Consider the following 72,089-nt stretch of genomic DNA (forward strand, 5'->3'; position numbering starts at 1 on the left):
TGTTGAGGATAATCATAACATGAGAGTGATCTCATCAGACCCCAACTCGCCTATGTCACAGGTACACCACACCTGATACTTTTAAAGTAATGTAAGTATATATATATATATATATATATATATATATATATATATATATATATATATATATATATATATATATACACACACATAAAAGGCATCACAACAAATGGCTTCCTAGATATGAACAGTATAAAGTATATAAATTTTACTCCGAGTTGGGGATTTCCGATAACGTAAAGAGTTGTTAACGAGAGCTAATGGGACTGCGCTCGTTACAGTGACATCTCTATATATTCTGGGAATGCAGACATTCAGTTGGCTTTCGTAACTTTTTTCATTTCATATATGTACCAGTTCCACAATCACGTGTGTCTCATTCGGTCATCAATATAAATCAAAATAGTGATAATAATAATAATGATAATATACTTTATTGCTTTTCCCACCGGAGTGTGGTTGGATTAGGAACAGACGAACACAACAATATAATGACTGAAGTATAATGTAACGGAACCAGAGTTTGCCATTCACAGGCTTCCTCCGTGGTTTACCATGTCTACTCATGTCCGGGTTTAGCACAATGACAGCACGTCCAACCTTAACATACCACAAGACATTCTATTCTTTTATTTCAGCCTTTGCACTTCAATTGTCCTTCTGAACACTTACGATCCGATATTCTAAGGCATTCTAACCTCATCCTTACATCCTCTTCTCTGTCTCCATCGTCCCCACCCCATTGCTCCCTCCATCTCTTTATCAGTCATTATTTGCTCATCCTCTCTATTGTGTCCGAACCATCTCAAGATAACCAGATTGGCTCATTCAGTTACACTTCTCATCACCACACCTTTCTCTTACATTGTCGTTCATTATTCACTCAAGCCGCCTCACGCCAAACATTGTCCTCAGGCGTTTCATTTCCAGCACGTCCACTCTCTTCCTTTCTTATTCGTTCAATGCCCAAGACTAGCGTCTCTGCTCCTCAATTCACCAAGAACCTTATTCCCGTCGTACACCTTACGACTACCTCTAGCCCACATTGTTCCATTCGCTGCCAAATCCACTTCCAAGCAATCCACTTTACCCATGTATTCCCCGTCTAAACATACACTCAGACCATCCTGTCTCGCCTCTCTCTCACACCTCATCAACACCTAACTTTCATTCACATTCAGTCTCAACTTTCTACTCTCGCACCTCTACCAAACTCTGACACCAAGTTCTGGAGCTGTCCTCCATAGTTTGCCGCTAAAGTCGCGTCATATGCAGATGACCATCCCAGCATATTGTAGACCCGCCACCTCGCTCCAACACACCTCACATATACCTCCCTCACCTCCCAGTCTATGAACAAAATTAAACATACACGATGACATCACATCCTCGAGACGCAGATATACCTTCACTAGAACCATTTACCCTCCTCTCAGTAACCTTCCATTTAGACCCTACGATCTTATCACCTTCCACGAAGCATCTCAGTCAAAATCCATAATTGTCACAAAACTTCTTAAAGACCAAGACAAAGATCACCTGTAGGTATATATTTTACAGGTATTCTCCCTAATGTCATCTGTTTGCCTCTTTTTACTCCTTTAACACTAAGCTCTGCGTTCCCGTCCTCTTCCGCTATCACAAGCAACCTCAAGAGGACCTAGTGCTGGGTGTTGAGAGAGAGAGAGAGAGAGAGAGAGAGAGAGAGAGAGAGAGAGAGAGAGAGAGAGAGAGAGAGAGAGAGAAGTTTTACACTTGTGTTGCCCCGTCTTGTGTGTGTGTGTGTGTGTGTGTGTGTGTGTGTGTGTGTGTGTGTGTGTGTGTGTGTGTGTATTTCTAATCCCAACTCATGATCGGCTGTGTTGACGTGGGAAAGTGAAGGTGGGTTACTAAAGAGTTGTGTGTCCCTTGAAAGGGAGGAATGACGGTTTTATTTACAGAAACTGTCGTGTACACATTCACGAACACAGGCACGAGTGTTTGGTTCTGTGGACAAAGGTGACGTATACATTTGTGCTATCCGTTAAGATTTTCACAATATTTCCTGGCGTTCACTTTACTGATCTCTGCAGATCCCTGGCAAAATGAGCCACTTCTTGACTATTCTTTGCAGAACCCTAGCCAATCAGTCGCCTTTTGACTTAGCAGTCTCTGGCCTATCAGGCCTCCTCTTGACTGATCTCTGCAGACACTTGTCCAATGAGCAGCCTCTTGACTGATCACTACAGATCCCTGGCCAACCAGCTGCCTCTTGAATGGCCAATGAGCAGCCTCTTGACTGATCTCTACGGATCTCTGGCCTATCAGGCCTCTCCCTGACCTTTTTTCGTAGACCCTAGCCAATCAGCAGCTTCTTGATTGATCTCAGCAGATCTCCCCGGCCAACCAGCCTCCTGCTGACAGGTGACTGACGCAGCATCACTGATAATCGTACTGGCCACAGTAATCCTGCCTGTGGTCGTCGTTGTTTTAGTTCATCAGTATAAATACTCGTCCTCAGGGAGATACTGGGAGATAAGGGAAAAGGACGAATGAGGGAATTCGTAAAAAGGTTTGAAAATAATACACAAGGGAAGTAGAAAACAGGTGGGTTGTCCACCTACTGGGAATAAGGGCAACTCAAACCGAGTCGATGTTGTTAGCTTTGTTTGTTGTCTGAGATGGATCCAAACGTATACACAGTCGCGACCGACGCCAGACTCGGAGGAGAGGTGACACCGATTCACAACTTCTGCAGCCTCTGAGGATATCTGTATAGGTTCCCGGCAATGAGCTTGTGCATGTCATGAAACACAGTCCTAAAAAGATGCTGAGTGGTGAAGACAAGGATCAGTGGAAACAAACCTGAGATGGTCGGAAGAGCCAGAATAGGTAGCCCTTCATAATCTTAACGAAGAGACCAGCATTGTATTCATCAGTCCTGAACTGTCTGGAGAAGGGGAAAAGTAATTAGGTACCACACAGGACAAGGAGGAAATTGGAATTCGTTCCTTAAGGAGCGAAATAGAATCTGTTCCTTAACAGGGAGGAGAACGGATTCTGTTCCAAGACAAGTGAGGAAGATCGTTTCATAAAGACGTGCGAAATATAATCTTTTCCAAAACAAGGAGGAAACTGATGCTCTTCCATGACAAGCAGGAAAGAGCAAACGCCTTCTCTGTGCAAAGCAAACAATTCGAATTATCTAAGAGACATAAGGGTAGATACGATATCTAACCACAAAACAATGTTAGAAAGATTTTAAGAAAAACTCCATTATGGCCACCACTAGGTCTCCCATTATCAAAAGTGACAAAGTATTCAGGTAGTAATTTTCCCCATATATTAGATCCCAAGTTAGAATATTCACCATCAGTATGGTCTACACCAATGAATGATGCGGACAGAGAGGCTACAGATGAACTACCCATGTGAAGAAAAAGAAAGTACCTAAATCTATGGGATCTGAGCAGGTGGAAGGGGCTAACAGTCCTAGGCGTACTTCCATCAAAAGCCTGTGGGTCAAGCCAAGACATTGTTAAAACTCTGAAGTTCCTCAGAAGGATCAGAGTCGGATGATACAAAGCAGTTCTTTAGAGCCGCAGAACACAAGAACTGCGGAAACAAACAAAGGACAGGCGATCTACGCGGGGGGAAAACTTCACAAGGCAATATAGTAATGGACACAGCTTAATGATGGTTAGAGTATACGATTGGAAAAGTTTTGATAGAAATGAGAGGCAAGGATACGGGCTCTGACAGCTATTCTTGACCTCACACACACACACACACACACACACACACACACACACACACACACACAACAATAACCGAATAGAAAAGAAAAAAGAAATACAGTCCCACATCTTACACAAGTTTCCGGCGTTATGGACAGAGGTCAGACAGCATCAAGGCTCAGATCCCCGGGAGGCAAGTAATTTGAAGATATCGTCCCTACCCAAACATGCAGTGCGATTATTATGGCCGGTAGTACTGTATGAATATTGCATGATGAGGCGAGCGTGCGCCTCCACACGTCCCTACCACCATCATCACGGTAGGTCAGGAGCTCACTAGTTGCCAACACGTGAGCGGGTTTACCAATTTCCCCGTAAATGTGACTCATGTTTCCAGGTCTCAATGAGCACACGTGAGCGGTGAATGGCCAACTGGCCGGAAAGATAGATAGATAGATAGATAGATAGATGCATCGAGAGACTATGAAGCATAAAATGCTGGTAAATATCAATATGTTTCTCATTCTCTCTTACTCGAGTCCTTAATCTAGAGAGACGGCAGTCCAGAGGAAAGAGCGACCAATTTTCCTCAATGCGGGTGACCGAGCTATTTCTCCTCTCCTTTATGGATTGTAAGTTGACTATGTCAATTCCCACAGTCAAAATTCCATTCATCGTACTGATACAGTACCAAAGGCCCCCCTACATCATGGCTACGCGTGATAGCTTAGATTTTTTTTTATAGAAGGAATGGGCTATGTACGGCTCACTAAAGCCACCTTTGCCCTCAGAGACATTCATCTCCTCATTGCACCCAGAACCTTTGCCCCCTTACCCACCCTATGATTCGTTTCAGCTTCCATATTTCCACGTCTACTCCCAGGTAACTATTCCAATTCTTTCAGATTCTCTATTCAAACTCACAAAGAAACCAACCTGTCTCTTCCCCATGCTAAACCTTATATTCTCTGATTCATTCATACCATCTCTCAGCTTCCTACTCTCACACACTATTCCAATCTCGGACTCCAACTTCTGCGGTTTCTCACTAGAGATTGATATAATTCCCAAAGAGAGAAAGTCCACGTACCAGTAGGTCTCATGAAAACAATATCATGAACAGTAAATGCATTCTAATCCTACAACTCCTTTGCAACTGGTTACATACAGCCATGAGCCTGGCGATCTAAAAGACAGGTATTTACAGCAGCACCGAAAATCTTCCAAGGTTCTGGGAGAACGTAAAGTAAGGATTAATTCCATTGATCAGTACGGTCAGGCATCAATTTCTGGGGTGTGCTGGGAAACTTACAATTACTTTATTTCAAATGGGATGAACAATCTCATCTGGTATTATCAGGGTACTGTCAACTTATAATCTCATCAAAACTATCCCAAAGGATAATGGCAGCGAGGGATCTGCAACTTTGTAGGGAAACATGCAATTACCTATGTGTGCTGCATGGGGAGGGAGTTTTACGCTCGTAAGGCCCCATCGCATGTGAGTGATAGGAAGAAGGGAGGGAGGGAGGGAGGGAGAGAAGCACCACACTGCAGGTTGACCGAGGTCATGCACAAGCCACGGACCCCAGCAGTCCACTGATGCTATCAAAAATAATTAATATGATATAGAGAGAGCGGCTCGGGTATATATGCAGTATTTGGCTCACATCCCACTCAGTTTCTGCTCTAATGATCTTCCAATGTGTGTGTGTGTGTGTGGGTGTGTGTGTGTGGATGCGTGTGTGTGAGGAAGCTGTTCCATTAAAATATAAAAATGTCTTTCCAAATTCGACGCCATCCAATGTTTCGCCACATATTTTCCTTTGTTTTTCTTTCACTCCAGTTGTATCATTAGCGTCTGGCCACAATTGGGTTCCCTGACGATCCTTCGTTACAGATGTTTCGCTGCTGTTTGACCACAAGTGACCCGACGAAAAAGTTGACCCAGCGGGTGGGTAGATAGACCTGACCTAAGGGCACTGTCCTAACCCAGCTGATGTTCAGCCCCAAGTGACCAGCTAAAGCTTGGCTACAACCGAGCCAGCTCGTATATGGCCACATTGGATCTACATTTTGTGCACAGCTAAAAGTTTTCCGGGCGATGTGTGGCCACAGATCATCTGACTGGCGAGATAATTGGGCTTGTGGGTGGTGGCCACAGATGACCCTACCGGTCTCTCGTCTCATGTGGCCCGACTGGCTAGAGTGTCTGTTTCTGGAATACAAATGAGCCAGCTGGTCTTTGGTCAAAGATGGCTCCCACGTCTCATATTTGGCCACAGGTGGCGGCATCAACCCGGTGTACCAAAACAAGCGCAGTTACACATCTGATGCCTCAGCAACCTGGGAGTCCATACCAGTGTCGCGCTCAAGGCAGAGAACTGAAGGGCGTGTGTTGGTACGCCGGGGAAGAATGTTTAATAAACATGACGCCTCACTTTCAACACCTGGAAGGGAACAAAAGATTTCCAAGGAATGGCAGCGAACAAACCTGTCTCTCATGTTCGCAGAAATACACAACAGAAAATGAAAAACGTAAAAAATGTCCCAAATCGTAGTATAAACATGTCTATCGGTTTCAATGAACTGTAAAGAACGTATCAAAGAATTTTCAAATGACACTGAGAATCCTTTTAAAAAAAAAATTGCGCTCCACGCAGCAGCCGGCACCAGTTTGGCTCAGGATATCTTCTTTGTGACAGACAAGGAGTGGCGCGGGGGACCTCGAGCAGACGCAGGTTCGATAAGTATAAGAAGCCGCCTCTCTCTCCCTCCCTCCTCCCCCACTGACAGTATCAGCAGGAGAAAGCAGCCGACGCAACGAGAGAGAGAGAGAGAGAGAGAGAGAGAGAGACAGAGAGAGAGAGAGAGAGTGTACACAGACCAGTGCAAGGCAACGTTGTTGGTACTGTTGATCCGTTGCCGGGAATGTCGTACAGCATCAGCTGTCGTCCCCATTTTCGTCCTTCGCCCGTAGCGTCACGGCTAATTTGGCAATGAAAGCCAACTGGCCAAATGCTCCGCCTCGGTACAGCCCCTGTAGCATATTGTCTTGGCTTAATTCCACTGCTGGGCCCGAGTTATGGAGCTTGGCCCTTAACATTAAGAAGATAAGAGTTTACTTAATCGTTAATTGATCGCTATGCAACGTCTAGAGAAACGAAGTCGTTCTTACATTATAAGGCAGCAGGTCTTGGGTAACCCAGAGGGCTGGGCACAGACGGCTACTTACATATGCATGACCCCTTCTGCCCGACACAGATATTTCACACTCTGCTAAAGCGAGGTAGATGAGACCTGAGGACGATATGCCGTGGAGGACAAGCAAGGCACGTTCCACATACCCCCTCCCCTCCCCACAAGTAATGCATCTGCGAAATTGGTGGTGTCACTTCGTGCATCTCCCAGACCGTGTTACTCCTCGAGACTGCAAATAACTGTTTTGAATTTGTGATTATAAACATTTTGACGCTTAGCTTATGAACAATTTTTCCATTCAATTTCTCTTTAGATCTGACGATTCTACAAAGCGACATATGTAAAAGGGGCTTTTCATGGATACAAGGAACTACAACTCTGTTGGCTTTATATTCATATACATATATATGTATACACATATATATCAGGTATATAAACGTCACCTGCCGACTTATCTACAAACCCATGCCTGACCTGGAAGCAGTGATAGCCAAGCAACCACAGCACACAGGAGTATACATACCTCACCTCTACGCTGTGCTTCCGAGAGACTGAGCGGCGCCCGAACTACCATAAAGATAACTAACTTGCGGAGTCTTGCTGAGTCCTGCATATACTCCTGCTGAGGCAAGTTCTCAGTGAGGGAAAATGGATTTTCCTCAGGCCCTTCTCCACGCCAGGATCCTTACCTGAGAGTTGTATGGAAGACTCAGCTCTCTCTACTCGTGGTAATTTGGAGATGTGAATAAAGTTTCACGTACTTACGCTCATGGTAATTTGGAAAGCAATATAGCAAAAGCTATAAAAAAAAGGATAATTGTAATTCAGTGTAGGAACGAAAAGTAAAAAGGGAGTGAATCAAGTGAGAAAAGAAGTGAGAACGAATTTCGAGAAATTGGACGAGGGGGAGAGAGAGTGAGCTACGTAGGTTGGGTTGGACGTGAGAGGCCCTGAGTGAGGTTAAGCAGAAGGGATAAGGTGACGGGGAGGGGAGATGGTTACTAGATGGTGTGGCCAGAAATAGAAGCGAGGAGAGGAGTACATCCTGGGATGTGGTGTGTGTGTGTGTGTGTGTGTGTGAAGAAGAAGTGCTATGGAAACACAAATTCATATGATTAAGATCACTGTTGGCTATAAACTTAAGGTTACCGTCAGATACAAATCTAAGATTAATAACCTTAATAAAGTTAGAAGTATCGTTAATCATAAGCTTAAAATCATTCTCCGTTACAAGCTTAAAAATCATCGTCAGTTATAAGCTTGCGATTATGGTCGGTTATAAGCTTATAACTGCTGTCGGTTATAAGCTTACGATCATTGTTGCTTATTGGTTGAAGATTACCGTGTGTTATAAGCTTAAGATTACAGCTAACCAGCTGGTCTTATAGGCCAGATAATCGTACGTTATAAGCTTCAGATAATCGTACGTTAGATACGATAACTGCCCGATAGAGCCTTAAGATTATTGTCGTTTTAAAGCTATTATCCTTCATGAACTTAACAGATTATCGTCAGCTATGCTATCATCCATTATCAGCTTTAAAAGATTATCGTCAGTTATAATATCATCATCATGAGTCATCAGCTTAAAATGACTATCGTCAGTTATAATATCATCCATCATCAGCTTTGAAAGATAATCGTCAGTTATAATATCATTCATCATCAGCTTTAAAAGATTATCGTTTATAATAATACTATCCGTCATCAGCTTAAAAATTATCGTCAGTTATAAGCTCACGATTATCGTGCAAGCTGAAGACGTCGATCAGATGGGTGACGAGAAGGTGTATTGTGTGAGCCTGGCAGAGGGGCGCAGTTACGACCCACACACAACCATCATAACGGGGGCACAGTCATATATACACAACACACGTACATATTCGCACTTTTTCCCATTTTCTGTTACCCGCATTAACTAGGTCGCACTATCAATTGAACTTGACAAAAGAAAATTCTTCTTGTAGCTCCTACCCTTGTTCCTAAGATTGGAAAGTAATAATACAGGAGGGAATCTTGATTCCCAGCCTCCGGCCCCCGCCCATCTTAGCTTACTTTCTGCACCACGCAGGAGATACGTGGGCAGTATTCTTTCCCACCTACCTCGAGTTATGATACAAATGTAAATAATCATGAAGAAAATGTTTAATCCCCTACCTTATGATACCTTCAAGATTTATTATCCTTCTTCTAACGAAACCAAATCTCCTCTGGTACTCGAAAGGTCTCAATTTTATCATATAATTTCACTGTTGATATCAGTTTCACGTGATTTTTAATAAAAGCCGACTGGTCTAGCGAGGCGCCCAGTGGTTTCCACTAGATTCCCGGAGTAACAGCATGGATATGATGTGGCACATAAGTGACTGTTGATTCGCTGGGTGACGAGAAGCAGTGTAACATTATGTAATACGTGGGAGGACCTGGTCACTTATGGTAATGTGTTAAAAGGTTCTCCCTCTCTCTCTCTCTCTCTCTCTCTCTCTCTCTCTCTCTCTCTCTCTCTCTCTCTCTCTCTCTCTCTCTCTCCGGCTACGATCAGGGAAAAAGAAAAAAAAACAAAAACATTCGCGTGAGAAATGAATTACCATGACACAAGAACTCCTAGTGATTTAAGTCTTGGTCCCGCCTCCTACACACCACCATACTAGGCGCTCCACGGCAGACGCTGTCAAACCTCTCACCAGAGTCTTGACCCGAAGGAGAAATTCATATATATATATATATATATATATATATATATATATATATATATATATATATATATATGAAAATAATTGTCTGCAACACCTGCAAATCAGATCACATATGTAATTTTGCAAGCGAGTGTAATTATGCAGTTGGGTGTGGAAGAGAGAGAGAGAGAGAGAGAGAGAGAGAGAGAGAGAGAGAGAGAGAGAGAGAGAGAGAGAGAGAGAGAGAGAGAGCCAAGGATCTGCGAGCTCTCAAGTTCTGGAGTTCAGCTGACTCACCCTCCCATGGTGGTTGAGGAGAGCACTCAAGTGACTTGTGCCGACCGAAGAACGTCTTGTTCTGGCCTGTGTAACGCGAGCGTGAGAAATTACCACTGAAAGCCAGAGCCTCAAAAGGAGTGTATCTTTTACACGACGCCTTCACTGAATTCATCTTTGGTGCAACACTGAATTTCCTTTACATTTATTTCGCCTATGCTTGGGGTGCACAAGTTTACTCTGTTCTTTAATGCCTCTTCATTCCCCGGTGATTTCTTTGTTTATTTCTGAACAAGTCACTCTTCAGACATGACATTTTCATGCTATTCTTTCCACTATGTGTATAAGATGTTAATCTTTTCTTTAAATAACCAAAAGAATTAAAGGGAGAGAATGAAAAACCTAAGTTTCACACATGGATCTAGACGTGACCCATTCACAGTCGTCTCACACGCTCCCGCCCCCACCTTCACATACACACTCAAAAATAAACGAAAAAAAAAATGTTTGAAATAAAAATAATCCCCCGCAATTAATACATTATGTCTCGCCTTACTCAAAGCTCCGCTGCCTTACCATTACGAGCTGACTCATAGCTTAATAGTCAAGTGTGCCATTTTTACGACCGTGCGTAAGATATGATAATCATTGCCTCTGTTGATCAAGCTCAGGCCTCCCTCCCTCCTTCGTGGCTCCCACCTCCTGTTAGAGCTAAGATCTCTCATTGTGGCCGGGGGGGACTTAAGCACAAAAATCACACTCTGCAAAGATGAGGGAGAGTGAGCCAAGTCTAGCCACAGACATAAGAGTGATGAATGAAAGTCTAGAGAAGATACATGTGGAACAGGGTGATTACCACTCGCAACCAAGATGGGCAACGGAGCAAAACCTCGTCCAGGGACAGAGAAACTTGGAGTGAAACTCGCTCGTCAGAGCTGAGGGATAGAGAGAGAGAGACTGAGTGGAACCTCGCCCAAGTTGTAGGAGAGGCGAGTGATACGCCTCGCCTCAGCTGTGTCGGAGAACGCACAAGTCTTTGGAAAACGGAATGAAACCTTGCTACAGCCAGGGGTAGGAGGTGTGTGTGTGTGTGTGTGTGTGTGTGTGTGTGTGTGTGTGTGTGTGTGTGTGTGTGGGTGGGGGAGACAGGGCGAAACCCTCACGATGCATGAGGGGACCGCACAGTGAATAACCCGAGGAACCAGTGTTACTCCTGCAGACAGACAAAAGAAGAGAAAGCGAAACCCTCAACAAAGGTGAAGACATAGCAAAGCCCAAACTTCACAATGGGCATGTCCACAGGTGGGCCAGTCAGGATACACAAGGGCCTCGTGTAAGGCATAATAAACCTGGCGAATTGGGAAAAATCATTATCCACCCTCTACACTGATATGAGTGACAGGATAACTTCGACGCATGGTGACGAGTGAAGCACACCTCTACGTAAGTGCGAGTGAGAGAGGTTTAAGCTTCGACACTAACAAACACGGGAAAAGGTGAAACCTCATTCACTGGAAACCCTCACGACACCAGGAGGAGAAGGGAGGGAGTGAGGGGTGAGCGAAGACGACTTTCCGAACATTTATGAACAACTCACTTGAAAGAGACGCTAAATTGTGAGCACTTCGATATTGCAATTTTCTTGTCTTTTCCACAGCGTCTGTGTCAGTACGAGTGTTTACGTAAGTCTGAGCACCTGTTCGTGTGTGTACTGATTCATCAATCCACGTGTGCATACATAACCAATTTACCATAACGTACACGAGAGTCGAACCCACACAACTGAGAAGAGGAAGCAGACAGCTTACCAGAAAACCACCAGGTCCAGACTGCTAATTTCACTCAAGTCATATTACCACTAGGCCAGTGGGCTATTCTCATCATCCTTACACATACACCAGACACCTATTTACGTCTTTCTTGCATCACGTCTTGGTGTTTTCTTTTCCTTTCCTTTTCTTTTCTACAAGATGATGGAGAATGGGAAGAAGGGGTGAAAATCGTACCTTACAGCTTCATGCACTTTCTCAACGTTTTTGCTTTTATTAATTTATCGTCTTTGGCCTCATTCAAGGAGGCAGGAAGAAGAGAGATAAATTACTCTTTCTTATTTCTCGTTCGTGACCGGAGCCTCTGACACACACACACACACACACACACACACACACACACACACACACACAATGTTAATGCATATTTCCATGTATGTCCCCTCTCTCTCTCTCTCTCTCTCTCTCTCTCTCTCTCTCTCTCTCTCTCTCTCTCTCTCTCTCCTCCCAGGCAATCACATTGTTACCCTCTCCTCCTTTCTCACTTTTCTCTCCCTTTTCACCCCTCTCACGCCGTTCTGAGCCCTCTCCCTTGGCCAGAACCACTCTCCCTCTCTCCCAGAGCCCGGCCATCAGTGGTAGGGGACATAACTCTTCCCTTGCGTCTCGGCACTGCAGCCTTGTGCATATGCAAACACTCGAGCTCCCTGCATTAAGCCCAGAGTGCATTATGTCAAGACTAACTGCGTTAACCCCACCACTGCGTTCTCCTCTCGGAGACAAGATGTCAAAGGCTGTGCTATTGGCCACACATCTTGTCATGACTAACTAGCTGATTATCTAGTCATCTGCCTCGTCGGAAGTGAATACGCGGAGATTAAGTAATAACTGACTGGAAGATTATCATTTAGTCAGCTGCCTTGTCATAAGTTACAATACGGGTCAAAATACGGAGGATTTAGAAACTAGTGCCTCGGAAACGTATAACATTGTTGGAACCACTATTCCTTCAAACATCACCATTTCTGCTCTCGGAGATAACCTTCTCGCCTTCCACACATTCTTCAACGCTCCCAGAACCTTCGCCCCCTCTCCCACCCTGTGACTCGCTCCCTGTTCCATAGTTCCATCCGCTGCCAAGGCCACTCCCAGATATCTAAAATACTTCACTTCCTCCACTTTTTCTCCATTCAAACTTACCTCCCAATTTACTTGTCCATCAACCATAACAAACATAACCTTGCTCTTATTCACATACACTCTCAACATTCTTCTTTCACACACTTTACCAAACTCAGTCACCCACTTTTGCAGTTTCTCATCCAAATCAGCCACCAGCGATGTATCATCAGCGAACAACAACTGACTTACTTCCCAAGACATAGCATCTAGAAAAGACTGCAAACTTGCCCCTCGCTCCAAAACCTGTAATTTTTCTCAGAAAAATCTATTTCCTTGAAAACCTCCTTATAAGGATTATCTTTCATGCCAAGTCCAAATCTGGGTTTAAAATATAGTTTGGTCGTCTTGATGACCTTTAATTAAGCTGTTAAATGAAGTCATTCTTAATGTATTATCTAATCATTTCAGTCGTATATATATATAGCACTTCTACACTTGAAATAATCATGGAAAATATATATCATAATGCTCTCAGTTACTGATAATTACTCTGAATACGACGGAAATGATTAGATGATACATAAAAAATGACTTCATTTAACAGTTTAATTAAAGCTCATATAGACTACCAAACGATATTCTAACCCCAGATTTTGATTCATCCTGAAAGATAATCCTCATAATGAGGTTCATAAGAAAATCTATTTTTCTGAGAAAATGCGAAAAATTACAGGAAATAATAATTTTTTTTTTTTTTTTTTTTTTTTTTTTTTTTTTTTTTTTTTTTTTATACTTTGTCGCTGTCTCCCGCGTTTGCGAGGTAGCGCAAGGAAACAGACGAAAGAAATGGCCCAACCCCCCCCCCCATACACATGTACATACACACGTCCACACACGCAAATATACATACCTACACAGCTTTCCATGGTTTACCCCAGACGCTTCACATGCCTTGCTTCAATCCACTGACAGCACGTCAACCCCTGTATACCACATGACTCCAATTCACTCTATTTCTTGCCCTCCTTTCACCCTCCTGCATGTTCAGGCCCCGATCACACAAAATCTTTTTCACTCCATCTTTCCACCTCCAATTTGGTCTCCCTCTTCTCCTCGTTCCCTCCACCTCCGACACATATATCCTCTTGGTCAATCTCTCCTCACTCATTCTCTCCATGTGCCCAAACCATTTCAAAACACCCTCTTCTGCTCTCTCAACCACGCTCTTTTTATTTCCACACCTCTCTCTTACCCTTACGTTACTTACTCGATCAAACCACCTCACACCACACATTGTCCTCAAACATCTCATTTCCAGCACATCCATCCTCCTGCGCACATCTCTATCCATAGCCCACGCCTCGCAACCATACAACATTGTTGGAACCACTATTCCCTCAAACATACCCATTTTTGCTTTCCGAGATAATGTTCTCGACTTCCACACATTTTTCAAGGCTCCCAAAATTTTCGCCCCCTCCCCCACCCTATGATCCACTTCCGCTTCCATGGTTCCATCCGCTGACAGATCCACTCCCAGATATCTAAAACACTTCACTTCCTCCAGTTTTTCTCCATTCAAACTCACCTCCCAATTGACTTGACCCTCACCCCTACTGTACCTAATAACCTTGCTCTTATTCACATTTACTCTCAACTTTCTTCTTCCACACACTTTACCAAACTCAGTCACCAGCTTCTGCAGTTTCTCACATGAATCAGCCACCAGAGAACTATGATATATTTCCCATGATTACTTGAAGTGTAGAAGTGTTTCAATATGTATCAATTTTGAAATAATGTTTTTTGAGCTTACATATAAATATATATATATACAAATATATACATACTTTGTCGCTGTCTCCCGCGTTAGCGAGGTAGCGCAAGGAAACAGACTGTTTTGCATCAAGTGACAAACAGAAGGTTAAATCGAACTGCATTAATGTTTTGAGTTTCTTTATAGCATAGACTGAACTAGGGTTGAATGATTGTTTTTGAAGGAATTAATGATCCCGTTATTGGCTCAGGAAATTAAAGATTAAGACAATTTTACAGTTCTGAATTGGAAAGGATCACAATTTTGCGCGCGATCAAGATATTCCTATGAGTCCACTGGGAAAATGAAACACGATAAGTTCCCAAGTGCACTTTCGTGTAATAATCACATCATTACACGAAAGTGCACTAGAGAACTTATCGTGTTTAATTTTCCCCGTGGACTCATAGGAACAGTTCTAAAAAAAAAAAAAAAAAAAGGCCGTTATGGATAATTCAGTTTAATGCATATAACGCGGACAGAGTTTGTGTGCATGTGAGAGAGAGAGAGAGAGAGAGAGAGAGAGAGAGAGAGAGAGAGAGAGAGAGAGAGAGAGAGAGAGAGAGAGAGAGAGAGAGAGAGAGAGAGAGTTCCAAACGAGGTGGTCTGGCCTTAACACTTACCAAAAAAAAAGATGGTTCCCCGGAAAAACTGAAGAAAAAGATAGCAAAGCAAAGGCTCCCTCCCCAACCTCCGGCTTCACGGTGCATGGAAACCAAAGTAGAAAAAGACATACCTTGCAGATCTAATGTGCATGGAGAAAAAAAATATTGATAGGGAAGTTGGAAGGTGGAATGAACGTGAATGTCATGCAACCCATTACCTGAGGCATGCATCTCTTCACGTTTTTATTCCAAAGACAATTGTAAGGATAAACTTGAACTCCAACCTCGCGACTTACAATGTCCATGTAACCCCAACAATTGTAAGGCTATCTTTGAGCTCCAGCCTCGCGACCTAGAGTATATATATGTTATCCCTGATGTAGAAGGATGATACAATAATACCGTGTTGTTTCCTTAAAGCAGATAACACGGGTTAATCAGTGATGGTAATATACCGCAGCATGGCCTGATAAGAGATCAGTGGGTGAGGAGAGGCATAATAATTATCCACTATGTTATGACGATCAAAAGAATCATTCAGTACAGGAGAGTGACAGATGATCATCAAGCCTAATGCTGAACATACTGACAGTGTTGCTCGGAAGAACATGTTCTGGGGACATGTTACAAGCGCCAATAATGTCGTTTGGTAAAGAAACATTTCGGGCAATCCAGATCAGCCTACCGCTCACCGTCTGAAAACCTAGAATCACGAAGAATAAGTCGTCGTGTAAATCACATATCGCCGAAGTGTTACTTGTGGGACGGAGAGTTTGTGTGTTTTTGTAAATCAAATGCCAAGTTGCCCACGCATGGGTAAGAGAGAGAGAGAGAGAGAGAGAGAGAGAGAGAGAGAGAGAGAGAGAGAGAGAGAGAGAGAGAGAGAGAGACCGATGATTAACTCTTAAATTACGATCCAGCATTATACTACAAGTCTTAAAGCTTTCTCTCTACTTACCAACTATTATACCAGCGATACAAGTGCTCATCACATGGCTACCTACTGACCCCTGTTTCCGCTGTAAATCATTTAAAGTTTTTTTTTTTCTCTTTAATCTCCGACAGCTTATATTCTTATCATCACCTTATCTATCGTGAGTATCGCTGTCAAATTCTCAACAATCACCTTTATCATACGTTATCTCTACTACACTCATTACCACATCTTCTATCGCAATCCCTGTCATTACTGTCATCTACGTCATGCCACCACAATCATTATCATCTGTTAGCTTTTATCTTTTACCGCTACCCTTATCACCAGCACGTCTGTCGCCACCAGCGACACTATCATTATCACCATCCTCATCACCTGCTATCGCTCGAGCATCTCTGGCCAAGCCTGAGATAAGGCGGATGATTATGACCTTCGCCGGACGACCTGTTACGTGAAGAGGTGGCGTGGGAGGGAGACACGGTGAGGAAAAGGGGAGCGAGAGAGGAGAGGAGTGCGTAATGGGTAGGAGAAGAGCGAGGTAGGGAAAGGATGACGAGCGAGAGAAGGAAGTGAAAAGGAGAGGCAATGGTGTTGGGTCAAAGGGCGAGTTGATTGCACCTCTCTGTCTCTCGATAACTGTGAGGCTTCAGTTGGCGAGTTGAGGTGGTGTTGAGCGAGTTGTGGTAGGTGGGTGGGTGGGTGTCAAGCGTGCACGTGGGATGGAACTATCAAAGTTAAGTGGGTAGGTGGAGATTGGCAGATGCAGGTGGGTTTACGCAAGGCAGCATAGATGTAAGTGAATTACGACAAGTGGGGAAAGTGTGTGCCTCTATCGATGGTATTGTTGATGTACGTGGGTGAGGCTAGGTGGTTTGGGCAGATGGGTAAAGAGACGGTATCTAAATGGAAAGTGGTGGTATGCACAGGTGGGTGAGGCGAGCCAAGTTAAAGTGAGTAAATGAAACAATCTTTTAAGACTCGTACACCAACCCACTTGCCCTTATCCACCTACATACATAATGCCTTTCACCAACCCATCTACACCTTGGCCACCTGCACCTGACCCTCAACACCTCCTGACCTAACGTCAATCATTTAGCTTACGTCTAACCACAACCGTCCTGCAGTATTTGTCAACACAAGCTTTCAGTTCACCGGCCGATGCTTTCCAATCGCTGGAAAAGTAACCAAAAAATACACTTTACCTCTACTGTCTCATTCTCTCTCTCTCTCTCTCTCTCTCTCTCTCTCTCTCTCTCTCTCTCTCTCTCTCTCTCTCTCTCTCTCCCCTAGTCCGCCACTTGTGCACCTAATATGGTGTCTGCCAGGATTATTATAATCATCCCCCACATTTCGGGCTTGGCCAGTGATACAGATGTGATAGTGACGAGGCGACCCCTGACGCCGCTGCTACTAATGATGATGATGATGATAATGATGATGGTGGTGTTCGACGACAGACGTGCTGTTGATGATGAGAGTAAAGACAAAAAGAAAAAAAATCAACGAAATGCACACGTTAATCAAATACACATTACTACAATTTTTCTCTCTAGATATTCAGCTTGTATGCTTTTGGCAGAACTGCATCACTATACCCTAGGACCACCACCACCACAGCACATCAAGCGTTGGGAGAGGCCATTCACATGCGCCTACTGGCGAACAGTCGTTCACTCACTCTGTCCCTTCATCCACCATAACGGCATGGTCAACACTCCAACAGCTACGCCAAAACATCAGTTATGGTCGTTCATCAGCATTTGCTTACACGGGATGAGCAACCGTAATGACAAACGATGGTAAAGGAAAACGGGTTAAGAGTATACCACTGTTATACTCCTAATACCTCGTATAGATAGCGGTGGTAATCTGCTCAGTACAGAAAATACACTAGAGATGTTCTGAGAAAACGTACATTTTGTTATATACTCAGGGACATTAAAATCGCAAATACTCCCTAAGAGCAATATGCGCAAAAGAGAGACTTGAAAATATTAAGTGAAACACTCTCGGGAAAAAATATAAATAAAAGCTAATATACTCTACGCTAAAAATATTCTATTTAAGTATCCCAAATAAGGTTTATAACTTTTATGGCGCTCAACAGAAAACGGGACTTAAAGATACTTAAAGCTACCATTGCCGCGCTTCAAATGCCGTTTTTATCATTTTCTCTTAAAATTATTATCAGTGTTACTTGTTAAGACCAAGAATAAGATAATATTCAAATATCCTTCTTACCTATTACAAACCTTAATCGAAAAGTAAAAGGATTTTCTTCTTTTGTAGTGTTCACTCAGAAATATGATACGACAAACATTGCTGAGGGACATTACGTCTGAGCGTTTATCTGCGTCCCGTAGGACAATGGAACGGGGATCGAGGATGAAATACATCAAACGAACACAAACTTTTCCAGCCACCAGTCGACTGGTTGGAGGAGAAAGAGGAAAATGCGAGGCAAACGAAGAGAGTGTCAAACTTTTCCAACGATCACTCGTGTCAGCGAGGAAGACTAAGCATGAAACGCACCCGGGAAAACAAAATTGCGTTCGACCAAATCGGGTCAGCAAAGTTGTTGGTAGGCCAGCGAACCAAGCCAGCAAACTTAGTAAGGAGTCATATCGGACAACTTTATGAGTAGGCGAATCAACAAACTTGAGCATCACTTAGATCAACCAAAACTTGGCGACGAGTCTGGTTCACCGAACGCTGCATGAAGTTAGATTTACTAACTTGGAGAGCTGGCAGGTCAGCAACAGACTTGGAGAGCTGGCAGGTCAGCATCAGACTTGGCGAGCTGGCAGGTCAGCATCAGACTTGGCGAGCTGGCAGGTCAGCATCAGACTTGGAGAGCTGGCAGGTCAGCATCAGACTTGGAGAGCTGGCAGATCAGCAGCAGACTTGGAGAGCTGGCAGTTCAGCAGCAGACTTGGAGAGCTGGCAGTTCAGCAGCAGACTTGGAGAGCTGGCAGTTCAGCAGCAGACTTGGAGAGCTGGCATTCAGCAGCAGACTTGGAGAGCTGGCAGGTCAGCAGACATGGACCGATCAATCATATCAGCAGACTAGGAAAGCAGCCAGTTAAGCAGACTTGCAAAACAATCAGGTCAACCAACTTGTCAAACAATGAGATCCTCACATGACACGTCTGGTGGCGCTGAGACACCTGTGTGTGTGTGTGTGTGTGTGTGTTACTCCTCGCAAACTTGTATGGATTATTTGTCGGTATTTTGGACGGAGGCAGGTTTTACTAACGTTGAGTATAAGGTATATGATAAACTCATATCATGAGATATTACACAATTTTGTTGAGTTTACATGTGGCGTTTTCTTGGTTATATACAGTGTGTGTGTGTAAAGATTCCCATACTCTCATCTCTTCCTCCATTATGGTCCCACCCATCTGCCTCGCCGGTGTTACCGGAGACTCCACCTACACAGGGTTACAGAGTGAGTGATAAGTTGCCTCTAAAGAGTTTGAATCATCGTCGATGGACAAGGAGGAGTAGTACAGTGTCGTTAGAGAATTTTCAACCTCGAAGACGTAAGATATATCCTTGCTACTGACTGTAGCGCAGCTTTGACGCTACAGGAGCACCACAGAAGACGTCCTGTGGTTGAATGATGATAATCTACCCATCTACACTCATTTCATTTTTTGCTACTCATCTACATCTGCCTACACTCCCCATTTACCCATTTGCCTCACCCACCCAACAGTACCCATGCGTACAGGTAAGGCACTGCCCCTACCCATGCGTACCCACACACTTAATTCACCATACATACCTACACACCTGACCCATACTCATCTCATTTTCACTTACGAACCAAAATCTATCTGCTCCTAACTTGCTTGACCCTGATAGGCTACAACCAACCACATGTCCATTTCCCGCCTTTGCCTACTACGTCTACCACTTCCCACGTACAAACTATGGACCAACCCACCTGCCGTAGGCGCCTAACATCAACCACTACCATACCCTATCTATCCACTCGCTCTTACCCACCTAGACCTATACTTCATCTTCCACCTACCCACCTGCCCTCACGCAACTACACCGATACTGTCTTCCGCCTGCCCACTTGTACCTCACCTGTTTCTGTTGATTACCTGTGCTTAACTCGGCACCAGTCATCAGACTTTTACCCACTGCTCAATACCTACCTCAGCAGCCAACGCCTAATCACCAGCACTCGCTCACTCCACGCCTTAATTCACCTCACCATCCGATGCCTCACGATTACTGAGACAGGGAGATGCAATCATCTCATCTTTAATCCTTTTACCATTACCTCTCCTTCTCAATTCTTACTCCTCTCCCACTCCTTTTCTCACTCCTCTCCTACCCTTTTTTCACTCATCTTTCATCCTTTTTCATCCCCTTCCCACCCCTTTCTTACTCCTCTCCCACCCCTTTCTTATTCCTCTCCCACCCCTTTCTAACTCCTCTCCCACCCCTTTCTTACTCCTCTCCCACCCCTTTCTCACTCACCCTCCCACCCCTTTCTCACTCACCCTCCCACCCCTTTCTCACTCACTCTCCCATCCCTTTCCCACTCACCCTCCCACCCCTTTCTCACTCACTCTCCCATCTCTTTCTCTCACTCTCCCACCCCTTCTAGCATTCACCTGTAGGTTAAGAAATCTACCTAATCAAGAATCGCTAACCATTAACCACTTGAGCTCGACAATACGGCCCTTGCTTACGACAACATGACCCTTGAGTATAAATTTCCTGACCTTTGACCTGCCAACCCTTCAGGGTTAGCGGGTCAAAAACCCAAGCCATTACACCTAAAGGAATGTACCGTCATACTGCCATACTCAAATTGGGGTCACAGTCCATGATACACCTACGTACATGAATGACAGCTTTGCCGGTTATCTCTCCTGATGTTTGTAACATTTTGTCATAATATTTTCCCATTCCTGTGGCTCTGTTGTAAGGTTTTATATTTTTCAGCACGTTTTGAGCAATGTTTTCCCGCATACGGCGTGTATTTGCATATTGCGTAGCAGAAACGACATATATATATCTTTTTTTTTTTTTTGCTTTGTCGCTGTCTCCCGCGTTTGCGAGGTAGCGCAAGGAAACAGACGAAAGAAATGGCCCAACCCACCTCCATACACATGTATATACATACGTCCACACACGCAAATATACATACCTACACAGCTTTCCATGGTTTACCCCAGACGCTTCACATGCCTTGATTCAATCCACTGACAGCACGTCAACCCCGGTATACCACATCGCTCCAATTCACTCTATATATATATATATATATATATATATATATATATATATATATATATATATATAAATATATATATATATATATCTTTTTTTCTTTTAAACTATTCGCCATTTCCCGCGTTAGCGAGGTAGCGTTAAGAACAGAGGACTGGGCCTTTGTGGAATATCCTCACCTGGACCCCCTCTGTTCCTTCTTTTGGAAAATTAAAAAAAAAAAACGAGAGGGGAGGATTTCCAGCCTCCCGCTCCCTCCCCTTTTAGTCGCCTTCTACGACACGCAGGGAATACGTGGGAAGTATTCTTAATCCCCTATCCCCAGGGATAATATATATATATATATATATATATATATATATATATATATATATATATATATATATATATATATATATAATTTTGGTAAGAGTCCACGGGGAAATGACACATGCTTGCCTTTCCCGCATGAGCGAGGGAGCGTCAAGAACAGAAGGCAAAGAGTTTAGAGGAAAAAATCCTTACTTGGCTCCTATCTCTGTTTTTGATTTCGTAAAGAAATACAAGAAAGGAAGATTACCAGCCTCCCGCTCCCGCCTCTCTTATTCGCCTTCGACACGCAGGGAATGCGTGGGCAGGCAGTATTCCTACCTCACTATCCCCATGGATATATATATATATATATATATATATATATATATATATATATATATTCTAACGTCATCTGAATAACTTAACACGTTGCATAAAGTGTTTAATTTCAATGTCAAAACACATCGGAATACTAAACATACGAAGGCTCGCGACCTATTTTGATATGATTAAGCTCTTAGAAATCAAGATTTCTGGATGAAATTCAGTCACACGTTGCAAAATATTTTCCCCACCTTGCATAACGAAAGATTAAGGTTAATGAGAACCTGAAAGATGTTTCTTAATGTGTGACGTCAGAAACAGAACCTATTACTCATTTCATGACAATTCTGGTGGTACAGTTTCTTTTAATCTTCGTCGTTTCTTGTTGGGGTCACAAACTATTTCCCATATTCTCCTCAACTTTTCTGTTTTGTCTGTATCTGCCAATTCCATTTCTTCCTCATCCCAATTTTTCCGTTTCATTTTCCGTCCGTTTCCACCAATTCTGCTTCTTCTTCATCCCAGCCCCTCGGTTTAATCTTGCGTCTATTTCCACGAATTCTACTTCTCCTCTATCTCAACTTCTGTTTATTGTTTTTTTGCCACGCCTTTTTCTATCAAATCAACTTCTCCTCTTGCCCAACTCCATCCCTTCCGTTACTTCTGTCATAATTTTCCTTAATGATGTAATTTACATACATCGCAAGCTGAAATATTGAGGAAGGGGAAGAATAACTTACAAATAATATGACAGTGAATGCCATGTGGTGCGGCGTAAAAAAAGATAAAAAAAAAACCATACACTCGACACTTACGAAAGAATAGCTGAGGATAAAGAGAAAAAAAGGTTAACTCGCTGACACCCATATCCGAGGCTGGAGATTTACACAACACGACTTGGCCAAGAGAAATTCTTGTTTGGGCGGACAACGGATACCATACTGGGTCATGACTCTCCCGGCCGTCATGTACCACAGCGGCCATGTGTGTGCAAGAGAGAGAGAGAGAGAGAGAGAGAGAGAGAGAGAGAGAGAGAGAGAGAGAGAATTTTTGTGTAAAGAGGAGAGTTTCACACTTGTTTTGTCCAGTCTCAACCTACCATAACTAAATCTGTGTGTGTGTGTACGCGCGTGCTCACACACACACACACAGAAGCCTAAGCCAGGTACCCACATATCGACTAGCCCCGAGGACAGGATGAACACCTGGGTTGGGTGTAGGCCGACTTTCACCACCTATATGATTCGAAGCCATGCGAGTCCAACCCGGTCTGACATGTACTGACTCATGGTCAGTAATGCTAACCACGGAGGCCCGTGTGTTTGTGTGTGTGTGTGCGCGCGTGTGTGTGCGAAGTAGCAGACTCTGTTCTGAAACTGTTTTTTTTCTATTGGAGAGTCGTGAGGTGACGAAAACATTCTTATTATTGATCATCGAAGGTGAATTCCGACTATTTAACAACATAGACCGTGGGTTCTGGTCGCTGACCAGCTACAGGAAGGTCTCCACCGCACATGTAGCTTCCCGTACCGCCAAATAGGATCCAAGAGACGCGTTAAGTAAGCCTGTCCTCCTCCCATTGTGTTGTGAGCTCTTAACAGAGCACCGCAGTACCTCTGCCAAAGCTAATCATTCACGAAACAAATCGAACACGGTTAAAGAAGATCTTCAATAAGATTTCAATGCAAGCTTACGCCATTTATAGAAAAAAAAGAGGTTTCTAGTAATAGACTAGAACAGGATTTGGCCTTTAAACTGAGTAAAACGCTATGAGGAATTCAGGTATGGGCTTCGCCAGGGTCGTCGCATCTGCAAATGTTCCTCTTTATCTCATATAGAAGACCTTTTGGGATGGATTATAATAGGATTAGGGCTGTAAACCGACCCTAAGGCTGTGAGGAATTCAGGCATGAATTTTCACCATATCGCGTCTGCAAATGTCTCTCTTTATCCCGTGGGAAGAATATACAGGAGCGTGGGCTGTAGGTGGGGAGGTCGAGCTTCCCTGTCTGGGTAATATCCTCAAATAGCGATGGTATCACTGGGAGGCCCCATGGTTGGGAGAGAGGAGAGAGAGAGAGAGAGAGAGAGAGAGAGAGAGAGAGAGAGAGAGAGAGAGAGAGAGAGAGAGAGAGCCGCTCCCTTCTGGCCTAACACCGCATAAAAAAAAGGGGCAGACAAACGAGAAAGAAAATCAATTCTTTTGCCAACTGGTCCTTTTGATTTTTCCTCGTGATGGACGAAAGATAAAGCGTTCACTTGAGGCTGTAAGATAAGCGTTCAACTGAGGTTATGTCGAATCTGTTTCTCGATATGTTGACAAGAGAGATAAATTGTCTTAATGTCTTTACCAGTCAGTTACGTAAAAGAGAGAGAGAGAGAGAGAGAGAGAGAGAGAGAGAGAGAGAGAGAGAGAGAGAGAGAGAGAGAGAGAGAGAGAGAGAAACCCAATGGACGCTGAGTGTCCCCAAGATGTTATCCATTATGGGAAAAGTTGGTGATGTTCCCCTGAACTGAGGTGAATACGATGAATGTAAGAATGCGCAGGAGGACTACATCATGTTGGAGCTGCTAGGCTATCATTTCTATGCACGAGTGTTCAAGCTTCATGCGTTTCCTAAGCACAGAAAAGTAATCTATCGACCAAATCCTACGGGAGGATGAGCAGCTGGGATGACTGTGGACCGACAGCCACAAACCAGGATTCGAACCTATACACATGACCCCGGGCGACCCCTGAAATGCGTCATGGTCACGTAAGGATGGTTGTATGGAACACATGGCACTGATGCATGATAAAAGGTCTATGAAGGGTAGAGGGAAGGAAGGAAATCTGTAGAGCAAATGACAAGAGTTGTCCAGTTGAAGGATTAGATCTGTTTTAGATTAACGACTTCTACAGAATTACAGTTTCAAGTGTACACAACGGAGGCGTATTGTGCCAGAGGGCGACAGAAAATGAATGTAGATGTGAATCTCCTATGTCAATACTTAACACAGAGTGTAAAATGGCTAATCCTTAACCGATTCAATTTTGTGATCAAACCTTCCTTATTTTCGTCACACAAGTCGGAAGTCTTTGTTTACGTGCGAATGAATTCTCCATAATGCAAACCATGTTTACCACGACGAAGTTAGATTTTTTCCACGACACAGCTTCCTCGATTCACCGAAGTTAGAAGCCATGCATGATCACGTCGTTATAACTAATCACTGACGATGAATCGAGCTAGACAGTATGTAGTAACAATCATGAATGACTGAAATAAGCCACGATGGACGTGGCACATCAACACACCCCCACCATCCTAGCCACACTCGTTTACCCTCCCAACACAGGCTGACTAAGATAAGGTTATGTCACGCCATCCTGCGCTAGGCCAAGCAGCCAGCAGACGATTTTAAAATCTGAAACTGAAAAAAAAAAGAAAAAGGCGAGACCTGGCCTTCACGAGACAGAGCCCCCGCGCCAGGCACAGCCCCGGCGAATGTAACAATAACAATAAATGTCGAGATGGTGGCGGGTGGAGGCTCCGTTGCTCACGGGTGCTCGGAGGAGGTAGAAAAAAACAGAAGAAATACTAGATGCTCTTATCTGTCGGCTTTACCATCGACTCGCATAGCTCTTTAATCGTCTTACGGTTCTGTAATCGACTTTAGGGCTTTGAAACTTATAAGTATCTCACATATTATAAGACTTACTAGCGGGATTTGTTTCATATATTCTGCTCGTCAGCCAGACACGCATTATTTAATGATCATTGGCACGTCGAACCTCTTCATATTCATGTCTGACGATAAGTGGATAAAAAAAAAAGCTTCACACAACGTGCAAAACTTTTATAGGAAAATGGAAACAGTAAACATACAATGTGGCAAGCTCGGTCACCAAGACCAGAGAGAGAGAGAGAGAGAGAGATCCTAACACTATAAAAAACTGGAGACGCGTCGTTGATCACAAAGAGCTTATCACAATACTCGTGTAAGAGATTCCCACCGCTTGGTCCTTCTTGCAAACGGTGCAGGCCAGACAGAGCGGGGGTTGTTCAGGGTGGATGACGAAGACCTCAGGTGGAGAGGCACACAGGAGGCGAACACCTCGCTCATGGTTTACCGATCGTAGTTCACAAGATAAAATCTACGAATTCTGGCCAAGCGTCCAACACGAAGGGAAAGAAAGAATACAGGCTTTACAAGGAGACGCTCACTGATGTCTAGAATCAACTAATCAATAAGACGAAGATTAGACACACACACACACACACACACGCGCGCGCGCGCGCGCTTTCGTTCTTTAGCAATTTGGGGTTGAGACGAGACTGTATAAATGACCCGTGTAACAAAGTGGCAAATTCTGATGTCCATATGGGTCAGACAACGTCGAGACGTGGATGAAAACATCATCCTGTTTAAGGAAGGCATAGATGAACAAATCAAAGGACTGCAGAACCATATGCAGTGAACGAAACTTGAAAAAAAAAAAAAAAGAAAATTATCTCCCAAAGAAAATATGCTCTTCTTGCCATAAAAGTTTATTTTTTGCCTCGAGTGAAGAGGGAGAGAATGCTATAAACTCCAGTAGATGACCGTCTAAGCTTCGAACAGCTCTTGTGTCAGATCGTACACAATAAGACTTTAGGGGGCAAATAAGGTCAGACAACATTATCTTGTTTAGAATGTGATCAAGTCTCGACTTTATGATCGACCTCATTGGATCATAAGCTCCACTGACGTCATATGCTCTAGGTATCCAAATATGGCTTCGTGGCCACCACCACCGCCACACAGGTGGTGAAGGAAGATCCCAAACAAATGTGCACAGAGGTCATTCAGCTGGTCCTTCGAAGGTTCATCATTCACTCCACTCCTAACCTTCTGGAAAAATGGCTACGTTGGTACACAACTTCCTCCAGGCAATCCACGTAGCATTAATCTCTCGACTTCGTATCATTTATACTTCGTGCCCATACACGCGCTCCGGTCTGGATGTGGCAGGTGAGTGTTCGCGCCGCGTTTTACCTGCTTAGATAATCTCGTTACCGTACGGTGGCATAACGTACGCTCCTATGTTAAGGTCGTCTGGCGAGGGTGGCGGGATGTCCCAGGGGTTAAAGGGTCAAACGTGGGAGGGAGCCAAGGGTAGATAATTTAACTGGAGATGTAAAGAAAAAAAAGTATATATCCCACACTTCCATGTATGGGAGAGAGAGAGAGAGAGAGAGAGAGAGAGAGAGAGAGAGAGAGAGAGAGAGAGAGAGAGAGAGAGAGAGGGGGAAGGGGTAATTCTGATTTACAACGAAGGATATTCCAGCATGAAATGACGCAGAGTCGATTAACTTCGGCTGTTGTATCCTGTGTGTCTGTGCGCGCGCGCGCGTGTGTGTGTGTGTGTGTGTGTGTGTGTGTGTGTGTTTTGTGCGCGCGCGCTCAGTCGACTGGCCTCGAGTGATCCATTCTATGTGGCTCAAGTGGTGGGGTGCGTTGATGAAGCTGTAATTCTAGAGGCATCGAACGCTTGTGTTGTGCTCAGTAAGAGCCATGTATCCCGGCCGCCCCCATCAGCAAAAGGCAATCGTGGAAGGCTAGTGGTTGATCCTCAATTAACTTTGGTCCATGTACATATACATACATATTTTTTTTCAAGTTTCACATCGAAATCACCGAATAGCAACAGACGTCTCGGTTAATGACTATATAGACTCGTGTAAAGTTATCATACCACAATCGATTCTGTTTAAGTCTGTGGGAACTATTATCTGGCTCACAAGAGTTGAATGTAAATTCAGCCAGACAAAATTATAAATATAAAAAGAAGATTCAGGTAACATGTATGCAATCTTGGCTAGATCATTTTTACCCTTGCGCAACGCTTAATGGGGCTGTGAATATATCTGCATAGAACACGCTGAATGATTTTTAATATACTACAATAAGTTTATAGTGGTATCGCCTTACTACTGAAATGACCCCTTTCAAAATGAATAGTTTCAAACAAGGTGTTCAAGTCGAAGAGAAATGAAAACTACATTTTCTCCGTTTTCAATCATAAGAAAATATTCGTGGTAAAAGGTTGTATTCAGAAATCCAATCTTCCCTTATGTGGCTGAAAACGAAAAAAAAAAAAAAAATAAAGGTCAGACGACTCTTTCATGCAGGTATTTCATCACTGCTTCACACACGCAGGTATTTCACTGCTGGCTCTGGCGGCGAAGGTCACAGGTAAGACACCATCTGGACCTGACTCATCCACAGCTATCGACAGGCAGAGAAGGACGTTCTGAAGGCTACGGTACATCTCCCTCTCTCAGATATGAAAAAACACCACAGACGTCAGGAAAGAAGCAGTGAAAGAAGAAAGAAAAATCATTGTTCTTTTTTCCCCTTGGCTTTCGCCTGTTGTCAAATTTTGAACTGGGCGATGCCAGGTCAAACAGTGACTTTTGTGTTCACAGACATCGCGTAGGTCTCACGATTTCTATAAACTATAAATACATTCCCTTCCTTACGTAAAAGTAAAATCATGGTCGTCATATGCAGCTGGAAGATGTCTACAGCCCTTGTAAAAATAATCAAATCTTTGTTCGGAAAGTCCCGTCACTATGAATTACAATTAACCTGAAACTAAAAAGATACGAGTATCGAAATAAAATGTTTGTGTCATCCGTGTTTAAATGCTGGCAAAAAAAATTCCTCATGTCATATTCACGCTGGCGCTGTACACTTCATAAGTCCACAGGTGGCCAGGACCACCTCCCTCCCATCACCACGCGCGCCTCGCCTCACCTCCAGAGCACAGGTATAAAAATATCAACACCTGCCGATCAGGGATGAAGTGATAGCCTTCCAAGTGATATAGCTATTTACGCAAGCACGGCCCTTGGATGCCTCACCTGAAGACACACACAAACACACACTTTACCTCCTCTCTCTCTCTCTCTCTCTCTCTCTCTCTCTCTCTCTCTCTCTCTCTACTTAAACCTGCACCACTATTTGCACCATATTCCTCCCCCCCCCCACCCCCAACTCTATCTTCTACCTGCTGGCAACAGTTGTTCAGCGTGAGGTATTGCATGACGAGACCAAGTGGAGAGATCTGCAATCAGATCATGAAACGCTCTCTGGGGACGTTTAACATTACGACACACACCCGAGTACACAGTGTGTGGAAAACGACCCACACCAGGACACTCGCTGTGTGCAGAATGCTGCTACCACCACCACCAGGGCACCAGCAGCAATGTCGGGGAAACAAATATTACGAAATCAAGAGCCAATATTCCAGAAACATATTTACTAAAGAGGTTCTGCTACGACGCAGACTCACACACCACTGGAAAAGACGCCATACGCGACGGAGACAAGGTTAACACGGGTTGAATTATGAGCTGGGTCATACCCTCATCCGGGCTGACATACCCAAACACAGCCGCCTTTCTAAAGCACCTAGATGGCTCTACACACACACACACACACACACACACACACACACACAGTCACCCCTGCAAAGCGTAGACTCGTTCACGCCCATCCTGTCATCTGGGTACAAAACGATTTGTCAAAAAGCCCAAGCAGTGAAAATGACGGGGGAAACCAACGAGGCAATCACTGTTAGTATGACGGCACAGTGCTTAATCCTCCCTGATCCCTAATATCTCCAACTATATCCGTGTAGAATGTAATATATATATATATATATATATATATATATATATATATATATATATATATATATATATATATATATATATAAAGTTGAGTGAATAAAATAAAGGTTATTAGGTTTAGCAGGGCTCAGGGACAGGTTAGATGGGATGTGCGCTTGAATGGAGTTAAATCTGAGGAAGAAGGTGTTTTTGATATCTTGGAGTGGACATGGCAGCGAATGGAACCATGAAAGCATAAGTGAGTCATTGGGTGGGGAAGGGGGCGAAGGTTCTGGGAGCGCTGAAAGAGGTGTGGCAAGAGAGAATGTTATTTCGGAGGGCAAAAATAGGCATGTTTGAAGTAATAGAAGTCCCAAAAATATTATATGGATGCGAGGCATGGGCTATGCATACGACTTTACGGAGGAGGGTGGATATGCTAGAAACAAAATGTTTGCGGATAATTTGTGGTGAGGTGGTTTGATCGAGTAAGTAATGAAAAGGTAATAGAGGTGTGTGGTCATAAAAAAGCGTGTGGTCGAGACAGAAGAAGAGGGTGTGCTGAAATGGTTTGGACATAAGAAGAGAATAAGCGAGGAAAGGTTGACAAAGAGGATATATGTTTCAGAAGTGGAGGCAACAAGGAGAACGGAGTAACCAAACTGGAGATGCAAGGATGAAGTGAAAAAGATTTTGAGCAATCGCGGCCTGAACATGCAGAAGGGTGAAAGGCGTGCACGGGATGGGGTCGACGTGCTGTAAATCGACTGAAAAAGAGCATGCAAAGTTGAAAACGCATGACATTCCACATTTCTCGATTCCTTGTGGATTTACCCGCATCTTGTGTACACTCGATACTTGTGTGCTTTTTGCTATATATATATATATATATATATATATATATATATATATTTGTGCGTTTGTTTCCTCTTTTTCTTCTTTATACCCAATTTCTTCTGCCGCCTTTGCGAAGAAGCGTCGGGAAAAAAAACCCAACATGGCCTCATATGCACATGAAAACTCTCCAGCTGTCATGTATAATGTACTGAAACCAGAGCCCACCATCCAGAGCCAATCCCTCGAGGCTATGTCATGCCTTACCTTGACCAGTTCACATGCTCTGGTTCACACCATTTACACCACTTCAATGTCTGTGTGTGTATATATATATATATATATATATATATATATATATATATATATATATATAACATCACCATGGTACCTCTGAAGTTTCAAACTACATATTGAAGTTGTCTTGGTCATTCACGAGACACGTATGATAATAGGTATACTGAACTGTCATTTCAGCAGATATATATACATACACTTCAGCCATCCATAAGTTGCTTTTTCGCTACTTTTGCTCAGCACTCAAGAACACACAGTGCACTACCTACACCCCTCACACACACTCACACACGTATTGGTATGTATGTATCGGGCCAAGACGGATCGCTATCTATATAATATATATATATATATATATATATATATATATATATATATATATATATAGGGCTCAGGGACAGGTTAGATGGGATGTGCGCTTGAATGGAGTTAAATCTGAGGAAGAAGGTGTTTTTGATATCTTGGAGTGGACATGGCAGCGAATGGAACTTTGTGTACGTGAACTTTGTGTACGTGTAGGAAGAGAGGAAAGTGATTGGTTCTCAGTGAATGTAGGTTTGCGGCAGGGGTGTGTGATGTCTCCATGGTTGTTTAATTTGTTTATGGATGGGGTTGTAAGGGAGGTAAATGCAAGAGTCCTGGAAAGAGGGGCAAGTATGAAGTCTGTTGGGGATGAGAGAGCTTGGGAAGTGAGTCAGTTGTTGTTCGCTGATGATACAGCGCTGGTGGCTGATTCATGTGAGAAACTGCAGAAGCTGGTGACTGAGTTTGGTAAAGTGTGTGGAAGAAGAAAGTTGAGAGTAAATGTGAATAAGAGCAAGGTTATTAGGTACAGTAGGGGTGAGGGTCAAGTCAATTGGGAGGTGAGTTTGAATGGAGAAAAACTGGAGGAAGTGAAGTGTTTTAGATATCTGGGAGTGGATCTGTCAGCGGATGGAACCATGGAAGCGGAAGTGGATCATAGGGTGGGGGAGGGGGCGAAAATTTTGGGAGCCTTGAAAAATGTGTGGAAGTCGAGAACATTATCTCGGAAAGCAAAAATGGGTATGTTTGAGGGAATAGTGGTTCCAACAATGTTGTATGGTTGCGAGGCGTGGGCTATGGATAGAGATGTGCGCAGGAGGATGGATGTGCTGGAAATGAGATGTTTGAGGACAATGTGTGGTGTGAGGTGGTTTGATCGAGTAAGTAACGTAAGGGTAAGAGAGAGGTGTGGAAATAAAAAGAGCGTGGTTGAGAGAGCAGAAGAGGGTGTTTTGAAATGGTTTGGGCACATGGAGAGAATGAGTGAGGAGAGATTGACCAAGAGGATATATGTGTCGGAGGTGGAGGGAACGAGGAGAAGAGGGAGACCAAATTGGAGGTGGAAAGATGGAGTGAAAAAGATTTTGTGTGATCGGGGCCTGAACATGCAGGAGGGTGAAAGGAGGGCAAGAAATAGAGTGAATTGGAGTCATGTGGTATACAGGGGTTGACGTGCTGTCAGTGGATTGAAGCAAGGCATGTGAAGCGTCTGGGGTAAACCATGGAAAGCTGTGTAGGTATGTATATTTGCGTGTGTGGACGTGTGTATGTACATGTGTATGGGGGGGGGGTTGGGCCATTTCTTTCGTCTGTTTCCTTGCGCTACCTCGCAAACGCGGGAGACAGCGACAAAGTAAAAAAAAAAAAAAAAAAAAAATATATATATATATATATATATATATATATATATATATATATATATATATATATATATATATCGATGCAGGTACTCGGGTGTCATGAACTCGCCACACACACACACACACACACACCCGGGCCAGTAGGTCAGTGGTGGATGGTGGTGGGCGTGTTGTGCTCGTGTTGGTGTAAGGTGAGCCAGCTGGGATCGTGACCCGGAGTGTGCGCTGCACTCCCCACCACCACAGACTGTTGAAATGGATGGAAATCTGATCTACTGCCTTGCTCGCTTCAATGGGAGTCTTTCTCTGCTCGTTTTAGCCCTGTAGTTTATTTCGACAAGGATGAAGTTGGGAAAGACGGGAGTTCATCTTCCTGAATATTGCATATTGCTCAATAGTTCGAGAATGATGGAGTACAGCGGGCAGAGCTATGATAACAAACAACATTGATATTTAGTTTTCTCCAATAAGCACCGTGACGAAACCTGGTTTTAAGACTAGTTTGTGCTGAGGAAAGGTGTCTCTCTCGCACGTAAATAACCAAAGATATGAGATAAGGGTGACGAGTCACCACTGTCTTCATCGTTCCCAGGAACTATACATTATCAACAGTGGAATGAACAAGACTCGACCAGTACCGATTACCGCACGTCAAGGAATGCGCTTATCGGTTGCATTTTCCTTTTTTTTGATGTTAGCCGAGTCGGCAAGGGTAGCCGAGGCACTAATCAAGGCCATCCCATTAACGCTATATATAAATATATATATATATATATATATATATATATATATATATATATATATATATACACCATAGCCTTAGCTAGGTAACCATTTTATCGACCAACCCCTAAGGGTGGATGAACATCTGGGTCGACTGAACCGACTGCCGCGACCAGGATTCGAACCTACATGAACTTCTGCATTTGTACCCGCTCTTTTCATCTCTAGAGAATAACTATTTCGGATACATACCTTCCTGACACATTATACAAATCACACATGTCAGCGTCTTGTTTTCATCTGTATTAGAGAAGCTTCCAGGACTTCCTAGATCTCCTATGTTATCATAGTCACCGCGTTGCTCCACCGCCCAAGATCTGAACAAGATAAGGTTTTCATCTCTCCTGCCTTATCCTTCGCCTTGTGAAGCCTGAGTATATGCTCGGTTGTTGCTTCCACCTCACTCGTCTAGCTTATCTCTCCAGTATGGTTGTCTCTCTTCGTTTAGATCATGTTCGTCCTTCACTTACATACGTTTCTAATTTACACATCTCAATTTTCACTCCAATCCTCTCTCTCTCTCTCTCTCTCTCTCTCTCTCTCTCTCTCTCTCTCTCTCTCTCTCCTCAGAGTCTCTTCTACTATTTACCTATTCCTTGCCATTTCTCTGATCCTTTCCTGTCTTCTACAACTCTCTCTTCACACTCACGTGTCACTCCTCCCTCTACGTCAGAGCAGTGGGCAGGCCCTACTGTAAGTCGCCGCAGCCAACACACACACACACATCGGCCGCCACTCGAGGTGTCGGGGCCTACGCCCTCGTGGCTTAGACAGTACAGGTGGGCGAGGGGCATGAACCGGATTCACACAGGGTTGGAGAGGTCACGCGTGTGGGTATAAGGGGTAAGGAAGGGAGGGGGATCTCAGACAGGGTAATGGGTAAAGGATAAGGGCGGCTCATCATCTGGCGCTGTCGAGGTAAAAGGTGTCAGTCATGATGAGAACTGTTGTCCTGTATTTACGTACTTCCGAAGTGTAAACTGTGTGCACTAACTCCTCCCTCCCTTCACCCCCTCACACACACGGTAAAGGTATGTTGTCATCCGTTTATTCCAACAAAATCACTGAATTTTGCATTCGTTGCCTTCTTAGGGTGATAAGAGTTAGCTGAATGGTATATACACACTTTTTTTCAAATCAAGCGGTTAAAGGAGAGGAAGAAGAAGCGAGACAAGAAAAGGGTTAGTTTTAAATGGAGAAGACTGGGAGTGCAAAGTGTATGATCCAAGTTGTTTGATATCGGTGATCTTCTGGTGGTGCTTTTTTTGAAGCCTTATTCGTATACTCCCCGGCAAACTAAGGAGTGTGTATGTATTCATGCTGTGTCCATTGTTCTATTGAAAGAAATTTCACTAACTTTAACATTGTTCAATGATCATTTGCATGTTACGGGGAGAGAGTTCTACACTCGTGTTGCTCCATCTTTTAACCTTGCATATATATAGCAAGTCTTTACTCTTATTTATGTATGCACACACACACACACACGCCTGAGCCACGTACCCATTTATCGACCATCCCCCTGGAGAGGATGAACACCTGGATCGTGTGTAGGCAGACTGCTACGCCCAGGATTCGAACCAATGCGGGTCTGATTTCTGGCTGGTCAATGCTGACTCGTGTTCAGTAGCGCTTACCACTTCACCACAAAGACCCATACACATCGATGGATGACTGGAGCATCTACTTAGTCTTTTGGGACTTCAAGGGAACCGAGGGTGTTCCATGTCTGAGTTAGACAGGTAGGGCTATCAGTAGTGTAGCACTTACACCTCCTCCCCACCTCACTTCCGAGGAAGGGATTACGGCTTATAACCTTCACCCCTTACGTTCCTGGCCGCTCCTGATGTGAAGGTGCTCCTCCCTCTACGATGAGAAACTCGCAGATAGACTGCCATGCGAGTTACCTGTGAATATCTCCCTCGTCGTCCTAGAGATTTTCTGATCACAGTCTACGCATGTGTGTGATTTGCTTCCCTCCTCCGTGCAAGATGACGGGTCGGCAGACTAAACACACGTCGAATTTGTTGGGGAAACGGAAGGCAATGTCACTACGAACGATGCGCTCTACGTGCTTGCAGACGACTTGGTGTGGTTCATACTTTCGTCAAGCCATTCATACCTTTGTCAACCCGTGGTTCTGGGTGGCGCAGCGGCGTTCCTTTAGATGTTTTTCATAATTTTCTCTAAAGTTGAAAATAAAGATGAAATGACCATTCTGATATTCGAGGTCATCCTGAAATACTTCTGGTCAAGGGCAAAAATGATTTCCTCTGAAGGTCAAAGGCCAGGGTCACTTCACTCAAGAGTGGTCAACGATCTTTTTTTTTTTTCTTCTTATTTATATATACCCGCATGGCAAGTCGAAAACATACGAGATAAGATCATCAACTCTGCTAAACAAGTTTATCTTATGTACCTTGCTTAGAATAGGATTTTGAGCTTAAAAGATTAAGGGTTAGGGTCATTAAAGAGTGATCCCTAGTGGTGTGTGTGTTACAGGGAGAGAGTTTTACACGTGTTGCCTCATCTCTTAACGTTATATATATATATATATATATATATATATATATATATATATATATATATATATATATATATATATATATATATATATATATTTTTTTTTTTTTTTTCATACTATTCGCTATTTCCCGCGATAGCGAGGTAGCGTTAAGAACAGAGGACTGGGCCTTTGAGGGAATATCCTCACCTGGACCTCTTCTCTGTTCCTTCTTTTGGAAAATTAAAAAAAAAAAAAAAAAAAAAAAAAAAAACGAGGGAGGATTTCCAGCCCCCCGCTCCCTTCCCTTTTAGTCGCCTTCTACGACACGCAGGGAATACGTGGGAAGTATTCTTTCTCCCCTATGTATGTATATCATGTCTTTACTTCTATGCATGTACTCATTTTATCTACCAGCCCCTAGAGGAAGATGAACAGCTGGCTGAACTGTGAATCGGCTGCAGCGACCAGGATCTGAACCTGTGCGGGTTTGACCTAGCTACACAACGGAGGCGTGCGCGCGTGCGTGCACATGTGTGTGTGTGTGGTGTGTGTGTGTGTGGTGTGTGTGTGTGTGAAATTACTTACTTGTACTTTACTAGAATGGAGTTTCTCAATCGTGGGGGTCCCATATCTCGGACTTTCTCTATCATGAAACTTTTTAAACTTCTATTTGGCCTCCACATGTTTCTCACTGTGTGTGTGTGTGTGTGTGTGTGTGTGTTTAAACAACCCTTCATAAGTAAGTATGTTAGACTATACACACGTTCCACTTGGATGGTCGTGGATTAAATTATATCCGATAAAACTTACAGCATTTCATCTAAACCTCTGAATTTGACAAGTTACATTTTCTAAACATAACCGAAAAACAGAAAACGAGCTGTCATTAATCCTGGCGTCCGCCCCGATATACACACCCCTGGCGAATCTAATTAGCAAAATACAAATGAAAAAAAAATAGATTCCAGGTTCGTCCAGATGTTCAACTTAATTTTTTTTGCTTTGTCGCTGTCTCCCGCGTTTGCGAGGTAGCGCAAGGAAACAGACGAAAGAAACTTAATAGTTTGCCAAATTTTCCCCCCTCACTGTGATTTTCCTTCCGACCTCATATGAAAATTCCTGTTACCCTTTCCCGGACATTTCTCAGCATTTGGAAAAACATGTCTTCTGATATGAACCAAAGTCTCGTAGGAATGTAATAAGAAGTCACCCTTCACCGCCTCGCTATACCAAATTAAAAGAAAAAATGAAAAAAATGCATTTTCTATGACTTATTCTCTGTCTGCCAACACTACGCTTGACTGGACAAGATATGAAAACACCAAAAAACGCAGAATCATGACATACACACACACACACACACACCTGCCTGGCCGGCTGGCTGGCAATATCTATCATCCAAATAAACATACAGGTTATGAGAGTTTTCGACGAATGCGTTCAAAGATTTCTAAAGGAAATATTGGAAAAGAGGCTTAGAATCCATTATACCTGGGAGATACCGTCAATACTGCCTAGCCTCGTGTCAAGCATGAGAAAGGGTTTATAGAACCGTGAGGGAAGAGGAAGAGGAGGAGGAAGAATATCAACAATAATGCCTTAACGCTGCTGGGGTATATATGATAACGTATAGGAACAAGTTATTGTTAGTTATGACAAGACAGCATTAAATAAGGTAAGGGATATATATGATAACGTATAGGAACAAGTTATTGTTAGTTATGACAAGACAGCATTAAATAAGGTAAGGGGTATATATGATAACGTATAGGAACAAGTTATTGTTAGTTATGACAAGACAGCATTAAATAAGGTAAGGGGTATATATGATAACGTATAGGAACAAGTTATTGTTAGTTATGACAAGACAGCACTAAATAAGGTAAGGGGTATATATGATAACGTATAGGAACAAGTTATTGTTAGTTTTGACAAGACAGTATTAATTAGGTAAGGGATATATATGATAACGTACAAAAACAAGTTACAACAGTATCAACAAAGTAAGGTGTATATATGATAACGTACATAAGCAAGTTATTGCCAAGTTATTACAAGACGGCATAAACAAGATAAGGTGTAGTGCAAGATAAGAACAGGGACTGCTGCTGCTGATGATGATATAAAGACAAGATACAAGTCAATGAGAGAGAATCGTAGGGAAACGAAAAACAAAACCGGAAGCTTAGAGAAATCTCTCTCTCTCTCTCTCTCTCTCTCTCTCTCTCTCTCTCTCTCTCTCTCTCTCTCTCTCTGTGTGTGTGTGTGTGTGTGTGTGTGTGTGTGTGTGTGTATTCAAGCACTTGTTTACTTACTCCCTCGGGCCAAACATGGAGAGACGGCAATTCTCTTACAACGAAGTTGAACAATAGTCCTAATTCTATTGTTTGTAGCCGTATACTGTCTACATATAACGTTTACATGCAGGTAAAATCTCTCTCTCTTTTTACAGTTCCGGCTTCAAGTAAACAACTCGTGAAATGCTATCCCTGTAAATACACAAAGCTCGGCTTAAATGTTTGTTCTCGATGTTGTCAGTCTGGCCAAGTCTGCCTGTGACTCTGCAGGAACCTTTTTCTGTTTTCTTTTTTGTCACTTGACAGCCCGTTCTCCGTTTTCTTCGCCTGGGATGACCCGTTCATGACCGAGTACAACAAGACTTAATCACTTACGCCCCAGCGCCTCTTCCAAGAGGTAATTGCCAGCAGGAAATTACTTGTAATTACAGCTCATCTTCCTAATTGGAAAATGTATTGCATCACAAAAAAGAACTTGGTACAGTCTGTCTGGCAACAACGAATCTCTTTCCCCTCGCGTGTCCACGTTCTATTCTCTTGCCACTCGAGCCGTAAGGCAAGTTGACAACACAACAAAGTTAACTCGGTTACTCTCGTGGAGATTATAATAAACATCCGGAAGGTCTTAAGGGAAGATGTCACCGAGCTAAAGTCTCAAAAAAAAAATTCTATCCTCGATTCGTTTCTGGAATTAGAATCTCATTATACCTGCGATCTAGGCTCATAACAGATGCATAATTTTTTTTTGTGATCTATCCTCGACTATCTCTGAGTGTCTCGGGCTTTAAAGCAAATGGGCCAATTCAAGTATGATGTGCGCGTGTGGTTATGCACTATATGTAATTATAAGCATCCGTGATGTATGGCCTGATGTTTGTGGAACACTAGGAAGTAGCTGTGCTGTGGGCTGATGGCTTATTCAGTTGCGCCAGAGACTTGTCTTGTGGAGTGTGTTTGTTGTGTATATTTGTATCGTCGTGTCTAACAAAGGCACAATGAAATTGGTCTAATTACAGATAAACGTTATATCAAGCTGTCATATAACCTAGATGTTAGTTTGCGAAACAAAAGCTTTGCGAGATATTATCTCCAATGTTTGTCTTTTTTGGTCCTACGGCACTAGAGGATTTTCAAAACCAACATTGGGTGTGTGTACAAAAGTGCCACACACTAAATTCTAGTGTCATAGGTTCGTACTGCGAGCCAAGTCTGACGACCTAATTATTACCTGCGCAAGGATGATTATTTCTACAAAGACAAAACTTATCTTGATGGTAGATTGAGCTGAAGACCACATAACTTAGGAGTAGGCAGAGGCGAGCAAAATGCTTACAGGAGGTACAATGCATCGACACAGGTGGGGAGCAACAGTGGGTTCAAGGACTGAAACAATTCTTACCTGGTTTTATGATTACATGATGGTGGGTGGGGAGCAGTGTTACAGCACTAGTAATAATACAGATGTGGTCGAGGTATATCCAGATACGAAATGCACGATGCACAGAATGTAGCGTTATTGGTATTCCATATATAGAATAGGAGGTTAGTGTAAAGACAAGTATGTAATATCTGACGAGACACTAGATGGCATCACACACACACACACACACACACACACACTTCGGAGTTAGCGGGAGATTTCTCGAGACATCCACAAGATGTGTACAGGTGCGATAGTTTTCCACCTGCTTAAAAGATCTTTTGAATATTCCTCTCTTTTCCCTCCTCATTTTATCTATATCGTTTCCCCTTCTTTGGACGTTCCACTGCAAGCCTGATCTCGCCGAGGATTTATTTCCCCATCAAGACTAATGCTTCGGACGTTAGAAATAAAAATCTAATCTCTATCACATGATAAATCCGGTTTTAGCTCTATGTTAGTCGGTCAATCATAATTAGTTGCTCTAGGGATCGTGCGTTATTAGCGAATGTAGCGGATGAATTATGAACAATTAATGATTTACTGTAGAGGAAACGTACAAACCTCGCAATACATCACTTGTAAGCAATAAACTGACACCATAGCTAATAAACAGGAAGCTACGCTCTCCTACAAATTATCAAGTCATAAAATTCCCAAAATGGAACCAGTCTAATTTCTGTAACGAGCCACTTACATGCATTCTTCATTTTACAACCATAAGTGTGAAACGTCTTATTTCTTCTAATCGCCCGTGACGAGGGCGCTCGCTTGTTTCACTTAACGACTCTGTTAAGAAAACTCGTTCAGGGAATTCAAGTTCGCAGTTACAAAGTTGCAGACTTAATGGAAGGCCCCTGATGACGGTGACCCTCTGAATAGGAGCTAATGGTTTATCTAATTAAAAGGAGAGAGACACAAAAAAATATATACATACCCCGGAATTATACATGCTTCTCACACACTTCGACGACGTAGATCCTCGGTCCTGATTATTTCTCTTTATGCCTAGAGTTCACAGGGCAGTGGCTGGTCTTATGAATGTTGCATCAGGCCTTGATGCTGCAAGCAGCCAGAGCAATATTAGCATAACTACAAATCAAGAGGAGGATTTATTTTCGCTACCAGAAAAAGTGGTCTGCAAGACCTGCCGCAGACAAGAGGCTTTCACGCGTCTCCTCTGTGGTGGTCCGTATGACTTGAGTTCTCAGCTACCCAGGGTGGTCTGGTGGTGACGTCTAGTTCTGGATCCTCAGGTTTACAAGATGGTCCGCCAAAAGAGGCTCTGGGGTCAAGACAGCAATCCAGGTGGTCCGTCGAGAGAGTCCAGACAGTCGGCCTCTCGAGTCCACACCTCTTCAGAGCAGGTCGAGTCCACACCTCTTCAGGGCAGGTCGAGTCCACACCTCTTCAGAGCACGTCGAGTCCACACCTCTTCAGGGCAGGTCGAGTCCTGTATAAAGTTGAGGCTTCAGCTGCTCAAGATGGCTCGCTGTCGGGTTATGAAGTCCCCACAGTATGCAGGATGAAACGTTCCTCGGCATCGCAAGTCCTTCGTTATCCCGGGCTCTCCGCTGTCTGGGCGGCGAGTTATCCACCACTTTGTGCCAAGCAAGTTCTCAACTACGTCAATTATCACACTATGTCACACTCTGTCATTTTCTTTGTATTCAACTGTCTACGATGTTATGGTGTCAAGCTCTGATACCTCAGTTCCCCAGGATGAACTGACCTTAAGAATAATTTCTCAGCCATCCAGGGTACTCTACCGTCAGGCTGCGAGTTCTTAGCCACCCAGGGTAAAGAGATATTAGGCTATGGAGGACGGTTCACCGACAAGATGAAGTGCCTAAGGTAGTCCACAGCTTGATACGCAGTTCACAATCTGGACTACCCAGATAGTATTTTTTTCTGTCCCCCTCTGTAACCCCTTAACCAAAGAATGTGGCTGCTCTCCCTTGCCAGACCCGCTACATCATGGGCGTATGAACCGTTCAAGAAAGTCTGATCGACCACAAACCACAGTTTCAACCACACAGGATGCCAATCGGACCCAATAATCCCCCAGGATGGTCTCAAGTCCCTTTTGCTTCCATTAACTAAGGTAATGATCTCGTCATATCTAGAAAAGCAGATCCATATTAGCGACTAAAGAGCAAGTTGATTTCGAAATATATCAAAAACAAAACACACAGACCAGCCCACATCCAGTCCAACAGCTCAACATTCATGCACGTAGCCTAGGTAAGTACGAACTGTAAACAGCTTTTCAACCCAATCATCATGTTTCCGTATAACGATAGAACTACGTATTGAACTTTAAGGATTACATAAGCCCCCCCCCCTCCCCCTCTAAAAAAAATTAGGTCTTTCATAATATGCTAATCAACACCATATGGCTGACTAATATTCCACACCAGATGCGCTCTCACAAATTTTAGTTTCCAGTTTCTGAAAACTTCGTTGTCTTTTTTTATTTCCTTTAAATTGATAGTATTTCAGCGTGAAAATGAACAATAAAACGTTAAATGATTACGGGAAATTAAGGAGTCCATATTAGCCAATGGCAAACGAGCTTTTCACGCCTGTGTCACTTTTTTTTTTCTCTCTCTCTCTCTATACTTCAAAGAATCCGATTTCAAAAACACCCAACAGATCTCTGAGAATCGTTCGAGCACATCCAAGTTTTCATTTCCATTTCGCTAGACTAATTAGGCAGTCAACAGCCCTCTCAATGAATTCTATCTGAAGTGAATAAACACATGAAAAGTGGGAATGTAGAAGGCGAGGCTCAAAATATCTGGTGCTTAACGAGCATTTTAGCCCCACACTGCGCCTGTGAGCGAAGTGTTATGTGACACTGGGTTCGGGAACTATGTCAGCACAAATTTCGTTGAAGAGGAACAAAATTGTGTTACAGTGAGTAACGCGCTTTCGTGGATCATATTTACCATCCCTGAACAGTGGAAAAAAAAAAAAAGATAACGCCGAGCTATCAGCATAATATGATTTAGAGAGGTAGGCATAGAAATACTGTTATACGAAAAAGATCCTATTTTTTCCTGTATTCTACAGCACACACACGCGCGCGCACACATATATGCACACACGCACGCACACACATACACGAACACACACACACATACACACACACAGGTTGGCCTCTCGAGTGTAAAACCTCTTCCTCATACAGTGAAAATAAGTAATTACAAATACGTAAGAGAGAGAGAGAGAGAGAGAGAGAGAGAGAGAGAGAGAGAGAGAGAAGACCTTTAACAGTGGGAAAACACAAGCCAAATAATTTTGTATCAAAAATCAGCATTCTTTATAGTACCACGAATAATATTCACCAGCCAAGCAAAACCGAGGATATGGGCAGCGAGACAATATACAGTAAAACAAGATTTCACAAAGACGTTACAAAGAAAATCTCAAACTCAAAAATGTCAATGATCATCCAACCATCACAGACTCAGCGAGCTTCGGGCCAGCCTGGTGGAGTAACTTGCATCGGACTGAGACTGTAAAAGAAAGATGTTGACGGTGTCCGCGCCACAGGGACGCAAATATGTACTTGCGTCCTGCTTGCTTGACGCAAAATTATATATATATATTACTGTCGCCGAACACATATCTAAAACCAATTCTTCTAGTGACGAAAGTAATGTCTACTAATGGGTGGAAGGGTATGGTTTTATGGGCAGCACACATGAACGGTATGGCATCCCAGGCCTGTAGATGCACAAAATGCTTGGCATATCCCGGACCCCTTACGTAAATGTTCACTCCATGATCAGTTGGGCGGTGCCCTGCCCTGGGCAGTAGTGCCCCGCTGATAGTGTGGGTCGAGGGCCATGTGTTAACACGCACAGTATGGTCCAGTGGGACATCCAGATACAGTGTAGCCCTCTCAACCTCCCAGTGATTAAGTCTTCGAAGACTGATCGGAATTATCTTGCCTTGTTAACCTTCTTGCTGGGAATGTACTTATCACTGGGAATCTCGGGAATGTACTTATCACTGGGAATCTCGGGAATGTACTTATCACTGGGAATCTCGGGAATGTACCGGTGAAAATTCCCGAGAATGTGTCAAATGGAATGGCAAGAATGCATTACTGGCCGTCTGGGGAAGGCATCGCTAGGAATCCTGGGAATGCAAGTATCACTAGGAATCCTGGGAATATAAGTATCACTAGGAATCCTGGGAATATAAGTATCACTAGGAATCCTGGGAATGTAAGTATCACTAGGAATCCTGGGAATGCAAGTATCACTAGGAATCCTGGGAATGCAAGTATCACTAGGAATCCTGGGAATGCAAGTATCACTAGGAATCCTGGGAATATAAGTATCACTAGGAATCCTGGGAATATAAGTATCACTAGGAATCCTGGGAATGTAAGTATCACTAGGAATCCTGGGAATATAAGTATCACTAGGAATCCTGGGAATATAAGTATCACTAGGAATCCTGGGAATATAAGTATCACTAGGAATCCTGGGAATATAAGTATCACTAGGAATCCTGGGAATATAAGTATCACTAGGAATCCTGGGAATATAAGTATCACTAGGAATCCTGGGAATATAAGTGCCACTTGGGGAATCAGTTCCAGGATCAGATACATCAGGGATCGAGTCTTGTGCACTACAGTAGCCGGTCACTACTTGCCCAGTCACTTGTTACCGCAGTCAAAACTTGGAATCTTTTATCTATCTTGCCCTCAAGAGTAGCCTGAGGAGTAGGGTGGTATATGACCCAGGTCAGGCGAGCTGCTTCACATACTTCCTCGTTATTGGACCTTCGGAGCTTCACCTGTCTACACACACACACACACACAATCTACGTACATTTTAGGTCTGTTTCAGGGTCCCGTGCCGTTCATGCATATCTAATCCCTTATCCGACCTACGTTTACCAAGACGACCGTGGCTGCCAAAACGATGCAAACCATAAATTCGTGACGAAAACTGTAAATCATTTACGATATCACCATTTTGATCAAAATCTCACAGCACGTCTCCTTGACGACGTCCCTTCTTCTACGCTCTATCATTCCGAGTCGTTTAGGAAATCTGTAAAGGATTTCATAAATGCAAAATCTTCGTCGATGTTGCTATATTCTTGAGGATCCACCACCTCTCTTGTACAGAACATGTTAACCTGAGTGACCCTTGATTCAGATGTTATCCCCAAGAGCCACCGACCTCTGACCCAGGCTTCTATCTCATGACCCATTGTTCTTGGCACGGCGAGAGCGACCATAAACACTGGGGTCAGCCGATACCCCTCTGCCACCCACATATACGGCACCTGCTTTCTCCCATTTTCTTTGCTTGGGACGGGTACTCGTTTCTCTTTACCGCTGGGCGAAAGGGGCACGCGTGCAGGCGACGGGGTTTCCAGTTTTCTTTCGCTGAGGAACGTGGTCAGATACCCGCAGTTAAAAGACCCTTGGAATCCCGTGTGAATTACCTTTAATCATTACAGCGCAAGATATCTTCCCATGAGCGTGTCTTAAGTACCTGTTTTACTACACGGGACTTCTACGCTTATGGGGTCCCATCTCATGAATTTTTCTTACAATCACACCACATTTTAAAGGGGTATGATTACTTTATGGTATGATAACTTTGTTACTGACTCTAGTTATTTCTTTTATGCATCTATGTGGAATGCGTGATTACTCTATGTAACTTGGGAAGCGAGTTTTACACACGTGTATGCCTTTACATGTATAACATACATTTTACACTTATGTGTATTCACTCATATAGACACTTCAGCCTGAGCCACAAACCCGTACATTAACCTAGCTCTGAAGGGAGGATGAACAGTTCGGTTGGCTGTGGGGCCGCTCTGCCGCACCAAAGATTCGAACCCAAGCGGGCCAGGGCGTATCAACCATGGCCAGGTATACTTACCACTACGCCACACAAGCCCATAGTACTTACCTACTAGCAGAGTGCGGGAAGAAAGTTCCACAGCTGTGGGGCCCCATCCTCCCGAACTTTCGAAGTCATTAAATAGCCTCAAAGCTTTGTAAACTACTGGCATTCACAGTCTCCTTGGTCAGCTTATACCGTCCACCATCTGACACTAAACCAGTACTCCTCACCATCCTTCCTGACTATCTCTCCGCCCAGCTTCTTGTTATAGCCTCTGGCTACTCTGGTGCCGCTGCATCTCTGGAGGCACGGCTCCTTGTGACTATCGTCCAGCTGATTTAGAGGCCTGAAAGCTGCTGTCAGGATTCCCCTCTCTCTCTCTCTCTCTCTCTCTCTCTCTCTCTCTCTCTCTCTCTCTCTCTCTCTCTCTCTCTCTCGTCGCCTCCATGGCGGACTGTGTGTGTGTGTGTGTGCGCGCGCGCGTGTGTGTGTAACGAGCACATTGTCTAGACAAATTAGCACTGGATCATGGCGACCGTCCTCTGATGTATACCTCACACAATTTCCTCCCTGATTTATTCTTTATTAATACATCGTAATTCATTTTTCTCTGAACATGTTCACTCGTAGCTCAACACAACCTGCCTACGTACGTTCCTGACACCTCAACTGTGTATTTCTCGTAACTACACAAAATATTCCGAGTTAAAAGTACGATAAAGAAGGCTATGTTGATCTTCAAAACACGTCCCATAACACCACTCACACGTCTTGCAAACTCGTATCCAAAACTACGACCAGTATAGTTGGGGAAGACCTGAGTATTCTCCAGCCCCCGCTCGTTCACACTACTGCAGAAGGTTGGTACATACACTACACTGCTCGCTATGAATGAGATGTAACTTGTCACGACAGAGTATCATGTGTTCAAGGGTCTCTTCGAGGCAAGACTTCATATCCAGTTAGGAAACATTTTGAAAACGGCTGTACCATGGCGAAGGCAAACTGTCAAGACGCATCAAGAAAACACAACCCACCTCCAACCGTAGGTAGAGAAGACGTCTCACTCTTTTATCCCTCACTTTGTGCACGTCGTTTTTTTTTCTTTTACTCCCTTCCCGCGCACAAACGATGAGTGTGGCACTTACCCTTGCAAATAGAGGTGTGTTCAGCATTTTTTTTTTTTTATCTGTGGCAGCCATAAAGTCTCGCTCGAGTTCACCCTCCGTACATCCAATGCAGTCAAGTGAGTTTGTGGTCAGGTTGAGGCGACGTTGTAAAGATAATGAGGGGTAACAATGCATAGCCTTGAACCTTCCCTCCCTCCCTCACTCACTCACTCCCAGCCGCTGTGCATTCGACTGGAGGTACCATTTCACAGCAGTTGGCCTCGAACGGCCTTTCCATTGGTCGGAAGAAAGTTAGAATTAAAATATAAAGGTCAAAAGGAATGTAACTCCAACTTTTCCCTTTCCCTTCTAATCATTAGTATGTGTGTGACTGTCACTGGGAATACATGTCTCTGTCTGTGTGTCTGTCCCATATGTTTTTCTTTTCTTCTTAGACACAATTTACTAAATTCTTCTGGGAAGAGCAGATGGGGTGAAGCACAGATATTTTCGCCCTAACTCTGTTTGAAACTAAAATCTGTTCTTTTACTCGAACACTTTAAATATAAAAGTTATGTTACTGATATATCCACGTAATCCTTATTTGATAATAATGTATCTTTAAAGGCCTGAATGTATTTTCTTTTTTATACAAGTATTTCGGGAATATGTTACTAAATGTTTTATTACAAGACGGACAAATTCCAAAGTGAACCAGAACGAAATTGGATTCGAACCTTTTTCTTCTCCTTAATTCTGCCGAGAAGATCCGACTCCCTCCACCTGTTGTGCAACCCTGTTCCTAATGCGAATGGGACGCGAGGTGAAGGACCATTAATTACGTTATGCTTCAGGTGAGCGGCAGAGGTCGAGCTGCAACCGATTGCTGCTGCTGTTCCTTGTGCTTTTTACGCTTTCGACTCTCTGGGACAAGCTAGGACTGTTGGTTGGGAAGGAAGGCGAGGAAGGAGTGGCAGCCCTAAGAACATTAAGCTTGCGAGTGGCTGTCACACAGGCGACGTCTCACCCATGTTGTAGACTTTGTTGGTATGGCAAAGCCTTTCTCCTGGTACCTTTGCTGGAGTGGTGTCGCTGTGCAAGATTAGAAGATAAGCTCCGTGAAAATGGAGGGAAAAATCTAAGTATAAAGCGGCTTTTCGAGTTCTAAAGGGACTTTAGTTACTATTGCTTTAAAGAACATGTAGAATTCTCATAAGAAAACGACTAATTTCTTTGCTGTTGTACTTTTTAAAACTCTGCACGCTTCCCTTCACTGTCCTGAGCGAGTCAAACTTCATTCCTAAGTTATCCTCATGACCAACAGCTTTCTCAAACAATGTTTATTCATCAATAACCAACCCAGGTTCGACTAGGCCAACACACCGCACTAAACCTATGGCTGTCATAACCTGTGTTTCCTCAGCAGCAGCAGCTGTCAATAGAGTACCGTGTCTCGAAGGTGATGGTTGGCAGATCGCCGGTCATAGCTAGCGTCTCCATCTCTGAGCGAGATGGTGGCAGCCATGACCACACACAACACCCAGCGGTAAACTGTGTCATTCGGCGTGAGATTAGACACTGAAAAATTCTCGTTACACTCTCCCTTCTTAACAGTCACTCCTTTTTCCCTGTTACTTCCCCCCTCTTCCTCTCCTTCCTTCTTTCTTATTAACTTTATTCTTCTACTCTCTCTCTCTCTCTCTCTCTCTCATCCTTCCCTCCCCTGCTACATATGTAACCACACATCTCCAACCACCAACTTGAGGACCGGCGCCGTGGACCCGTCCGTGCCCAGCTGTCAGGTGTGAGCGTCTGTGTCTTCGCAAACCTCTCCTCCTCCTCCTACCCGTCGCAGGTACGCGTCCTACCTACCCTCCGCACGCGCGGGTCATCACAACACGCATCGTTACTGCTGCTTTAAACCCGTGTGCTGTGTTAAACCACACGATAAAACGTAAACCATCAATTGTTGCGCCGCGGAGATATCTTCCAATTCTCTATAATCTTAAGAGACAACTCGACGGAATATACCAAGGAAAAAAAAATATGTGTAGTCTCCAACCCTTTGCTGCATAAATCTACAGGAGTTTGAACCTATCACAGAGTCGAGTTTGATGCGTCTATCTTTCAAGAGATGCCTAACCCTCTCCCTCCTCTCTACCCTCTCCGTCCCAGCTCTGGTACAGAGTGTGAATGTGACTGGTGTACAAAATACAAACATCTGTACATAGAGAAAAAGCCACACTCGAATTTCTTGAAATCCCTGAACTCTAGAAGAGTAATTATATCAAATATACAACAGTGATTATATAAAATATACAACGATGATTATGCAATGCGTATTTCACAACGATGGATATCCAATATACTCTACCAACAACGCACGATTAATACATATAACATAACTTAATTCTATTTAGAAGATTGCCTAAGCAAGGCTTATCCACAATAATACTAATCCCATTCATATTCACAACAATACTTATATAAAAAGTTACAATGCTTACGTAATGTAAAGTTTTAAAAACATTTAATGTACTTTTACGTCGCTGCTTATTTGATACTTATCTACAATGATACTTATCTACGCACATATTACTTAACACATATGTGAATCTAAACACGTTTAGAACATTACTTGCTAAATATATATATATATATATATATATATATATATATATATATATATATATTTACAATATATATTTAATGGACAATGAAAACAATACTTATGCGTGCAACAAACCATTTTCATTACATGTTCACAAAATTACTTACATTGATATTTACAACATTTATTCAGCCAATATAAAAAACATTCTAATCATATAAAAAAACACATTCTATTCATATGTACAACAATACTTATTCAGTGAATACTTACAAAAAGCACTCTTGTAGTGCATATTTACAGCTATACTTGTTCAGTGAATATTTACATTAATACTTCAGTATATAATCACATCACTTATTCAATGCAGTAACATATATTCCATGAACATATCTACAACACTTATTACAATGCTTTTCCAATGCATATTACAACAATACTAATGCATATTTATAACAACACTTCTGCATTAATACTGTTGCAAATATGCAAGGCAAAAATAGTGCAATATACATTGATAAACTCTTGCTGTAAACATGCATAAATACTGTTGTAACTATGCAATGAAAAAGTACTTCAATATACACTTGAAAAAGTGTTGTTGTAAGTATGCATTGATATCATGAATATGCAATGAAAATGTATTGCAATATATGCTGAAAAAGTATTGTTGCAAGTATGCATTGATGCTGTTGTAAACATGCAATGAAAACATTGCAATATTATCTATATATGTGATACAATAGCACTCTCCCATGTTGCAACCGCCTGCCTCTCTGGCAAGAACATGGTTCTATCTACATCACACAGTCATCATGGAGGTCACTCGCACCCTTGAGCTGGATTAACGTCACATATCCGTCCAGATATATCGGGCGACACACTTCGCGTCTAACACGACGCTCTCCTCAACTTAGCGTACAACACAACAAAAGTGTAACACACATTCACATCTGACACCAACCCGAATCCAGACACAACAAGTACAACCCCCGGCTCTTGCAAAACGTATGCAAGTTTTGCACATAAAGTGGAAATTAGGTTCACTATGCAGGCATTACCAAGAGCAATAAAAGGCTTGAGCTCCCTACATGCCAGTCCTCCGTCAGATTAGTCGAATGCGTAAACTTAAATTACGTGCGGGTCACCGGAGGAAGGAGAGAGAGGGAGGGAGGAAGGGAGGGGAGAGGAAAATGTGTGAATAGAGGAATTTCAGTACCTCTCTCTCTCTCTCTCTCTCTCTCTCTCTCTCTCTCTCTCTCTCTCTCTCTCTCTCACACACACACACACACACACACACACACAACCAGTGAATATCAATGTTCTATACCAATAATGTTCGTCTATTTTATCTTATGACTAGTGTCTGGCATCTCTAACGTACTACATTTCAACCCCTTCGTCTGCCACCAACACTGTCTAGTTCAAATAACCCTTTCTCTCACGTCTTTGTACGTTTATGACGGCAAATATTAAAACAACTCTTAGCTGCTCCAATGGCACCTCTCTGAGCTCGTAAAACAGAGAACACTCCGCGACTTTATGGTTACTTCTGTTAAATCGAAATTTCGTAATACTGGCGATTATATCACCCTTCCAGTATGGTGTACTTAGCGTTAACAGCAACATCCCGAAATGTTTTATCAACGTTCTTTACTCAAACGTTTATACTCTCTTAGCAAAGAGTGATATGTAAACATCAAGGTCCAAAATGGTGTGTTATGCAGTGCCCAATGTGTCCTTGACATCACAGCCTATTCAAGATATCTACCATACAGTCTTATCTCAAAAACACATAACCAAATTGGACCCAAGCTTACAGGCATTTACAGACATTTACAAACAAGCATATCCGACACAAATTTACGATCAAGCCCTCAGTCTACAAGACTTCAAAGCCAGGTACACATGATGATGCGTTGCCAAACTTCATCACACTTTAAAGGCTAACAGGCTCCTGTCTTACGAAACTGACCGCCACACACGAACGTGCGTAAATATCGTTAAACCTCAGCCAACGACAACGTCAAAAATCGTCCATTTCTTTGAAGTTCAGACTGAGAAAAAGAAAAAAAAAATCGTCCATTTAGTTAAACTTCGGCCTACAAAAAAATAATAAAAAAAGGACGTATACAAACGAATTTCCAACCTAAGAAAAAATATAGTATGGCCACCCACAAAGACCAGAAGCCAAACCACAAACTATAAAGATATACACAAACTTCCATCCTGCCAAACTTTACAACCGACCTTACTTACTGTGAGCTACTTTGACTTGTTTATGGCCAGTGTAACAAAGGATCTGAGAGAGGGAGAGGGAGCGGGGGAAGAAGAAGAGAGAGAGAGTAGATAGAGAGAGGGGGTAGAGAAAGGAGAGAAGTGGGAAAAAGATAGAGCAAGAGATGAAGAAAACAGAGAGAGAGAGAGAGAGAGAGAGAGAGAGAGAGAGAGAGAGAGAGAGAGAGAGAGAGAGAGAGAGAGAGAGAGAGAGAGAGAGAGAGAAATTATAGTATTTACGAGTCCTTGCTACGAGACTTTACTGGTAGGCAGAGCTAATGCGTATCGCCCAACCAAGGATAAGCTCCGAGTTATGAAAAACGAGAAGTGTGCGTTACGTCCCGTCAAGTGTCATGTGAGAGATGAAGAGTGTGTGTGTGTGCTTGTGGACTCCAATGCCAGCAGCTCACGTGTGGGTGAAAGGCAGAGACACACACAATATGCAGCAGCCTGGGCCAAACGAGTGAAACTTGACAGCCATCGAAGAGTTAGCACACTGTGCACTCGTCATCAACCCCTCTCGATACCCAGCCTGGCAGTACCGGTAATACAACCCCTCTGGTCGGCGGCTGCCTACCACCCACCCACTACAGGAGAGAGAGAGAGAGAGAGAGAGAGAGCCAGTGTCTCATACCGGATACGGCTAAAGACGGGGGGTAACAGTGTCAAGTCATAAAGTTTTATGACACAGTGTGTGCCACCGACTTAAGAATTTATTATCGGGATAAAGGAAGATAAAGCCGGGTCACTAGTGGCTGCTGACCTTCCGTCACTCTTATCTGACAGGAGGAGAAAACCCCAGACGACCACACGATCTACTGCTCTGTCTTCCTAGGCTCTCGCGTCGATCGCGTCTGCCCTTCTATGTTTATCTATATCTATATTTCCGCCTTATACGAGCAGCGTGAGAAGCCTCGTAAATAAATTAATATTGTTTCTAATCTTCATTTATTTTCTGGGGTTTCCCCGCGTTACTCGCACAAGGTGAAAATATCGATAAACACATAAAAGGACGGACATATTCTGAGATAGCACGATAAAGGATGCTCCAAAAATAGATAAAAATAAATTCCTTATTACTCATCTTACATATATAACACATGTTATCTGATATCTCCCCGCTACATCAACACTCCAAGGATAACAGGGATATGCGAGTGTGTGTATGTGTCTAGCACACGATGCCTTGTGACGGACGTACACATTAAACTCACTCCAGAAGCGATGGGTGGGTGGCAGCTGCTGAAACCATACTGGAACCCACGGCCTCATACCTTGTTAGTGCGAAGTGCTCCTACTTGCAGAGAACTCCTCGCCATCTTGATTTACCGAGCAGTTCGAAAGCCGGTTTGGGAGGTCTTGGGGGAAACGGTTCTCTCTCAGTACAAAAGAATCGAAGCAAGACCTCCACTGTTTTGACCTGACATCTTGTCTTTGGAAATCGGTTTAGCTGGCTGCAACCACTTCTTTTTTTTTTTTTTTTTCCCCTATCCATCATCTCCGTAATCATTTCCGTGGGTTACTCTTCGTTGTCACTAACACTAAAAAAGAATGAGATGTTTACTCGAGATCTTTTGCAGTTAAGGAATATGATATAACAAACCGGAAATAAAAGACTTTAATCGGACGCATGCGTGGTTGGTAATTCACGCGACATTTTCTATAAAGACTGACATGTGAACTGCTTCATTACCTGCCATGTTTATTCACACGCAGGAGAAGTATCTTCATTCATACATTGTAATCATCATCATGAAGTTTATGTAGGTTATTCTGTGTTGTTAGCGTCATAGTGTAGTTGGGATACACAGGTCATCAAATCAGTCAGCGAACTGCCGCCAGGATGAAGGCATCATAAACTAACAAGATGTGTCACACAGGTGGGTCGTGTCGTAAGCGTTCCGAGGGACTCGCTCGCAATGGCTGGTGAAGGGAGGACATCAGACACCGACTGTAATCAGCCCACAGAGAAACTAAAGATCTTTCTAATGCAAAGAAAACTCCTTCTAATCTTGGACTAAGGTGACGATACGCGATATAAATTGAAGAAAAAAAAAGCCATGAAAAGAATAGGTAAGAGAAACGCGGTGTCTAGCGTGTTTGCCGTCATATTCCCAGCCACTACCACAACTGGCCATCAGAACAGAGAATTTATTATGGACTCTTACCCATCCTGTGGGTGGTGGTGGTGCAAAGTATATTACAGACTGCAAAACACCAGAACAGAGAATTTATTATGGACTCTTACCCATCCTGCGGGTGGTGGTGGTGCAAAGTATATTACAGACTGCAAAACACAAGTCCAGGTATCAATGGCAATAAGATTACAGGTTACATGATGTGTGAACTTGTTTACAAGGACTGGCTAACAATGGAGTCGTATAGTTACACAGCAATCTGTTTACACAGGTAGAACAACAATGATTGGATTATATAACCAGGTATACGATAAAAGAACCACTTACACCTGGTAAAACTAGTATAGTTTTCAAGTACCTAAACGAATTAATGATACGAATTTGTACAGCCTTAATGTAGCCACTTTTCTAGATAGCAAGTCAAATATTTACACAAGTTACACATGTCCACAATTACCCCAGTCCGGCTGATTGAGGTGGTATGATCATTTGTTTACATACTGTAGCGAATAAAGGGCAAAGCTCCTCAAAACTCTGTATTTTCTTTAGCGTTCATTATGAACAAGTGAACAGTAATTTGTCCAGATGCACCTCAATAATACCAACACGGTCGGCAATGAGTTTATTTCATTTCTTAGTTTAAGTTTCATACGTCGATGTCATAAATGCTCTTCACAGACCGAAGTTAAAAGGCGTGTCCCCCACTTACTCTACTGCAGGTGCTATGGAGGTCTCACCGGCGAGGACTGATTTCTCATTTCAACTACTCACTGCACAGCAGATTACCGGCTTCTCTGGGGAAGCTGTGAGCTGGCACACCCTCTACATCTTGCTAGTTACTACGGTAATGGGCACGTCCTACTACCACTGGCATTATGATAAGCTCATAAGTATGCAAACTACATTATGGCATTAAACTAACGACATAAAACAATCTGCATAATGTCAAAAGAATCATCAAAGTCTATCGATGCCGCTCGTCTTTCACAGGTAAACAAACGTGGCCAGCATCGAAGTTGCACACATGATGTTATTTCCCTTTTAATAAATATTCCATCCAATATAAACGACTCGTCAAATTCAAGTTCCTTTCCAGAAAAAACGTTTATTTCATTAAGTCATTCTACTGCAAAAGCTCCTCGCGCATAATTCTATCACCCTTTGTAAACCCAAAGAACAACGACATGATTATTTCGTACCGCGTCGGAATGGATACAACGGTGTTGTCTCACGTTTTCATCTGAAGAAATATAAAAAAAAGCGACTGATCCGAGTGTCTCCCCGGCAGAGATGAAAGTGGACGTCATCAGATACACCGTCATGACGATAGCTATATAAATATGTAAACAAGGACGACGATAAGAGTGCTGGAGGAGGGGCCACTATGCATAGGAATTAAATGGCGGAGGAGAGTTCGCCTCCCCGTTGTGAAAGCCCAGACGATAAGAAGGACGGAATTCATCTCCTACTGCAGACGCTTAGAGATGTGCTGTGATCAGAAGGGGTTGGACACAGACGGTCAACTACCAAAACTTGGGTTCAACTTTCACTTTTAGCTTTAAGACCGAGCGGAAAGAGAATAATGATAGCCAGTGAGGTTTGAAATAGATGACTAGATTCGCTTCTGGGAGCTAAGATGAAAGACAGGTAGAGTCATTCACAACCTCAGAACAAAGCGTTCCATTCTTCCCAAATCACGAGCCGATAGAGAGGATGGTATAGCTAGTGATCCACCTATACACATCTAAAATCAGAGGTACTTTGCGCTAGAGAGAAACACTGAGCTGGATAAAGTAGGATTCACATCTTTCAACTAGGATCTCAGCCACACCTGGGGCTTTCAGGCTACTGTAAGAACCTCAGGGTATAGAGTTTATATATCTCATCTGGGACGCCGAGTCATTAAAGGTAAGATAGGAAAGCCAGAGAAATCAGAATGTAAAGATTCACTTTCCTCCTGACAGCTGGAGTGTAAGTTGGGGAGAAGATATATCCAAACATCCTTGATAGTCAGGGTTCATTTCTCATCTGGAACATAAACAACCAGCAGAGGTAGAATGGGGTGGCTGTTAGCGTCTTGGTATGCAAGGTAGGTTTCTTCTGCAAGGGATGGCAACACAAATTAAAGTATGGTGAACCTTATGATGTAGAAACATTTCTCAGGCTATAATATGAACACCAAAGGGGAGATAAAGATGGCTAAAGAACATTACTACGTTGGGTTCTCCCTCCCTGTTTCGACCTTGAGCTTCACTGTTCCATGAAGAAGTAAAAGTAATATCCAAAGTAAACAATGATCATTTCAAAAGTTTATTTGTTCGTTAACTCTTTTACGCCATAGTTCAGATTTTACGAATCTTGTTAGTCAAATTGAACATATAGTAAAAAACATTATAAACCACTTGTACCGCCGCTTTCTCGACTCGCAACGATTCAATTTGTTTCGAGCTCACCTGTGTCCACCGAACCCTCTCATCTACCCTCTCCTCGGCCGCGTTTAACCTCCTGCTCTGTCTACTACCCAGACAACCTGCGTAAAGCCCAGCCTTTACGCCCCAGACCGACACCTAGCAAACTCTCCTTTTTGTGCTCTCGTCCTGCCTACATCTCTTGTTCAGTGTTCAACTTCTTTCCCTACCTCACTTCCCCCATCCCTTCTCTGTTCTCCTGGTTTGAACAAAGACCACGAGTCATTGCATTACGTTGAGAAGGGGTCTGCACTCTCTTTCCTCTCGCCTGTTTACACCGAACAGCTGATCGGGACCATCTGGTTCGCACGTGTTTCATCACCTGTAAAACCAGTGATCTGTTTATACAGACTAGTGATGTGGATTATCGTACACACACACACACACACACACACATACATACACACACACACACACACACACACACACCCTTCTTCCCATACTTATTCGCAGCTTTCCGCATTAATGGGGCAGCACCAGAAACAGAAGAAAAGGCCTCATTCGCTCACATCCATTTTCTTGTTCGATGCATTATATACTTCGATCCACAACCAGGCCCCCCTCACACATTTCCGTGGCTTCCCCTGGCTGCTGTACATGCCCTGGTTCAGCCAAATGACAGCACGTACCCCAGTATACTATAATGTTCCAATTCAATACTATCCCGTACACGCCTTTCGCTCTCCTGCCTATTCAGGCCCGATCACTCAAAAAAAAAATTCTCACTCCATCCTCCCATCTCTAATTTGGTCTTACCTTTTCCCTTGTTCCCTCCACTTCAGAAACACACATATCCTCCTATCGCTTATTCTTTCCCTTCGTCCAAACCATTTCAACACATCCTCTTCAGCTCCTTCAACCAAAGTCTTTATCACCACACATCTTTCTTACCTTTTTATTACTTACCCAATCAAACCACCTCACACTACAATTAACCCTCCTCCAAACATCCTAGCACATGCTCGCATCCATACACCAATACCTTCACACACAAACACCTTACACACACACACACACACACATATATATATATATATATATATATATATATATATATATATATATATATATATATATATATATATATATATATATACACACACATTTCATGTCATTTCATGTGTGGCAGGGTGGCTGCAGGAATGGATGAAGGCAGCATGTATGAATGTGTGCATGTGTATATATGTATATGCCTGTATATGTATATGTACATACATGTGCATGTGGGTGGGTTGGGCCATTCTCTCGTCCGTTTCCTTGCGCTACCTCGCTAACGTGGGAGACAGCGTCAAAGTATAAATGAATAAATAATGTATATATCTATGTACAATAAGGATGAAACAACACAGCCTCGTCAAAGAACTATAAGAACGTAAATTCCACAACAACTGCAGACAGTGCCTGGAGCACTGCCCAGCAGCAGTGTAGCCACATATCCAAATTAGGTTTCTTCCACACATTCTTTTCTCAGCGCGTTAAGCCATTATTCCCGCAGACAAAGAGATCCGAAACGGTGTTATAAAGAGATTACTGGTATATGAAATATGAGCGTTGATCTCGTCGTAAGCTATGCGAGTTACGTCCAATTTGCCTGAGGAATTTTGTTACCCATTTTTATGCCCTTGGGAAAACTCATCGTCATCAGCTGGTATTATCCACCTTCTAGATACTGGAATTCATCGTTATATATTCCAGCAGAGTTATATGTATTCAAGCGATGTTTTTTATGTATTCAACGTGGATGATAGAATTTATGAGAAATGTCCCAGCGTTGTTGAGAATGAAAACTTTATTACACAGTTAATCTATTTCTTGTAGCAGTGATAAAACACAACGGTAACAGGAGAAACAAGTAAAGAGCAAACAGTCGATCATACATTTAGAATTTCTCGTTTATGTATCAACTCACACAGGATGGGAAACTAATTCACAGTGTCAAGCCGTGTGTTGTGTGTGTGATCTTTCAGAATTTCTCATCTTCACCTCCCTTCCCTCCCATGCATCAACTCCGACCACAGTCCAAACAGAATATCTACCCTGACCGTTGCATTCAGTGCAATCTAAATCCACTGTAAAATCCCAGATTAAGTACGAAAGACAGCTTCGAACCCTCACCCTTAAGGGATCTCCTCTCTGACGAACGTCAGTTGTCTAAACTCTTCCTCCGAGATACTCTCTGTGGAGATTGCAAAAATCCTAAATTTCTTTAAAGTCTATTGAAAACAATTGCTTCACTCTTGCAAGCTATCAACAGCTAGAGCTTATGCGATACACAGCAGCATGACGAAGAAATAAAAAAAATGCAATCATCTGCTGTAAGTTTATAATGGTACATGCTATATTGTGTGGAGGAGCGCTGTTCGTTTGGCTGGAAGAGAGATAGAAAACGAGTTTCATGTCGTTGGTAATGTTAATTTGTTTACCGTTAATTTGACGTGCACGTCCGCAGCGCTCATGCTGGGTAGCACTGACCATACAGAGTCCGTCATGCACTCTCATCGTCCGCACAGGTTTAGCACATCCCAGGCAATGGAGACCACAGTCTCGGCCTTTAAGATCTCGAACACGAGGACGAGATCCCGGTAGATGACATGAGAGGTTAGCACTTGCATGTACAGAACTCCTACTTTGCAAACACCTTCCAGATCATGAACAATGGAGAGTTTACTCATGAGAGAGAGAGAGAGAGAGAGAGAGAGAGAGAGAGAGAGAGAGAGAGAGAGAGATTTGTTTATCAGGAGCTCAAGAAAGGTGAAGAGTGGGGAATGGATTGTCGAGTGACGGGTGGTCCATCGCTGAACCCCCCACCCACTGGCAGGCCCTATCCCCCCTTCGGACCAACCCCCTCCACTCGCCCGTCCCAACCCACACACACATACATACATACACACACACACACACACACACACACACACACACACGCTGAAAGCAAGACGCATCAAACCGTATCTTGTGTTGACAAACGATGCCAATTTACCATCCGCGCTGTATACCTACCTACCTACCTACCCCACAGTCACCTCCGGTGGTCAGTGTTTAATACGACGCAGAGTTCATTATCGCTGCGGCCGCCACCTCTGGCCTAGCTGTGTATGGCGGCCTCGCCTGATGCGTGCATGTGTTGCCTCCTGCCAACGCGAGGCTTGCTTGGGCCCCACAGACGACCGTCCCTCTCCCACCCACCCTGGCAAGCACACATCCTACCGCCGCCCACTCTACATACGGAACGCTAACGTCTTATTTCCATTCTCGTTTTCCTCGAGGGTCGTGCACAAGGATCGTATTTGTTCCGTCTCCTCTTAAGTCTTCCACTTTTTTCTCCCGGATTTAGGTGCTCAGGATTGTGTATATTTTGCGATTTGATTTATATATATATATATATATATATATATATATATATATATATATATATATATATATATATATATATATATATATAACGAGCTGTTGTAAGTGGGGCACAGTTCCCATTCGAATAATTTTTTTTCCCTCGGCTTGAATTTCTTTACAACCTTGCTACTATTTCAGATGCTGAAAAATCTTATCATTTCATCCAAAAGAATTCTGAATCACAGAGACGGTGTGGTAATTCAGACCTGTACACATGGGGAAAACTTTATCTTCCTATGCTTTTATCGTTGGCTTTATGAAATGGTCTGTCAAAATGCACAAATCTTACTGCAGCTGGACTCTTCTTTCCCGCACAGTTCCATATATGCAATACATTTCTCACTAAGTGATATGACTGGGATCAGATTCATTCTCCACACACACACACACACACACACACACACAAACACATCTAAAGTGGTGCATATTTGGCCAAAGAGAAGTTTTCTAATCGATAAATCTAGTGCCAACTTGTATGTCGTATTCCTATGTATATATTTTTCTTTCGTTATATGTACGGTTTTGAGTAACATCTTTTTCCTTACAATTGTTTACCAGTGTGTGTGTGTGTGTGTGTGTGTGTGTGTGTGTGTGTGTGTGTATGCGCGCCATAAAATGGCCTTCCAGACGGAAGCACCTCTCGCCACGTTAGGTTACGTCTGGAAAAGGGGGGGAAACTGACGTGATCAATCATCCCAGCTGGAAAATTGGATACGATTCCAGCTGTAAGGGGAATGGCCCATACTGGCCCAATGTTGCAGACCTCGACAAATTCCACATCATGGCCTACATTTCTCCAGTGACCCGGGATTAGCCTCCCGCATTTTACGACGCTCTGCATCACCACACAGACAGAGAAAGTTCCTCAATGCAAACGCCGGAGTAAACTTGTAATTAGAACGAATGGACGGACGAACGCTTCCGCAGTTCGAACCAGAACGCTTCCAAAGGTTATGTTAATCAAGCAAGCAAGCAAGCAAGCAAGCCAGTTTACAGATCTGACTCGCAAGAAATGTGTTATATGTTCTTTTTCTGTAAGTAATCTCCTTCCTCAGGTCTATCGAGGACGATCTTTCTATTTACGTTTATTGAACAGAAGGAAAGACAACAGATTGAGTGACTCTGTTGCCAGCAGACGACGACGAGACAAGCACAGGATCAAGGGGGGGTAGCCACATAGGCGTCTGTGTGTCCAGACGAGACAACCGGTCAGGCTGGACAGACAGTACTGCCGGCTGACGACAATCCCTCAAAATTAGTCGGCCTTATCTGGATGGCGCTGCCTCGCCCGCCACACACCCCGCCCATCTACTTACCCGCCTCTCGGGAGTCTAAAAGCCTCCCAGTGGATATATCTACTGCAGAATATTCATCCTGGGCGTGTCTGTCTGAGTCTTAACTCCCGTTTGTACTTCCTTATCGCGATAGTGCCCCCCGGCGAAACGATCGTCATATGATCATGTGCGATTTTTAGACGATGGAGGACTTCCTTATTCTCCAACTTCGTCCTGTGTGTGTGTGATAACCATTTTTGTGTGTTACGGGGAGAGAGTGTTAGACCCGTGGTGTTCTTACTTCCCTCTTCGACTGCTGGTTATTCAGTGTACTGCAATATGTTAGTGGAAGTAATAGTCTTTACTTGAATTTTTTTTCACACTAGTATAAACATGACACAGTACAAGTCATGAGAATATTTACACAAGAATATAAATCATAGGAAGCAGTGATACAGATATGATTCTTCACACACACACACACACACACACACACACACACACACACAACCTCAAATATATCTATAAACATAGATAACGTCTCGGTGCGGCCCCAGACCTTTAAACTTGCATTTCAGACATTTTCACTCAACACTCCTCATATCTCATCTCGATGCCACTCGGACGTTTAAATTCCAGGCTTCTTAATCATAAAACTGTATGTTTCTAAATACACTGATACTTGGAGCGACTCAAAAGCTTTAAATTCTGAACAAAGACATAAATCAGAGGAGCTTTCGATATTTGAAATAGATGCCTTCAATAACAATCATCCAGGTAATGTATTACTGCCTATTCAGTAACACACACACACACATATATATATATATATATATATATATATATATATATATATATATATATATATATATATATATATATATATATATATATATTAATGCGAAATTATAGCACTAAACAGCATATAACTAAGTCAAGTCGTCATGGGTAGAAAGCTTGAATTCAGTCCTGCCTAAGATTATCTTACTCCTACTCTGGTCTTCTTCAGTCTGAGGCATTCACAGACCAGTGCCTGCTGGTCATCATCAATACCCGCCTACCTATGACTATCGCAGACCACCTGAACGACAGATACAACCAGCCACCACATCATGATACACGAATGTAGTAAATCTGGCCGGGTAAACTACCCATACAATTTCTTGAGGTAGTCCCAGACAACTTGTATTGTTTGGGTGTGTACAGGTTCATCTTTTTTATCCAGTGAATTCATATTACAAAAGACCATCAGTGTCACAGGCTTGTTTAGGTATACTGATGCTACGGTTATTAACCAGTTTGTAAAGGGAAGACCGCAGGGCTGAACCTTAAATGCAAATTGATTTTCATGGTAACCACACCCGCTCTTCCTATACCAATCACATGTGTACTTCTCGACACTTTATCCCTTACGTCTGCCTAACTGCATTCTTATGGCATAGCATTGTTTATCTTTAGTATCTTTTAAGAGCAGAATTATGAAATATGTAGGGTAATGGAAGCTACAGATCTCGCATAACTAATACAGTCTACAGTCTTGCGTGCAAAGCAATGAAATGGGGTTCTTTGGAAAGCGTATGCCAGCTGTGTTTGTCTAAAAATGCTTTACAAATTTCACAGGTCAAAATTGCTTATAAGCGGATGGTGTACCGAGTTTCCAGCTGCCACAATGCAATTGATTTAAAACAGAGTTATGGCAAGGAACTGCTCTCCTCCCCTCTCGTTTTTAATTTTCCAAAAGAAGGAACAGAGAAGGGGGCCAAGTTAGGATATCCCCTCTAAGGCTTCATCCTCTGTTCTTAACGCTACCTCTCTAACGCGGGAAATGGCGAATATGTATAAAAAATATTCTCTCTCTCTCTCTCTCTCTCTCTCTCTCTCTCTCTCTCTCTCTCTCCATGGTTCTCGATGACCGCTCATGTTTGACTAATCTGCTCGATTTCTTTTTTTTTTAAACAAATCGCCGTGCCTGATTCTCGTTGGTCATCTATTTAAGAGTTTCATAAAGCACTCGATAAACATTCCCATCAACAGCTAACAAAGATTAAGCCATGATATAGATGGGACTGCGTTTCGAGGGTAAACAAATGGTAAAAATTTATAGCCAAGGCTCTTGAATGGTTGACGTAACAAGTGGTGTGCCACAGGGATCGGTCTCAGGACCGGTTCTGTTTCTCATTCATATTAAAGATGTTGATAGAAAGCTTCAACAAGATTTCTAACTTTGCGGAAATAAATCTTCTAAGGGAACAACTTTTGCAGCTTCAAACCGACAGACAAACTGATGGACTGAGCAATCAAGTGGCAAAATGAACTTCATTATAGAAAAGTACAACATTGTACACAACTGTAGCAAAAATGAAACGGCAATAGACATTATGAATCGTGTTGCGCTACAAAAGGCGAGCGAGGAAAAGTACCTGGGCGTGATAATCTCTTGTGTTGACCTAGAGCTCCGTAAGCAGTGCACCGAACCAGTTAAAAAAAGGACCGACAAAATTCTTGGATTCATTGGCAACATTTTCGAATTGAAGTCTTGGGATATTATCCTCACTCTTTACAGCGAACTGGTGCGTCCACATCTTGAATACTGTGTTCAGTTTTAGTCACCTCACTAGGGAAAAGACATGGATAGAATGGAATAAATAGAGGCGAGCTACCAAGAAGATTCCCGGATTGGGAAACGAATTAAACAAATCAAATCTGTTTAGCTTAGAAAAGAAAAATTTAGAAGGTGATCTAAACCAAGAACTCAAAATCACTAAAGGCTTCGATTGTCTTAACCTAACGAATTACTCAATGTAAATTGGTCCGATTTCACTCGTAGTAAAGGATATAAACTCGTGGGCAAACGTTTTACTTCAAACGAGGCGAAGTACTTTTTCTTCAGCAGGATTCTTAACATGTCGAATGATTTACCAAGAAGAGTAGTCGAAATCAGCACCATAGACACGTTTAAGCCCAGACTTGATAAACATCTTGTGTAAAATCCACGACTGACATTATCTGCACATCCATAGCTAAACGATAAGTTTACAGGTCTTCCTCTTTAAAGAAATAAAAATCTCTAGTCTGTCTACTCCTCCCACATTAATCGAAGGGTTTCTATTCTCTCCCACTATCACAAACAGCTTCGTTAAGATCAAGTGGTCTGTTGCTGTATTATAATTCAGTTTTATTCATGGTGTCAATTACGCAGTCACTGCCATTTCCATACCTGCTGGATGTGTAAAGCGACGTATAATGAAATACGAGTCACTTCTGCAGCTGATATCTCGATCTCCGTTCAGATACCTCTACCAGGTTCCGTACTGCCCCCTTTTGGGAGTCGACGGGCCATCTCTACGTATAGGTTGCTAGCATTTCTCTGACACGAAAGCAAATTATTTATTTCAAAACTACTTCCAGGAATACCATGATGGAATATTACATTTAGAAACATTTCTAGGGCAAATAAACTGACTGTCAGTGACACTTGCACCCATGAGCGACTGCAGGAATGTGCAAAACAGTATTTGATTAATATCTGATGCAATATTTACCTCATGCCTGTGCTACTTGACAGGTAAATAAAAGCAGAGTTTACGGGAATTCACTTGAAAAGCAATATATATATATATATATATATATATATATATATATATATATATATATATATATATATATATATTGAAAGGATCACAACTTTGCGCGTGATCAAGATACTCCTATTTCATTTTCCCCGTGGACTCATAGGAATATATATATATATATATATATATATATATATATATATATATATATATATATACACACCTAAGATTATCTACTGTCATACGAAGGATGTAAATCAGTGCTTGTAGAATATACAAGACAATAAATCACATGAAAAAAACACACATCCGACGCGAAAATGAATCATCCTTAACGTCTCGAAAACGAGGCCTTTTGCCACCGCTGATCCTCTGGTGCTGTCATAGAGGTGAGGCACAACGTTGTACCTGGCGGAGCTGTCGTATGAATATTCCTCCCTCCTGATGGAGGATCAGCTCCTCCGGCCTCACCGGTTCCCATAAATCCATAAGCAGCAGTATCCAGGCACTGCATCAGCCTGGGTCAATGAACCAACCAACCGAGAAAGAGGTGGTGTAACTCCCTCCCACAACCTCAGTTGCAACGTAGGAGTCTCTTGCTCATATATATATATATGTATATATATATATATATATATATATATATATATATATATATATATATATATATATATATATATATGTGTGTGTGTGTGTGTGTGTGTGTGTGTGTGTGTGTGTGATAGAAGATACTAATACAGTCTTATACTGTTCGATGATTTTTTTTTTTTTCGAACAGAAATAGCGAGGGGTTTTGTCACATCTACGTAATCAGACGTGGATTCCTTACTCTTTCCAACGAGTAAAAATAGCTTCCCTCACTGCTGAAATGTTTTCACAGGTCAACACATGAACTTGAGACCAGGAAAAAGCGAGAGAGAAAAAAATTAATGAAGTTAAAAAGACTGGGCAATGAATTTCACGAATTTATGGCAGGAGTATCCATATTTTCGCTGCCTGATCGCTTCATTTATATTCTCCTCACGTATCAAGGTATCGCTACGAAGCTAACAAGACGCATCATTCAGTCGAGGTCATCAATTCAAGATCCAGTGTTACTATAGTAATCTATGGGAGAATTTATGAATGCTAACGCCTTAGGGCGCCATGGTAGACCAAACCTCAGCCATGTCGTATACCATATCATCAGCGACACGCCTCGAAGTTTTCCCTTACTCAGTACCATCAAATCAATGTCCAAGTAAGCGGTAGCGTCTGATAATGAAAGTACAACTGGTTTCCATAACTACGTGTATGCTTGATCAAAATGCTTTTGAACCCCTACTTTTACTGCTCTCTGGATACAAGTAGTGGTTAACTGACAAGTGTACACAACACTAGCAAACAAACGACCACTCAGGACGAGTGGCCACATCAGGAGAAGAATCAAATGGTCCCTCATTTGCAACTGCTGCCGTGCGACAGTGACCGATTCAGATGCAGCCTCAGGCAGGCGGTGCAAACCAGTGTGGGTCAGTGGAACGAGGAGGAGAGCAGATGAGTATGTTACATGGGGCCTCCTCACCTCCAGCGCCTCGGTCAGCGATTAGATGGGTTCCTTACGTACTTGCTTCAGAAAGTAGATGGAGCCCCTCACGTGCCCAGATCATACAGTAGATTGGACCACCCTTCAAGCACCTGGGTTAGAGTGTAGATGGGATCCCTCACTTGCTTGGATCAAGAGTAAATGGAACCTCACGTGCCTGGGTCAGGCAATACTCGGAACCCTTACGTGCATGGGTAGGAGGGCGTGGAACACTCGCGTGCACGGACCAAAGAATAATTAGGATCCGCAAATACGTGGGGTGATCGTGTGCTTCAGCCCATGAGTCAAGAGTATATTGAACCCTCGAGTGTATGGGTTAGAAAGGAGCTTAGAAGCAGAACTTAACCACGCATGGGTCAGAGAGAACGTTGGACCCCATGAGCTTGAGGTATAATGAGACAAGTGACCCACCGTCTTAAGAATCCTAGAGATATCTATGGAATCTAAGATATTTCCTTTACAACACCAACCAATTCTCCTGACCTTCCAAACACAAGTATATCAAACTTGTTAGACGTTTATGACTTACATAATCGAGTGTTCAAGACTTATCAGATCATCTGCGAGTAACAATCAAATGCTTATCTCACAAGCTATCTAGATGATGGGAGCTCCACATTCCTTCAGATACTTAAATGCTAATAATCTGGGATTCTGCCAATCGTCTACAAGGTAATACTGTATCCCTCACCTATATCATCATGGTCTGTATACATTTGTCAAGCTATAAAAATTCAGAATTTTACATCACCCTATAATCACTTCCAAAATCAATGTCGAATTCTTCTGTCCCTCAGTCTTTGTCCCTGATAATAATCCGGCTCTTAAATTCTTCTGACCCTCTACATCGTCGGGGTTCATTTTTGACCCAGGTAACGGACGCGATTATTTCATACCTACCCGCACTGATAACGTTTGGATCCCACTTGACGCTCAGTCCATCCGGGGAAGGTGACGACCCAATGCCTCAACATTCATGACCCGACATAATGCCAGGGAGGAATTCATTTCCTGCACTCACTGCCCAAGAAGCGTCCTGCCAATAAATCCTTGGCTGACCTTCTCACAGCTCATGAATAAATCCACACGTAAATTTCCACGCCTCTCTGACGGGCCTGGAATATACTGGGGAGTTCATGAGCGCCAGCAAGACTACAGAGTAGCCGAGGACAAAATTCGTGTTGCTTCGCCTTGAGGGCCTGGCTCCCTCAAGAACTCCCTAAGTGCGCATGGGGGAGATTGAAGTCGTACAGTTACGAAATGAATGTATGACAGAAGAGGGGGTCTAATCTAAGAGATGGACTTGCGAAGGGCACGTGAAGAAGCTAGCGTGACCCAGCGAGCTGGAAGGATGTATCCAGCATCTTGAGGAATGTTCTCTGTTTCATGTGTCTGTGACGACACTGGTTATGAGATAACAGTCAATACGACCGTCGAGGACACGAACCATTCTGTACACTTCTGAAGGCAGTTGAAATGGAAGAGAATTCAGGTCCAACGAATAAACTAGATGAATACAGAGACAAAACTCACCCCAGTGACCGTGGTTTGTGGTTACGTGTGAATGCCAGAACGAATAGAGTTGAAGACTGGAAAAAGAGCACGTCGCCTCCCGCTATGCCGGTTTAAGGAACACATTTTTTCACCTTGTCCTGAGGGAGAACGTACCGAACCTATGACCAGATGTGACCAAAATAGTAGGGCTAGGAGGAAGCGCTCACCGCACGTCTTGCTTAATGCACTACACTTTTCTTCTCAGCTGCGACTTGTATTGCATAATCATCGCTTCTGGGTTCAGAGAGAGAGAGAGAGAGAGAGAGAGAGAGAGAGAGAGAGTGTTGGCCAAGTGATATCTTCTTTACTTTTGCATTATTCACCTATATTTTCACCACCCTTTCCCGTCCTCCATAAAAAGGCAGCGGGTGACTTGCACGGTATTAATTTCCCTAATGACTCGGTCCCTCCTTATACGTGGCTCCGGTAATGGTGGCATCATTGTTGCAATGTGTGTCTTGGGTTTTCTTCTGGCACAACCGCTGCTGCTGCTATCATATGCTGCACACTGCTGGATCGTCTCTGTCTTCCTTTACTTTCTCTAGCCCCAAGTGTTTGTTATCACAATGACTTATCGTCACAATTACCTCAACTTTATCATCAAAACAATTACTATCATGTCCACTATTTTTATCATTATTTCTATCATTACTACTATCATTACCAGTATAATCATTATCAATATTATTATAAGTATCATTAAAATCATTATCATTACGATTATCATTATTACAATCATAATACTAAGGAACCCCACATGTGTGAGCGTGTGCGCGCTGGAATTGAATGAACATTTAGAAGGGAAAAGCGAGCCAACAGAGACGAACAATGTTTACGAATCAGTAGTGAATCGAACAAGGAGGAAGGGTAGACGAAAATGAAATGTAAGGAGGGAGTGAAGGAGTTAACGAGGCCTGAATATTCAGGAGGGTGAAAGGCGTGCATGGGTTAGAGCAAATTGGAGAGCGATGTGGTATACAGGGGGTGATATGCTGTCAATGAGCTTAGCCCAGGTGTATGAAGGACTTAGGAGAAACCACAGAACGGTCTGGGGTGCTTGTTTACGCACGGGGGCTCTGGTTTCTGTGCATTATACAAGACATCTAGAGACTGGATATAACAAGCGAAGCCAGACTTCGTCTGTTCCTGGCGCTACCTCTCTAACGTGGAAAATGGCAAACGATATATGAAATATATCCTAGCCTAAGGCAGACTACCATTTATCACCCAGCCAGAATGAAGGGTACACAGATGGACTGCGCCATCCCGCGATTCGAACCCCGGCGGGCCTAACTGTCCTACCCTTGGCCGTTCACTCATTCGCTGGGTCCCATCCTCACTTCTGACACCTTTACCTTTACCGCCCACACCTCTGCCGCCCTTAACTTAAGTACCCACACACACCGCCGCCCCCATCTTCGCCGCCCTCAACTTCTATCCCTATATATCTGCCGACCTCATCTTTGCCGCCCTAATGGGTGGAGACTGCGGGCTCGTCTATCCAACGCTCGCTCTCTCTCTCTCTCTCTCTCTCTCTCTCTCTCTCTCTCTCTCTCTCTCTCTCTCTCTCTCTCAGCATTCGACTTGGGATGGAGCCTCGCAAGACGACTCTTGAGCTTCACACGTCGACTTTCGAGTGACAAAACATTAATAAAAATCGCCTTCGAACCTTCAAAGAAAAACCGCCCTCCTGTCCACCAAATTTCCGAAATGATAACGAATGAATAAAAAGGAAATGTATGGATGAATGGTACGTGGCCTTTAACAGGCACATTATCATTATTCATTTCCTTTTTGAACAGTTTATCTCGCAACAGCTGGAGGCGAAGGATGTCATAACACACGCTCGTGTTTCTTGCAGTCAGTCACATGTGACGTGAGAGAGAGAGAGAGAGAGAGAGAGAGAGAGAGAGAGAGAAACTGCCTTCCAGAGCTGAAAATAAAAATAACGCATCCAGGCTCACATTCGGCCTTGAGGTAACGTTTTAATACTGCTTTTAATCCAGGGTTTCGCACGACCACGACGTAGGCTGTGGCAATCAGCGGTTACAAAATGTATTGTGCCTGAAGCGAAGACGCTTCTTTTTACGTGTGTGTGTGTGTGTGTGTGTGTGTGTGTGTGTGTGTGTGTGTGTGTGTGCGCTATTAGTTTGCCAAGTCTGTCTTTGCCTGGCACGGGACTTCGTCCCACTAGAAGACTCGTCTTTCATTCGGTTCCTATTCCTAGTTCATCTGTATGTAAGTCAGATAACACCATTCACTCTGTAAATCGATTCTTTAATATTCATGGTTCTTTTGCCGAAGACTGATTGGTTATCAGGGCTCAAGATTAAAGCGATTCTCTTTTTTTCTCTCTCTCAGATGAAAGGAAGCGAACTAACGTCAACAGATAAATCTGCTAGGACCAAATATACATCAATATATGATGACGGACGTCTAGACACGTCGTACTTGAGGCAACCTGGTGAGAGGCGGATCATTGTACAAACAGAACCACAGAGCGTTCGTACCGGACCGGACGTAAAAATATGGAGAAGACAGCGAGGGGAGGGTAAAAATGTCGAGGATAAAAACGTCCCTCGACAAGCAAACACAGCCATTTTGGTCGGCTAGCCAGCTTGTTAAGATCTCAAGACTGGTTCAGAGGAGGAGGAGGAGGAGGAGGCAATGTACAGACACCAGCGACTGTGTCTTGAGCTAGCGCCAGTTTATCGGCGTTCGGCTGTATATGGTTATGACACAATACCATCTACAGCTACCGTACGACAGGAGCAATAGACAAGCATTTATCCTCGACCGAAAGGGAGGCACCGGTTACACACACATCTCACAGCAACTTGGATCTCCCAACGTCCTCGAAAAGGTATATCATCTAACCTTGACCTATGACCTACATCACTAATACGGTATCATCTCTCACTCACCGAGGACGCAATATATCTGTTGCGTTGTTAGTGGGTTTTTTTCGTTTTTTTCCTTAGTGGGAATATTTAATGTAATTCTCAAATATCTGTTAGTTTTCAGACGAACGCCAGCATGTGGACTACAGACTGACAGACGCATGATCACACAGTTACAGAGAGAGAGAGAGAGAGAGAGAGAGAGAGAGAGAGAGAGAGAGAGAGAGAGTAGAGCGGGAGGAACTCCCTTTGACATTGTGGGGAGGGAGGACGTCTTGGTCACTCTTGGCCGAGCTTGAACTAAGGCGAGATCACCCAAGCACATCCAGGCAAGTTCTCGTATTTCTAGCCATCAATCAGGAGCGAAATGTGGAATGATTGTAAGTGTGGTGTAGGTGTGCGCTACCCTGATGGGTGGTGGTCGCCCGGGTCGCCAATCAGATGAGTGATGATAAACTGCTTTAGCGAGGGCTTGCGTCGTCCTGATAGGCTCTGCACCAGGTCACCAATAATGAGGTGGTTGAGGGAGTTAGTAGACAACCTGATAGGCAATGTTATCACCATTCCACACGGGACTTAGGAGGAGTTTGCTGCTGCGTCAGTCAATCAGAATACAAACCCTGATTTACCCCTCTCGATTACTGGTCGATAATATTCTTATTCTTTTTTTCAAGATATTTCTTTCAATAATCTTCTTAGCTACATTAATCGCTTTCATAATACTTCGAATTTCTTCATTTGGTGATTAACTGTACCACCACCACGTCTTCTCCATCATCCTCTCTGATTGCTGGCTTCTCTCATACCGTTTCATCAGGCAGTTTCTGATTACTGGTCCCTCATACACTTTTGTTCAATCAGTCTCCTTGATTACTGGCTCCCTTAATACTCTTCGTCCATCACTTCTTAGCGATTATCGGTTTAAGGATTAACATTCGTTTGCATGTTTTCTCTGATCTGAAGGCTCTTTAGTGCCACCTTCATTTATCATGATTAGCGTCTTTATGGTCTTTCATTTACTGGAAACGTCAGTATTTTCTTTTCCATCACAATTATATCATAATCGTATAAAGATACACAAGGCAGGAGAGCATGATTTGATAACCAAAGATAATCGTTTATATCATATCTCTAAAATAATGAAGTCACCACGTATGGTAATCGACATCTCAGATTATCCCTGCGACTAATAATCGAGAGATAAGAGAGCAAGCACCTCAGATAATAATTACTGCTTCAATAATGTTACTTTTTTGTCGTGATTATCATTCACAATTATACAGCCACCTTATATTGTAAGTGGGTTCCACAATCACCGGTCTCCGATTATCACCGCCTTAGATTATCATCATTACTCGATACCCGACTCGTATCTCTACATCAGATAACCACTGCTTCGGATCACCCTTGCGTCAGACACAATCACACAGCCTCAGATCCTCGCGCCATCAAACAACCCCTTGTGCACCACTTGCAGACAATCAGCGTGTAACGTATAAACAAGCACTTCATGGGATCAGTCTTCTAGTGCATTCTCTAGAGAGCAGTTTTATAGTGCATTCTCTAGAGAGCAGTTTTATAGTGCATTCTCTAGAGAGCAGTTTTATAGTGCATTCTCTAGAGAACACTCATCTAGCGCATTCAGAGATCAGTCTTCTAGCGCATTCAGAGATCAGTCTTCTAGCGCATTCAGAGATCAGTCTTCTAGCGCATTCAGAGATCAGTCTTCTAGCGCATTCAGAGATCAGTCTTCTAGCGCATTCAGAGATCAGTCTTCTAGCGCATTCAGAGACCAGTCTTCTAGTGCATTCAGAGATCAGTCTTCTAGCGCATTCAGAGATCAGTCTTCTAGCGCATTCTC

Source organism: Panulirus ornatus, chromosome 9, assembly GCF_036320965.1.
Source record: "Panulirus ornatus isolate Po-2019 chromosome 9, ASM3632096v1, whole genome shotgun sequence".
Taxonomy (NCBI): domain Eukaryota; kingdom Metazoa; phylum Arthropoda; class Malacostraca; order Decapoda; family Palinuridae; genus Panulirus; species Panulirus ornatus.